Source organism: Rhinatrema bivittatum, chromosome 5 (genome assembly GCF_901001135.1).
Source record: "Rhinatrema bivittatum chromosome 5, aRhiBiv1.1, whole genome shotgun sequence".
Taxonomy (NCBI): Eukaryota; Metazoa; Chordata; class Amphibia; order Gymnophiona; family Rhinatrematidae; genus Rhinatrema; species Rhinatrema bivittatum.
The window spans coordinates 230,377,716-230,449,804 of NC_042619.1; positions in this window are offsets into that span (position 1 = coordinate 230,377,716).

The window sequence follows — 72,089 nt, forward strand, 5'->3', positions numbered from 1 at the left end:
AAAACAGACATTCAACTTTGCCAGGGTCCGTTTTCCTAACCCGTGGCTGTCAGTGGGTTCGACAACCGACACCAGTAAAATTAAGCGTTGGTTGTCAGACCCACTGGCAGCCGCCACTTCCTCCAATAAGGAGGTGCTAGTGATGTGCTAGTATCCCTAGTGCCTCCTTATTAGCTCGGGCCCTAATTTAAATAAAGAATCACGCGCCCAGGAGAGGTGCCTGGGCGCGCGTCGGGAGAGCGGGCACTCGCCTCGGAGCACCGGCTCTCCCGTGGACTTTATTGAATGGGCCTAACAGTGCTCTCTCTCTCTCTCTTACTTATACACAGGCTTTCAATCACACACTTGTTCTATCTCACTTAAAAACAGGCTCAGTCACACACATGCCCTCCCTTTCTCACAGCCACAGCCAGCCAGAAACATGCTCCATCTCTCTCTCGCACACACAGATTGATTCCATAATACAGAAGCACCCTCCCTGTCTCACATACACACCACACACACACAGAAGCACCCTCCCTGTCTCACATACACACCACACACACACACAGAAGCACCCTCCCTGTCTCACATACACACCACACACACACACACACAGAAGCACCCTCCCTGTCTCACATACACACCACACACACACACACACACAGAAGCACCCTCCCTGTCTCACATACACACCACACACACACACACACAGAAGCACCCTCCCTGTCTCACATACACACCACACACACACACACACACACACACACACAGAAGCACCCTCCCTGTCTCACATACACATCATATACACCCACACAGAAGCTCCATTCCTTTCTCACATACACATCCCACACTCACACACACAGAAGCACCCTCCCTGTCTCACATACACACCACACACACACACAGAAGCACCCTCCCTGTCTCACATACACACACCACACACACACACAGAAGCACCCTCCCTGTCTCACATACATACACCACACACACACAGAAGCACCCTCCCTGTCTCACATACACACCACACCCACCCACACACACACACATAGAAGCACCCTCCCTGTCTCACATACACACATCACACACACACACACACAGAAGCACCCTCCCTGTCTCCCATACACACCACACACACACACACACAGAAGCACCCTCCCTGTCTCACATACACACCACAGACACACAGAAGCACCCTCCCTGTCTCACATACATACCACACACACACACACACAGAAGCACCCTCCCTGTCTCACATATACACCCCACACATACACACACACAGAAGCACCCTCGCTATCTCACATACACACCACACACACACACACACACAGAAGCACCCTCCCTGTCTCTCTCTCTCTCACACACACACACACACACACACACACCGGCCCCAGCTGAACAACTTGTCTTCAGCCCCTCCGGCCTGGTCTCTGGCGGCAGCGGCCAACGGCTCCAATCTTCAGCACCACTGGCCTGGTCTTCAGCAGCAGCCAGCAGTGCCAGTCTTTGTTTCTTTGGCCCTGCCAGCCAGGTCTCTGGCGGCGGCCAGCAGCTCTGGTCTTTGGCTCCGCTGGCTGCAGGTAGCATGCAATACACCTGCTGGTGCGAGGCGACACACTGGTTGAGAATCGCTGTTTTAAGGCATTATTTATTGATAAGAGTACAACTAGTAGGACCTAGCCTGTATGTCAACTACCCACCCATGTTAACCTTGGGCCCCCCAAAAAATATTAATTTCTGGCTATGCCACTGCTTTCTGTTCACTGAACTTCTACCTCCTAGCATCTTTCTCTCTTCTCCTCACCTTCCACCTCCATGCTCTGGTGCTGCTGGTGTGATGCTTAATTAATCCACTCCTATTTGATTGGCCACTTTATATGGGAAGACTGCTGTTTACCCACATAAATGAGTTTGAATACTGTCCTTTCCAAACTTGAGGGGAGCAAAAGGCCCCTTTGCCGCCCCTCTATGGGCACCCATAGTCATTCCATGAACAAGCATGCCTTATTCCTATGCAAAAGCCTTGCACACAGATAATGTCATAGACAGCAGACCATAAACCAAAAATAAATTAAAATTTTAAAAAAGTCAACCAAATATTTTTTAAACCCCAAAATAATTTACAAATCCAATCACTTGAAAAGCTGTAAACATAATTATAAATAACAATATACATACAAAATCACTTGTTGCTTCAGCAGGCCCAGCGTGACTAGGTGTGCACACCGTGCATTTGCACAGGGCAGTAAACCTGGGATGGCAGTAGCAGCAGGCGAGGCCATGGGGCTGCCGGCGAAGATCAACTTGCCAGCGGTGGCGGCAGTAGGAGAGGCCATGGGGCCATCGGTGGAGTTCAACCTGCTGGTGGCCAAAAATGACTCCTACTCCCCCCTTCGTAGAAAGGCCAGCGTTGGGGCCGAAGAAATAGTAGTCCATGGGGCCATGATGGAGCTCATCCCAGCACGGCCTGAAGTTAAGGGAGAAGAAGCCTGGTGGAGCCATGGTGGAGCTCATAACACCACAGCCTGAAGTGAAGAGGATAAAGAGGACCGCCATGGAGTCCATTCCACCATGGCCTAAAGAAAGGAAGACGCGTGTTTGTATGTGTGTGCATGTGTGTGAGAACCCGTGTGCATGTGTCTATTTGAGAGTTTTGTGTGTGTCAGAGCTTATGTGTATGCATATATTTTTGTGTCTATGTGAGAGCTTCAGTGCATATATATGTATTGTGTATGTGTGAGAGCTTGAGTATATGTCTGTGTCAGAGATTGTGTTCATGTGTATGTATGTGTGCCTGTGCATGTGTGTATGTTTGCCTGTGAGAGCCTATGTATCACATATAGGTTCTCACAGGCATGCTCACACACTCACATAATGTATCTGAGAGGGAAAGAAAGCAAGAGTGTGTGAGAGCATAGGCATGTATATAATACATAATGTATCTGTGAGTGAAAAAGAGCAAGTGTGTGTGAGAGCAAAGGCATGTATATAACACATAATGTATCTGTGAGGGAAAGAGAGCAAGTGTGTGTGAGAGCAAAGGCATCGATATAAGAGATGGAGTGTGTGTGTGTGTGTGTGTGTGTGTGTGTGTGTGTGTGTGTGAGAAGATAAAGTTTGTATGGCCCTATCTCCCCAATCCATGACAATCTCAAGGTGACCGGAAATCAAAAGATCCAAGGTATGGAGAGCAGGAGATTTTGTAATCCTTATTAGTTTTAATTATTGGGTGTAATTTGCTGTTTCTACTGTTTGAAATATTTTGGTTTTTTGAGAAATATTAGAATGTATTTTAATTATTGGATTTTTTTTATTTATCAGATGTTTTGAAATATTTTATTGGTGTTTGGGAAATTTTGAATATTCTATTTATTAACTGGTTTGAAATATTTATCCTTTTTATGACTGATTTTACTGTTATGATTGATGGTTTATATTTCTTGATTTTATTGTTTAATATTTTATGAAGAATGGTAATGTTTCTGTTTTTCCATTGTTGCTCTGCTTATAGAGGCTGGCTTGTTGTGGGTTCCATTTCAGTTCTCTGCATGTTTCAATTTTGCTTTCTAGTCTGTTTATTCTGTATTTGGTTAGGGTCTGTCTGTGTTTTCTTGTGTGACCGAGGTGAGGAATTCTGCTACCATATAATTTATCTGCAGTGATCCATAGCAGTCTGATTTGTTATGTTTCCTAATAGGAAGTGTATTGGTGTTCTAGGGCCTGATGTAATATGTGCAGTATTACCTTTTCCTAGATAAGGTTGTTACTGTTTGAGTGCTGGCAGTTAGGGTTGTTTTGGTATGGGAGGTTACCATTGCTATATTATAATGGTAATTCTGTTTATTCATGGCTTTCTGAGGATTAAGCCCACACCCAGCACACATTACTAAAAATGTGTGTGTGCAAGGCTGTAAGGTTTGCTTACATGGCAAAATAAATATTAGTTACCTTGATCAATAAACTGATTACCTATATCAAAAACATGTTTTTTGGGGAACACTTATTTTGTTAATTGAAGAAAAATGTTAATAAACTCTACAAGATGTATTTCATAATTATCCTTTTGAAAAATATTTTTTGAGAAAACATTTTTGAAATTTTTTTTTTATGGAAAGGGTTGTGGTTTCATATTTCATATATTTGTTAATTGGTTATACTCCATTACCCTATATTTTTATAATCATTAACCGACCAACCACCTTCCAACAAGTATATTTTTATTAAAAATTGCTAACAAATGTCCTCTGTTTCTTTATTCAAAAATGCTTTGTGAAAAATTGAAAAATAAAAACATCTTTGCCTCTTACTGCATTATTTTCCCCGCTATTCTCCACCATTCCATATATAAAGAATGTCACAAATCCTTGAAAATACGATGCCTGCTCAATTTCAAAAGGATTTTGTCAGTCTTTACATTCTCCCACCTGGTACTCCTTAATTCCAAAGAAAAATCGCTGTGTTTACGTTCTCCCAATCTGGCCTCGTTTCAGAAAATGTCCTTCATCAGGGGTTGTTTATAAAACTCACCACGAAGCTTGACAACGTGCACATCCCTTCAAGGTCGAACGCGTCAAAATAAATATAGTGATGTGCTTCCTTTTCGACCCGCCGCGGGAAATATTGTATTTCCCGCGATTCGGGCCTTTGAAATCCAGGGGGGGGGAGGGGGATCTGAATTTCGGGTTAGTGTGAGCTAACATTTTAACATTAGTGCGTACTAACCCGACAACGAATTTTTCCTGAAATTTCGGGATCAATTCATTCGAGATTCGTTGCCCCTGAAACAGGACGAATTAGGCAATTGCACGTCCCTTTGCTTACATGACCATGGTTCTGTTTGGGGAGGGGGGGTGTCAGGTTTTCAAAATATAGATTGCTGGAGGGAGTTGGGCGTTTTTTTTTTTGATGGACGCAGGACAGAGATTAAATGATGCGGGGGGTGGGGGTCGGGGGGGGGGGGTGTAGCACAGCAATTATTCACACAGGGCCTGGGCTTCAGTCAAGAAAACTGGCAGCAAACGCGTGCAGCACTGTTCCCATGCTCTCTGCGGTGGCTGCTCACGTCGTGCACGTGAAGCCCTTCTGCCTCACTCCCAGCAGGCTGCAGCACATTGATGCTCGGGGTGGGGGGCTGCTTCTTGCCAACGCCTGAGCACATTGGTTTTCAGTCTCCTCTTCTCCAGTCCCACTCCCAGGAACACAAAATGCTCCTAATCTGCGATGGCTGCTATTACCCTCCCCTCTTGTCCCTCGCCAGCTGTGACCACTGCAGGTATTGCTGCTGTGTTGTTGTTGTTATCGCTTCTTCCTCCAATCAGATTGCTTTATGAGGAAGAAAGCACTTTCAAAATTCATTTGAAAGTGTTCCTCCACATAAAGCTATTTGATTGTAGCCAGCCTGGTGGAAAAAGTGATAGCAACAGTGGGGGGCCTGTCTCCTGTGGTGGAGCGGAAGGCAACGTGCTCAGCAAGGTAAAATTCTCGTCAGCCAGGAAAATTAAACTGACTGCAACCGGCGCAGGTAATTAAAGAGGCCTGTTCCTCTTTCCTCGCATATTTGACATTGCTGCAGTGGTGAGCGGGTCGGGTCGGGTCGGGTAGTGGGTGCTTTATGCTGTGTGTTCCACAGAGTTTAAAATACCTCCGTTAGGGCTAGGCCAAGAGATGCGGCCATGCTGGGGGTGCTCTGGCCCCCACCCTTCCTGTCATTCAGGGTTATGAGGGGAGAGGGTAAGCCCCCCTGGACCAAACTAAAGGAAGATCATTTTGGGAGGTTAGGAGGGACTGAGTAAAGGATCATGGGGGGAGGGGGAAGTGTTGGATGAGGATAGAGGCTGAGGGGAAATGGGTGACTGCTTGGGGTCATGTGACTGCGAGAGAGAGGGGAGAGTGTACAATATTTGTGTGTGTGAATCTGCCATACTGGATGGGAGGGGAGAATGGAGATGAAAGGGGTAGCCAGACCAGAGCACACTAGGGACATCCCCCCTTCCCCCCTTCCCCCAAATACACACACACACAATTTTAGATCCTCTCTCTCCCTTGATCTTGGATTCTATCCCCCTGATCCTGGATCCTCCTCCCCAGATCATGGAACCCAACCCTAATTCCTTCTACTCCCATTCCCTTTCCTCAATCCCTGAACCTTCCTCCCAATCCCTTCGTCCAAGTGCTGATCTCCCAGCCTCCTCATTTTTGTTTTCTTGCCCCCTCCTCTGCCCCCCCCCTCAGTCCTTCTCACACTCCTTCCCCCATCCTGAATTCTCATCTTTTCCTTCCCCCATTCCTGGTCCTCCACCCTTCCTCTCCCCAGCCTTGAGATCCCATTTTTCACCCCAATACAAAAATATTATACAGACACAAGCAAGGTTAGAAAACGACTTAATTTTATAGTCAACGTGTTGAGCTGATGTAGGAAAGCTTAGAGCTTCTGCTCCCCGTTTTCCTATCTTAGAAATCTTGAAGATGGAGGAGGGAAGAGGGGGAAATGCTAAATCTGTTACTAGTAGAAACCAGAGGAAGAACCCAATGAATGCAAGTCTTTCTTCAGTGTGCAGTTTTGCATTCTTAAACTCCACTCTGGTGGATATTCATTTAAAAAAATTAGCTTGATTTACACATCTTATTTAAAAAAAAAAAAAAAAAAAAAAAAAAGAGGAGACCTCAAAATTGTTCCCAGATACATCTCTTCAGGTTCAGAAGTATGGGTGCCTGGAATGGCAATGACACCACTGCGAAAGGGTGAATGAGGATCTATGAAGTCTTATTTATTTAAAACATTTATATTCTACTTACACAAAGCCAGCAGCAGCAGTAAACAGCTTATAATAGGTAGATAAAATTACAAAAATTAAAATAGACAAACAATAAAGCTACATAAAGAAGCCAGGACTCACATGCCAGATGTGTGCTCTTGGCTCAACCACGGGAAGAACCGAAGGTAGCTCCTGCCCTAATAAAGCTTTAATAAAGTTACTGGAAAATCAGAGTTATCTAATAACCAAATAGAATACAGCAGAGCCTTCCAGAGAGTGGCACCCACACTGGAGAAGACAAGACATCCAGTTACATCTAAACGGGCATCCTTTGGAGAGGGAACTCCCAACAACTGTCTGTCTTCTGAGCGTTAAATAAGGAGAGCCATCCAATTTTATTACATTTAAGGATCAGGGAAAAGATCTTACACTGAATTCTCTGTAGCTGCAGAGGGAGCCAGTGCAGGGACTCCATCAAAGGAGTGGCATGATCCCATCAAGATCTGCCCAAAATCAGACACACAGCAAGGGTTTGCAACACTTGTAGACCTTAAGTATGGGTAAGCAGGAAGCCCACATTTTGAGAGCTACAATAATCAGTAGTTGTGGGGGAAAACACCTGGCCCACCGTGCAAAAGTCAGAACGATCAAGAATACATTTCAAGTGGCAAAGAAGTCTTAGCTTATAATAACCTGATTTTAGAACTGTACTAATGTTTAGCCCGAAGGATAAAATAGCATCAAACTAGAAACCCAAGTATCTAGTTTTATTTTTATACAGCATTGAGGAAGCCTGTACAGATAGGGATTTACATACTGAAACTTCAAATAATCCACAGGGCTTCATTTTTGGAAATATTTAAAAACCAGGTTATTCTTCACCATCCACTAATTAATGGTGAACAGAGAAAAAACTGTGTCTGTTGCATGACATTTGAAAAATGTTTCTTCTTTGGGAAAAAAAAAAAATAGCTGAATATCTTCAGTGTGAACTTTGAATTTAATGTTATAACGATCTCAGAGTATGCAAAGGAGGCACACGTCTTCTCTGCGCCTGCTACCTACAAACACAAGCGAGGCCCAGTAGGTATCTGAATTTCCAAGGGTCCATAGTCCCTGGGTAAATGATGCTGTACTGCAAGTCTTCCAGTAGATGGCGTTATGATTTTTTAAATAAAACGTTCTCTCTCTGCACACTTTGGGGTCTGCTTCAACTGAAGCTTTTTCCTCCCATTCTGTATATCGAGTGGGAGGGGGGAGAAGGAAAGCTGAGTGAAATCAGGCTCTCAATGCACATCCACTTCTTCAGACTGGTGAAACAGGGCTCAAATCCAAAGCCTAGAAAATGTAAAGGTTAGGAGAGGCTGCTGGTGTCATTGCACAAGTACAATAATCCATGACTAATCTCAGTAAGTGATACCATGTACAGGCAGGGCGGGACCACCAGAATGGATTGAACAGGATAACGAACGCCATCGTGGCAGGTCCAAAGAGCGTAGTGGGCATGATGGGCTTGAAGAGTACCTCTCTGCTTATGAAAAGTCTCAAAATAGAATTAAAGCATCAAATGATTATTTCATGAGTTTCTGCTGCTTGGACGGTTATTCTCAGAAGATGGCTGATCAGAACAGGGGCACGCTCAGCTTATAGCATACAGTGCACTCTGCATAGTAACTGGGAACAAAAGGTTTTGTCCAATAGGATGCACATATGCAAGTTGAATTTTCCCAAACAATCTTATAGGGGGCAATCTAAAAATTTCACTTTTTCTAAAGTGAATTTTATCTTCAACATCACATTTTAAAATGCAATTTTCTAGCACCCAAATGCCCTTGAGCAGGTCATTGGTGAGGCCTCACCTGGGAGTACTATCTTGACTTCTGGAACCCATAACTTGAAAAGGATAAGGACAAGATGGAAGCGGTCCAGAGAAGCAACCAAAAGTGTGGGGTCTGTCTCAGAAGACTTATGAAAAGAGGCTGTAGGATCTAAATATGTTCACCCTGGAAGAGAGGAGGTGCAGGGGGGTTATGATACAGAGCTTCTGCTACCTGAAAGGTTTTAATGATGATCTTCAAACCTTTTGCACTGGAAATGAAACTCTAAGGGGGACAACTCAGAACCAACATCAGGAAATGCTTCTTCACTAGAGGGTGGTGGATGCATAGAATGCCCTTCCCAAAGAGGTGGTGAGGATGAAAACAGTAAACAAATTCCAAAGGGCATGGGATAAACACTGTGGAGTCCTAAAGAACTGAAGAAAAGGGTGTATGGGGATAACTTGCATGAAACAGCAGTTTCTACCCTTAACAGAAGGCACGAGGATTACTACCCTTTCCCGGATCGCCCCTGGAGCCCTTTTTAAATATTGGGGCTAATGTAACCTCAATATTTAAAAAGGGCTCCAGGGGCGATCCGGTAAACTACAGACCAGTGAGCCTGACATCAGTGCCAGGAAAAATACTGGAAAGTGTTCTAAATATCAAAATCACAGAGATAGACATGATTCAAGTTTAATATGTTTTATTGGTTTTCCAAAAGCAAACAACAATAATAAAACAATTTAGGAGCACTGGGTTGTTCTGATCAGAGATAGACATGGTTTAATGGAACAAAGTCAGCATAGCTTTACCCAAGGCAAGTCTTGCCTCACAAATCTGCTGCACTTTTTTGAAGGAGTTAATAAACATGTGGATAAAGGTGAATCGGTAGATGTAGTGTACTTGGATTTTCAGAAGGCGTTTGACAAAGTTCCTCATGAGAGGCTTCTAGGAAAGGTAAAAAGTCATGGGATAGGTGGCGATGTCCTTTTGTGGATTACAAACTGGTTAAAAGACAGGAAACAGTAGGATTAAATGGACAATTTTCTCATTGGAAAAGGGTAAACAGTGGAGTGCCTCGGGGATCTGTAGTAGGACCCGTGCTTTTCAATATATTTATAAATGATATGGAAAGGAATATGACAAGTGAGGTAATCAAATTTGCAGATGATAAAAAATTATTCAGAGTGGGTAAATCACAAGCAGATTGAGATAAATTGCAGGAGGACATCGTGAGATTGGAAAATTGGGCATCCAAATGGCAGATGAAATTTAATGTGGATAAGTGCAAGGTGATGCATATAGGGAAAAATAACCCATGCTGTAGTTACGTTCCATATTAGGAGCTACCGTCCAGGAAAGATATCTAGGTGTCATAGTGGATAATTACATTGAAATCATCAGCTCAGTGTGCTGTGACAGTCAAAAAAGCAAACAGAATGTTAGGAATTATTAGGAAGGGAATGATTAATAAAATGGAAAATGTCATAATGCCTCTGTATCGCTCCATGGTGAGCCGCACCTTGAATACTGTGTACAATTCTGGTCGCCGCATCTCAAAAAAGATACAGTTGCGATGGAGAAGGTGCAGAGAAGGGCTACCAAAATGATAAAGGGGAGGATGGAACAGCTCCCCTATGAGGAAAGACTAAAGAGATTAGGACTTTTCAGCTTGGAGAAGAGACGACTGAGGGGGGATATGATAGAGGTGTTTAAAATCATGAGAGGTCTAGAACGGGTAGATGTGAATCAGTTATTTACTCTTTCGAATAATAGAAGGACTAAGGGGCACTCCATGAAGTTAACATGTAGCACCTTTAAAACTAATCGGAGATAATTCTTTTTCATCAACACACCATTAAACTGTGGAATTTGTTGCTAGGGGATGTGGTTCGTGCAGTTAGTGCAGCTTCTTGGACAAGTCCATTACCTGCTATTAGATGATTTAGAAAATAGCCACTTCTATTACTAGCATAAGTAGCATAGGATATACTTTTTGGGTACTTGCCAGGTACTTGTAGCCTGGATTGCCCACTGTTGAAGACAGGATGCTGGGCTTGATTGACCCTTGGACTGACACGGTATGGCAATTTCTTATGTTCTTACTACTCTTAACCCATAAACCTTGTTGCTTGTGATGCAACTGCAACATTGTTCCCTGCTTTGACGGCAGGGGGAAAAGAGGAATTTGATTCAGATGATAGTCAATGCTGGGCCCTGACCTTTTTGCAGACATTAGGGACAAAGCTCAGAACTGCTTCTACTGCCAAGTCCAAATGCAAAGCATGTTCAAGCAGCATTGACTGAATTATCAGGAAGGCTGCTCATTCTATACAAACTTTCAGGCCGATACATTAAGGACGTGTTAGAAAGAGTGCGGCAGTGCCGGGCGCACCCTCATTTGCCGCACGCACATTCCGGATCACATACCGCTCGATACGGTATTTAAATGGCATGCAAATGCAAGCCGCGTCCAAAGCACATCCATGAAGCGCAATCCATTTTACTGTATAGAGCGCTATACAGCGCCTATACAGTATACTGGGTGCACTGGTAACTGTCATTTTAAATGACATTTGAAATGACAGGTACCAGGAAGTGGATGGTTCTCCTACGCTCGGGCATCGGGGATTGCCAGTCCTCTCTCCCCCCCCCCTCCCAAATCAAGGCGCAGGGCAAAAATCGACTCGACATGTTATTAAAGCAAATAGAAATTGTAACAAAAGTAAACTTACTGCATGCTTCCAGCAGCCCCAGTCCTCTCTCCCCTCCTCCCGAGGCGCCCACCGCGGCTCCCCTGCCTCCCGGGGGCAGCTGGCGGCGAAAGTGGCTTCCAGCAGCCCCGCCAGTGAAGGTGCATGAACGCACGTCCAATTTGGGCGCTCAAGCAGCGAAGGCGCATGAGCGCATGCCGTGACCTGAGCGCCCAGATGGACATCCGAGGTCACAGCATGCGCTCATGCGCCTTTGCTGCCTTGAGCGCCCAAATTGGACGTGCGTTCATGCACCTTCGCCGGCAGGGCTGCTGGAAGCCACTTTCGCCGCCGGCTGCCCCCGGGAGGCAGGGGAGCCGCGGTGGGCGCCTCGGGAGGAGGGGAGAGAGGACTGGGGCTGCTGGAAGTATGCAGTAAGTTTACTTTTGTTACAATTTCTATTTGCTTTAATAACATGTCGAGTCGATTTTCGCCCTGCGCCTTGCTTCAGGAGGGGGGAGAGAGGACTGGCAATCCCCGATGCCCTAGCATAGGAGAACCAGGCCCGAGCATAGGAGAACCAGGCCACACCAACATGTTCCAACCCACCCACACCAACTTGCTCCAACCCACCCATTTATTTGACCGGAGCCTGCCTATTGCTGTCACATCCCTCTAACTCCAGGGTCAGGGTAGGTGGTAAATTAGCGGGTTAAAGACGCGGCAAAACAGTTGGTTAAAAAGGCGATAATCGGGCCGCACGTTACTGTATGGGAGGGAATAGCTAATCCGAGCGTTTACATATCATATACATGTCGCGGGCGGAAAGGATTATGCGTCGATTTAAAGAAGCAGTAAAGACTGGTAAAAACGGATAGTGAATCGCGGGTTAGACTTACGCGGCCAAATTGTGGGTAGAAAGCAGGTTAGAAACAGGGTAACCGCGGCCGCGCTTTACTGTATCGGCCTGTTTGCTAGCAATTTTATGAGTTTGGCAATTGCTTGGTTTGAATTGTAAAATATTGCTACCCTTAAAATAAGGCTTGTGGGTAACCTGCACAGGGTGGCAGTTGCTGCCTTCAGTGGAGACATGGGGGTAGCCTGCACAAAGCAGCAGTTACTACCATAAGTAGCTTGCTGGGCAGCCTGGATGCTCCATTTGGTCTTTTTCTGCCATCATTACTGTTAAAATATATATATAGTAACACAAAATCATGGTCTAATATGACAAAATATTTGGTACAAAGGCAAGGGTATGACTTATAAATAGCAAAGAGATATTCCAAGTCTATCTAACTAGACTAGGAAAAATGCAGGAAATAAGGAGCACTCGTAGGGTACCTTGCACGGAACATAATTTGTCTCAAATGTTGATACAAGAACATAAAATATGCCATATAATCTATCAAGGCTGGCATCCTGTCTCAGACAGTGTCCAGTCCAGGTCCTGTGGAAGTACTCAGCCAATCCCAAAAGGAAAGTCATCTTAGTTTAGAACTAAAACAGACTGCATTGGGAACAGGCCATCCTGGATCAATCACAGCTACTTGGGCAGTGGCTTAACAACATCACAATGACCCTCCGCCAAACAGTAAAGCTAAAATAAATTGATTCCTAATGTTGCTGAATCTCTAACGTTGCTTTAAAAAAGTGCCACATATATAGAGTGAATGCAGTGCACAATGGCTTTCCATTAGATGTTGAGTTTATTCTTGGTGCCTACTGGTGAGGCAAGATCCCCCCCACCCCCGTTCAAGTTACGCTGTGACGTAGGACTTATTAAAACTCCTACACTCCCTCGTGATGGTTCAGACTGCAACCTTTAGCCAGCAGGCCACCAGTAGCTAGTCTCTCCTCTATGGAAAATTCAAACCTAAACCAAACTGGATGGTTACTGTAGAAAATTCAGCAGAGGTACATGAAAAGGAAAAAAGTGTTAAATAAAGAGATAAAAACACAGAAGACTCGTATTCATGAACTATTTTCCTTGAAAAAAAAGTGGCAGCATAGTCAGTTTTATCTGTAATCTGGGTCCGAACCATGAAAAAGGCCCTAAGACACAAGGTGCATTGAATAGAGATCCTAATTCAGCACAGAGATCCATTTTAATATTAGAAATCAACATACAAAGCTTTGCACTTCACTGTGTCTTTAGGACATTAACAAATATGAAAGTGTATTCTATACATATATAGCAGAAAATGTTTACAGTAGCAGACCCCCTTACATTTTTAGTGGAAGAGGCATTTTAATAATACCAGCATCTGTTATCCTTTCTTCTAATATCAGGTCCATATATATATATAGAATCATAGAAATGACAGCTGAAGAAGACCAAACGGTCCATCCAGTCTGCCCAGCAAGCTTTCACTTTTCCACCCCCCATGCTTATCTGTTACTCTTGTCCCTTGTAAGTAAGTGACTTTTTTTGTTCTATTTCCCTTCCAACCCCTGCCATCGATCTATTTCCCTTCCACCCTCGCCATCAATGTAGTTAGCAGTGCTGGAGCTGCATCTAAGTGAAGTATCTAGCTAATTGTTTAGGGGTAGTAACCACCGTCATAGCAAGCTACTCCCACGCATGTTTATCCAGCCTGTGCAGCTCAGTCCTTGGTTGTTGTCCGAATATAAATCATCTTTTCAACATTCTCCCTGCCGTTGAAGCAGAGAACTATGCTGGATATCATTGAAAGTGAAGTATCAGGTTTATTTGGTTTGGGGTAGTAACTGCCGTATCAAGCAAGCTACTTCCCTGCTTTTTTGTGGATGCAAATCCTTTTTTTTCACATTTCCTCTTGCCGATGAAGCATAGAGCAATGTTAGAGTCACATTAACCATGTGTATATTCATTGAATTAGGTGTAGGGCTTAGTAGAAGAATGGGATGAGCCAACAGAAAGCTTGTATCTTGCCATCATCATCCTTCTGCCCTTGTTTGTTACTGTAACTGTACATTATGTTAAAACTGTGGATTGCCTTCAGCATTGGTATATCCACTCCCCCCCCCCCTTTCTTCATTCTGCACAGTTATGGCCCATTATTTTCAGTTTAAACCCATTTTCACCTATAATTTCCCACATTTTTGCAAAAGGAAGGGATTGGTTTAAACCGATTCACCAGTTACCAATGTGCAAGCTGCTGAAAACAAAGCACCAGCAGGAAGTGCTCGCTCCCTCCTTCCTGTCCCCTAATAATTCATCCAGCCACTGGCCGAGAGAATAGGGACAGGCCAACACTGCAGCCCTCGGCGAAGAAGGGGCATTGCCGGGCCCCTGTACTAGATCCTGCAGCCAGCAGGCATCATCATTAAACAAAGCTTCTTACTTGCTGCTGCCTCCAACTCTGACTTTGGGCTGTCCTCCACCGCTTGAAATGTGGGTCCTCATGGGCTTGCACTAACTGCAGGGGGAAGCTGCCCTGAAGAGGTGTGCGCAGTTGCACGTAAGAAGGGCTGCTCATCCAGCTCCTGCTGGCTGCATTAAATCGCACAGGGAGGTGGGGTGGACCGCGACAGGAGTAGAGATCACAAGGGGGGAGGGAATGGAGAGGAAGAATAAACATGACTGTAGCGGCAGCCCGAGAGGTAGGGAAGATGATTGCAGCAGACGGGGTGAAAGAAAGAGGATCATTGTGTCAAGCGGCCAAGGGGTTGGGAAAAGATTATTGCACCAGGAGAGTGGAGGAAAGATGACTGTACAAAAGGAGAGTGGAGGAGACATGATTGCGCATGGAGAAGGTTAAGATGCTTGCACAGGTGTCGAGGGAGAAGAGGCCTGTGCCGAAGGGGATGGTGAGGAGAGATGACGATGGCATTGGGGCTGGGAAAGGAAGTGATGATGATTATACTGAGGTGGGGGGTGAGGAGAGATGATACTTGTGCTACTAGGGTGGAGGACAGATGATTGTGCCAGTAAGAGTGGGTGTGTGTGTGTGTGAGAGAGAGATGGGGGCTGGGAAAAGCGTAAGCCCCCCCCCCCCCCCATGTCACTAAGTGTGCTGGGAGGGAGGGGAAAAGAGGGACAGCATACTGAAAGGAAGAAGGAGGGAGGGAGGGAATGAGAAGAGAAGGCCTAGCCCTGTAGGAAGTGCAAGAAGCAGAAAAAGGTGGGGCTTGTGCCTGGAAGGCAAGCAAGAGAAAGACAAAAAAAAAAGAAAAAGAAAAGTAAAGGAAGAGCCAAAAGAAGAAATAAAAATCCACCAAAATATATTCAACATTGAGCTGGAATGAGTCATTCCCCCCCCCCCCCCCCCCCACTGATTTTCTCCTGTTTTTGTTGTCATAATAAACCCTGATAAATTCACAAGAAGAATAAAGAATAAAAACACAAAACTGAAAGCCCTTACCGATATTGGCAAGCTGCTAGGGAAGGGGAAGAAACGTTTCTTGCTCACGCGGAGAAGACTCACTGCTTTTTTTTTTTTATTTTTTTAAACCAAAAGTAGGGATGTAAAGCCCAGTGCCATGGCTGAATTCCAAACCTAATTGCAGTCTGGCACACGCTAGAACTTCCTTGTAGTAAGTTTAAACAAGTCTCTTTCTTATCGTATGCATCCTTTGCTATTTCTTTACATTTCTAACTAGGCAGCTTTTTGAATTGTTACACTCTGGGAATTTGATGATTTTTTTTTTTTTTTTTGCATTGTTTGGTTTTTCAGCCATACCCCATTTTTTAAATTCTCTTCTTCTGATGTCAGGTTTGAGTTGTGTGTGCTATATTCATTACTTGACGTTTGCCAGGGCTCTCAATGACCCTCCTTTGGAAGCACATTAGTGGGTGTGAAAGAGGAGGAAGTTTGCCCAGATCTTCAAGCCCTCTATAACCACAAGTATGAATTAAATTTTAATAGCGGCATCTGTTCTAACTACATTATTAAAAAAACAAAACAGAGAGGTGTGACTTAACTGCGCATAAGCAGAATAGGGTAATCCACAGGGGCTGGAGCCTGACCTTCTTTTTACTCTACACAGCAACAAATAATGTGCAGGAGCAGAGGTTGGTTTGAATGCGCTGCTCCTACCATTCCCCGCCACCCCCCCATACACACCCAAAGGTGTTCCACTACTCCTGGTACTGTCCAAGTTTTCCTTATACCCTAACTATGGAGGGAAACCATGTATGTAAATAGGAACATAAGCTAATGCATGGTTTCCCTCCATAGCTACGGTATAAGGAAAATTTTGACTTTTAGCAATTTAATTTTCTGCACTGAAGCTAAAAATATAATAAATATAATTTCATACAAAAAGTTTCAGCTTCATTAGCTTTACTGTCAAGTTAAAGAAAAATACCACTTCTCATTCAAGGAGCAACCCTGTGCTAGATCACACACTTAAAGAAAAAAAAAAGGTAAACCTCTCCCTCACCAACAAGCCAACCCATAATCTTTGATCTGCTTTCCTTATGCCTCTGCCTGCTGTCCCAGTAATTAGTAGGATATGCTCTTTAGCAGGTCAGTAGCTGCGATCACTTTCAGGACTATAGCTATACAAGACACTCCATTGTATGCAAACCTCTCATATGAATATTCATTGTGGATATCCTGAAAACCTGGCCTGTTTGTGGCTCTCAAGGACCAACGTTGGCTACCCCTGTTTTACAGCTATAAGGCGGAAAGCGATTGGAGCCGTGCATCTGAGGAAGAGGATTCTGCCCTCAAAAGTTCATTCCTCTAATTGGCTGGTCTATAAAAAGGTGCCACCCGCCTCTTATTTCTGATTGGCTAAGTGTGGCCCAAGGACTGTGTTGACAATCCCTGGGTTATGCGTAGCTTACAGAGGTCTGGATTTTGAAGGGAAACTGGGATACACCCTATGCGTACACTAATTTAAAATTAATGGCCATGACATCAAAACAGAAAAATGTGAAAAATAAAGCTACTCCTTACAGTTCTATTGGGACTAGAAGAACCAAAAGTTACAGATGGCATCTTTTTAGTACAGCATGCCTGCACTATTAAATGTTAGCAGAGGCTAATAATGAACCAAGTGGATTTAGGCTATGATAACCCGGGATGCACACCAAGGTGATCCTAACATACTAAGAGCCTGTTACATGCACAAAACGTAACAGGATGGATATGAAACATGACATTTAGAAAACATAACACAACAGGCTGCCACTATAACCAAGAACAAGATTTTGTTTGTTTAAACACAAGAATTTTCCCTCAGAAAGTGAATGGCTTGGTTTGATATTTACTTAAAGACATTTTCAATTACAGCTGCATTTAAATAAAAAAACAAAACAAAAAAAAACCCCAACCCTTACATGTATTTAAAAAAAAAAAAAAAAAAAAAGAGTTAGGCTTAATCAATCCAAGGGATCAGTACATAGTATGGGGCCGATGCAAATAGTGCATTCAGCCAAGTGCACTGTTTAATCCGCGGTTGGACTTGCGTCCACACCACCTTATGCTATAAGGGGATTAGTGCATCCACAATACACTGCAAAATAGCACTCATCACATGCAAATGTGTGTTGATGAGGCTATTAGTTATTACATAGATACATACATAGAAATGACAGCAGAAGACGACCAAACGGCCCATCTAGTCTGCCCAGCAAACTCCCACACTTATATTCCCATACTTATCTGTTTCACCAACCACCAAGTTCAGGGCCCTTGTTGGTAACTGTTTGATTCAAATTTCCTGCCCTCCCCTGTCATTGATGCAGAGAATAATGTTGGAGTTGCATCAAAGGTGAACATAAGGCTTGATGGTTAAGGGTAGTAACCGCCGCATCAACAAGTTACCCTGATGCTTGTTTACCCAGACTGCACAGATCAATGCCTTGTTCTCTGAATGTAAATCCTTTTTTCCACATTTCCTACCGTTGAAGCAGAGAGCAACATTCAACGCTGGATATGCATTCAAAGTGATGTATCAGGCTTAATTGGTTTAGGGTAGTAACCGCTGCAATAAGCAAGTTACCCCCACGCTTATTTGTTTACCCAGACTGTGTACTTCAGTCCTTGTTGGTTGTTGTCTGAATGCAAATCCTCTTTTCCAGATTTCTCCTTGCTGTGGAAGAAAAGGGCACGACTGCCTATTTATATTCTGCTTTCAGCACTCCAAAGTGGACTACATTCAGGTACTGCAGTTATTGCTCTGTCCCCAGAGGGCTCACAATCTAAGGCCTGGATTTATAAAAAATGCACTAAATATCACATGCGATAGGAAAAGGGGTGTGTTTTATGGTAATAGGCAGTTTATCGCAATAATACCTATGTGAAGCACTATCTTAGTGCAAATTGTGATGACTTTCACACTTTGCGATAAGTGCCAATACATACATCCACTGGGGGGACCATGTTTAAGCTCCTGGAGAGCCAGCCTGGGGAGGTGACAGAGACAGAGAGACACTAGCCATAATGCCCTCACACCATATTGTAGTGTGAGGGCATTATCTCAACCAAAGATGAGATTTGTGCAATGTTCTCTCAACCTAGCTTGATGGAACATTGCACAAATCTCAACTTTGGTTGAGTTTCCTCACTCCGAGGGTCATCAAATCTTCACAAGAGAGCACTTTTCTGTTCGTATGTCTCACTTTGAATGTCAAAGTGGCCCCTAACTCTTGAAAACACCTTAACACATGCGAAAACACCATATAGCACGCAGCGTCACAAGGAGTGGCAGTGGGATTTGAACCCTGGTCTTCCTGGTTCAAAGCCTACTGCTCTAACCACTAGGCTGCTACTCTGGTACACCCCCATGCAAAAAAAAAAAAAAAAAGTGCCCTGGACTCGTACAATTTTACACTCAGAAAAGTTGTACAGAAAAGCAGAAAATACTGCTTTTTTTTATATCCTCTAACTTAATAACATGGGGATACTGTCGAGGGAACCAAAAGTTTAAAAACATTTTTAAGAGTGCCAGTGGTGAAGTTAGGGAAATGGACACACAGTTAATAAGCTTCCATTTTCCTAACCCGTGGCTGTGTATGGGTTAGGTAAATGGATGCTCGTAAAACTGAGCATCTACTTTCCTAACCCGTAGACAGCCAACCTCTCCTGGGCACCTGCTGCTAAGGAGGTACTAGGGGCAAGCAATCAACTCTAGCACCTCCTTGGCAGCACGACCCCCAATTTAAATATTACATGGTGCCCCCAGGAGATATGCCTGCGCATGCGATAGGAAAGCAGGCGCTCAACACCGAGCACCCACTTTTGGCGCACTTTTATTGCATCAGCCCCTATGTATTGGAGAAATATGAATTATTGATGTGAGCCAAGTAGGAGGACCTGACCCTCCCCTCCTCCCCCCGGACAATCTGATTTCAAGGTAGCAGAGCCCAAGGGACGGAACAGCAGCACCAGAAGAAAAGGGACATGTGTCTGTACAGCAGGGCTTTAGTTATTTTATATAGTCATTCCCAGTGAAGATCACAACAGTTAACAAAAGTAACATTCATCTTTGGGTGTTTGCTATTCCAAATTGTAATTCACCAATTTATTTAATTTGGTGTTATCAATTCACACATTGGTACTATACAATATAGTATTACATATACTTTGACATGAAACATATTTGGTAAGGTATATACATTGCAGCACACAGTTTTTACTTCTCGACTGAAGAGGGGTACATGGGTTAAACAGGGTTGGGATTCTGTTTAGTAATATACATGGTCCTAAGGAGTAATCAAAAGCTGCTTAGTTCTCGTTACTTGGTATTGTTTTTGTTAGTGTTGCTTCTTCATTCAGTTAGCATTTAAGTTAGATAAAAACATGGCTGTTTAAAAATGCACAATTCACATTTGAATGCCTTTTTTTCCTGAGATCAGTCAAATTGTCTCCAGTGGTGAGTTCCATAATTTAGGTCCTGCTATGGAAAACTTGTGATCACTTATTTGCTTTGGGTGTGCACTTCAGGCTGAAAGTACAGTTATAGTCCTTTGTTTTGTGATCTAAGGGTTCATTGCAGTGCATATGTTTGAAGCCTTATTCCAATCAGTCCTGGGTTCTCATTATGGATCATATTAAAGATGAAGGTTAAAACTTTGAAATTGATTTAGTATTGTATTGGCTATAAGCAAGGGTGCAATGTGATCAAATTTCCTGGTTCCAATTGAGAGTCTTGCTGCTGCATTTTGTAGAAGTTGCAGGGTTTTTTTTTAATAAATAGGTTAGGAGCCCTAATAGTAGGGAGTTACAGTAATCTATATTTGAGAAAGTTAGAGAATGTAGGACTGTACAGAAATCTTCAGTAGTTAGTAATGCTTTCAATCTATGTAGGATGTGAAGTTTTGCATATCCTGCCTTGATTTAGTGTCTACTCATAGGAATCCAGAAAGACGAAAATGTTACTAAGTCCCAGACTTGATCCAAGAGTATGATATTAGACTGAAGATTAACTATGGAGGAGTTTCTCCTTAACCAGATGACTTTTTTTTTTTGTTTAGTGTTAGTTTTAGATTAGAGAGTTCTTGCTGTATTGTCTTCATGTGTTTTGAGTGTATTGATGCTGTATTTTCAAATGAGTCCAATGGAATGTAGAACTGAATGTCAGTGTATAGGAAGAATGTTAATCCTAGATCTGGCAGTAATTTACACAATGGGAGCATAAATATGTTGAATAGGGTTGCAGATAGGTGGTCCCCAGGGATCAGCACGGTATTGATGGGGAAGAGTCTAAGCTTCCCAATTTTACTTGGAATGTCCTGTTAGATAGGAATGAAGAAAACCATGTGTACTCTGCTTTCAATTCCAAATTTTCCTTGGTGGCATAGAAGGGTGTGATCCACAGTGTCGAAACTGAATTGTTTGGATGTAGAATATCACGGTCTAAGTGGTTTTCCAGTTGGTATAATACTGCTTTTAAAGATTTTAAAGAAGATTGGGGAAATTGTCACCCAATATCCAACCTATCATCAGTTCTACCAGATTTTCAGGGATTGGTTTTATCAGTGCTTGTTTTGCCCCATCTAGAATCAGATCTTCTGAGAGCAAAAGATTGATGGTTGGGGTGATTACACTGTTTACAAGTTTCAAAGAATTTGCTGGGATTGGGTCAAGAGGATATGTAGCATTAAAGCAAAACAATTTGTTCAATTTTAGTTACTCTGGCAAATGTGGTCCATTTGGCTTGATCATGATTTTCATCTGGTTCTTCTGTTCGGGTGCAATTGGTACATTGTCTTTTTAGGCTATTGATTTTATCTAGTAATAAGATTGCATATTCATTGCAGGTGTTTGAGAAGTTGTTTGTGATGGAGGATGAGTGATTAAAGTTTGTTTTTTGTTTTTACACACAACTTTGAAGAGTAATTTGGAGTTAAGTCAATCTGGCATAGTAATTTTTTTTTTTTTTTTTTGCTTTAATGTATATTTTGCTAGGAGGGATCTGAATATTCCTAATGAGGCTGTGGATGGACTTTTTGCCATTGTTTCTCATGTTCTCGGTGAAAGTTTAGTTCGTCTTAGCTCATCAGTGTACCATGGCTTCTTCTGTTTTGTAGAGTTTTGCAGGGTTTCTGACTGGGCTGCGGTTAGGATTGTCAGCTATTTCATTATTTTATCCCAGGAGACAAATGGTGAAAAGGCACTTGACTAAAATCAGTAAGTTTGTATTTAAATTGCTTCTGTTAATGTGTCTAAAGCTATCTTTTTTCTGAAGGTGAAACATTATTTGAATTTGTATGCATTTGGATGAAGGTGGTTATTTTTGCTTTAATTAGTTGGTGGTCAGACCAGGGTAATATAGTGTGTGTGAGGCACTGATGAGACAATTGTTATTGGCAAATATTAGATAAAGAATGTGGCCTGCTTTATGAGTGGGATTATTAAATTGGGACCATTCCATTGCTTCTAGAAAGGTTGCACAGGCTTTGGTTTTTGGTGTTCTGTCTACATGCGGTTTAAGTCTCCTATTACTAGTGAGGATTCAGGTGATGGAAATGCTTCTGTAACTATTTTGAAAAGCAGTGAGCAGTCATTTTGGAGTATTCCAGGAGGGCATTAGACCAGCCCTATGTTGAGCTGTGCTGATTTTAGTATTGCTACCTCATAGGGTGGGCTAATCTCTATTTTGTAATGTTTTAGGTAGAGGCTTTTTTTTTTTTTTTAAACAGATTAATAGTCCTCCTCCCTTACATTTTAGGATAGGGAAGTGAAAGACACTGTAGTTGGGATGTATTTGATTTATTAGCACATTGTCATTCAACCAGGTTTCAATAAGGCAGAGGATTGAAGGATTTAATTCCACTAGTAGATCATTTATCAGAGCTTCCCAAACCTGTCCAGATAACTGCCCCAACCTGCCAGGATATCCGTAATATATCTGGCTTGGTAGCGTGTCCGTCAGTGCTCGCGCCTGTCTCCCAGCCTGCCGACAGATGACGCAGGGGGCTCCCTGGCTGCCTTTGGAGGCTCAAACATGTCAGAGGTACAAAGGACAGCAGCCATCATGGGACAGGCAGAATATAGCAGAGGAGACCCTGGTATGCTGTGAACGAAGCATGTCCCGCAGCACACGCTCTGTTTGTGGCGAGGATGAAGGCGCGGCCCGCAAAGGAAGGCCCCCCCATGTGCCATTGATCGGTGCACCCAGGCCTTCCTCTTCGCCGCGGAGCGTGTGCCGCAGGACATGCTCCGTTTACGGATTGCCGGAGTCTCTGCTATTTTCTGCTCAAGGCAAAAATGGAAGGCCCCGTGTGCTGTGAACGGTGCAGGTCCCGCAGCATGCTGGTGAGAGAATGTGTGTTGGGGAGGGTGAGAGAGAGCAGGAGGGGGGGGGGGTGCCAGTGAGAGAGAATGTGTGAGAGAGGGGGGTGACAGAGCATGGTTGGCGAGAGGGGGGTGAGGAGGGTGTGAGAGAGCATGGGAGGCAAGAGGGTGGGTTTCAGAGAGTGGGAGCCTATATGAAGGGAGGGGGATGCCGGTGAGAGTGTGTGTGCGAGAGAGACAGCTTGGTTGGTAAGAGGGGGAATGTGCAGGATGCTTGAGTGTGGGTTTTAGAGAGATCCTATATGAGGGGATGTGTGTGTGCCCGAGTATGTGGAAGGGACACTTACAGTGAATTTCTAGGGAAATTCTGCTCAAAACAAGAGATGTGCCAATAAAAAGGCTCACCGCCTGGGCATAGAACATGTACAGTTGCTAGTCTCCAATGAATATGCAAGGTTAAGTACACAAACATTGGATGTTCAATATATGCAAGTTTAGCTCATATATATTCATTGTGGCTATCCTAAAACTTGCCAGCTGAAGGGGCTCCAGCAACAGTTTGAGCAGTCCTGCAGTAAAGGTTGTTGGTATGACCTCTTGCATTCTGTGTTTAGCCTTCTATCGTTTAGCTTCCAGTAACAAGATAATAGTAGTTCAGAAAAAAAAAAAGTTGTATATGGCCTACTCCACACATCCTTTACACAAGTCTAAGTCTCATCACAACTGTCGATGCTACACCAGGAGTGGGCATTGCTGTTCCTTGAGTGCTGCAAATAACCTGAAAACAAGTTCTATAGAGATTTTGCATGCAAATCTCATGCATATTCATTTATGGATATCCTGAAAACCAAAACTAGTTTGTGGCACTCAAGACCCAGAGTTGCCTATGGCTGTGGTATAGGTAAGTGAAGAGCGGGATGGGGGGGGGGGGGGGGTAAGTAGTAAAATACCCTGTGAAAACCTGTCAGTGGACGAAATAGCAAGTATTGATCAGTGTTCCGTCAAGTGTGTAGGCAGCTGCCAGAATCTTCCTGCCTGGCAGCCATTTTGGACCACACGGGGAGCTGGCAGCTCCCCAGATAACAGGACACGCTGAAGCTCAACTCACAAAGTTGTGGGCGTGACTTAGTGCAGTTGTATTCACTTGCAGGCCTCAAGAGCTATAAACCAACTGGGTTTTCAAGATATTCCTAATGAATATGCATGAGAAGTTTGTGTGCACACTGCCTCCACTGTACAAAAGTCTGATGCATATTCAGTAGGGATATACTGAAAGTCCAGCCAGTTTGTAGCACTCAAGAGCTGACTGATTACCACTGACCTAGTAGAAAGGTAGGATAAACAAAGATGATTAGCTGCAAAGCAGGTAAAAGCTAAACAGCAACTAGAGTATGGGAAGTTGGGCAGACTAGATGAGACTTAATTCTTAACCACAATCATATTTCTATGTTTAATGTGTACAGTTTGCAAGAGTGCTCAAAACTGCTTTTTCTGAGGGCACGGTATTAAAGGCTATTTTCAGTTGACACTGCATGGGTATCTTCTCAGTTCAATTGCTAAAGAGGATAGAGACCTCAGTGGCTTCTACGGTATAGTTTAGATGGGTCTGCAGTTCAAATATGGTTCATGGGCTGATCTATAATCACGGTTTGGCTGCATCATAAAAGCAATATACTGGAACCTTAGGTTGAGGACAACTATTACAGTTGTGGGGATGAGCGTGAGGGAACTCAATCTAAAAGAAAAAAAAAAAAAACACACAAAAATTCCCTTTCAATCCTCACCCAGCAAGGTAATCCCCAAAATCAACCAGCCTTATAAAATCACAATTAAGAAAAAAACCAAAAAGTTTTCTAAAATAGCTTTATTAAAATATTAGACATTTTGAAGGAACACACAATACATTTTTTAGCTACATTTATGCCACTTTAGTCTTTTCTTCAAAAGCAAGGACCTTAATTCATGACTTCATACAGCACATAATACCTGGTCACTGTTCTAGACAAATTTATTCTCAGCTCAACAGGTTATTTACCCACTATGCCTTTCTGAAGGACAGCCATCATTGAATGTTTAAACTGGCAAAAAAAAAACCAAACCCCAAAAATAAAAAAACCTTTAAGACAATGTGCATGATACACATGGAATAATGCTCCTGCACACTGTGCAGCCTGCTGAAAGGCAGCCACAGGAATCTCACAGCCTGTGTACAAAAACAGGCAGCTCCAGATACTAAGCACCCCAAGAAAAAGGGGTGCTATTCAGTGACTAATAAAGCCATCTGGTCAGTGTGTGTCATCCTGACATGTACCTGAGGGCTTCAATAAGAAAACTGAAGTTCTACCTAAAGATTTGAGATATAAAACAGCAAACATGCTGATGGGACTCATTGTCACATAATTTGTAAAGTAGATTGGAAAAGCAAGTCTGGAAAGAGGAGCAGAGCCTTTTTTTAAATTCCAGCAAAAAAAGCACATATGGAGAAAAATCCCTCTACAATCCAGAAGACATCCAAGAGTAGAACTGGTCCATTTTTCAACATTACTTCAGGGTTGAAATGTGATGCCTACTGAGCCTGTTCTAACCACACTATTAATTTATAATTCAGATGAGACTTAAAAATAGGTAACTAATATTCAAGAAGGTGCCAAATGCAAAAGAACAGGTGTAGACCAAGACTGAAATTTACTATGCATCCACATCTTCAAGTCAGGAATTAAACAAATGCTTATTCCAATTTATATTCAACTATGCAGCAGAGCTGGATTTAACATTAGAGCACCCATAGGCAGTGGGGGTCACCTTAATCAGCTGAGGCAAGGTGGGGTGTGTCTCTCTAGATTAGTTAGATTACTCCCCTCCCACCCAGATCTATCCTCCCCCCACCTCTGCTTCGGATACTATACAGCAACTTGATCAAGAAAACTTCTGCACAGGCCCCTCACAGGAAGCCCGTGCAGGAGGAAAAGGGCAGGGTATCACACATCTTAGCATGCAAAGACTCACACAAGCCCCACACAGAAGTGGAGAGTTTCTGCTGCTGTAGGGTCAGTGCTGCTAGCAGGCCTGGCTAAGGGCATGGTAGCATGAGCTATGCTTCAGTATCTGGACAAATTTGCCACCAGACAATTGCCTATGTTAGATCTGGCCTACTCTCCAAAGCTTTAGCCTTTGATTTGGATCACCACAAACTGGGATAGGCTGAAGGAGGCTAACAAATATATACACAATGCAGAGTAACAAACAGTGCAAGTGAGAGATTGCAAAAAGCAGCAGAAATTAAAAATATATCACCAACTGGACAATTATAATAGTGCTTTCCTCTATACCATAGAAGTCTTGTATTTTAGTTTGTAATTTTCCCTCTCTATAGCATAGAAGGCAGTGAACAGGAAAACATGCCTACCCATTACATATAATCTAGATTTAATATGTACACAGAGTGATAATATGAAGGTCTTCTTGAAATGAGGACTAAACAGGACACTTGTTATGATGTAGCACAAAGGCTTACACTTAAGGCAACAGCAGCTTCCTCTTGCTAGAAGCCACTCTTGCTCCAGCTTCCAGCCATCAGCTCCAAGCCCCTAAACAAAATCTCAGTACTGTGCATAAGAGACCAGACTAACCTGTAAACCCTTTTGATCGACGAACATTGTAAAAGCAGTATACAAACTTTTAAAAATATATAGACTATAAATAAAAAGCTTTAGTCGTTTCCACAGCTTGAATAAAAAAAACCTTACTTCTGATTCCAAATGATGAATGCAGAGAGAGAATTCAATAGGTAACTGAGTCCAGGTAGCATGAAACCCAGCAGACAATGTAGCTGTTGCTCAACACACAGAATTCTACATTGTGTGCTAGGTTGATGCCCAAAGCCTGAATATTTTTCCAAAAACTTGAAGACTCCCAGAAACTGCTGCAGTTTGTGCTCTGTCATTTTGAATGAGTGTCCCCCTTGCAGGATGTGCATGTTTGGGGCGGGGGGAGGGAGAAGCAATTGAGGTCTTTCACTTCTTGAAGAATCTGGGCCTCTCCTTAAACCCCTTCCCCCCTCCCGCCAGCAAAAGCAGTTTCAGAGCCTTAAGCCTACCTGGCCAAGCTATACCCAAAGCCAGGGCCTCCCTGACCCCCTCCCCCGAACTACTAGGCCAGGCTCTTAACCATCCTCTTAGTAGGATTTACTGCTTAAATGATCAACACTGTGTTAAGTTCTATACAACATTCTACATTGGTCTTATTCCTGGGTCTTTAGCTCTGCCATATTTTATAAAAGAGTCCATCTGCTTTAAAAAGGTAAACAAGTGTCTCTAAGCCTCCACCAGTGACCAAAACTAATCAATACAGAGGACAAAGAAGCTAAACAATTGCGTTTTACTCAGTTACACATTTTATGCTCCCACAATCTCAATGGAACTTGCTGGCAGTCTGAACCTGCTATTCAGCTGCAAAGGCTGATTGAAAGGATGGTGTTGGACCCCAACGTTGGACACTTCAAAGCCGTACACATTTAACAGCAGGCAAGAGGTGCCTTCAGAGACCCAGTAGCCAGATGTAGCTGCTGACCAACATACAGGATCTACACTGACTACTGAGCGACTGATGGGCAACTAGAAAACAGATCCATTAGTCCCAGCAGGTCAGATGTGGTCTGTGGAAATAAAAAAAGAAGTGTGAAATAAAGTAAAGTTAGATTTATCTATTCTATCTGGCCCCCTAGCACAATACTTATTCCATTACCACTGTATAATGATACAGAGGGAAAGGAAAAGATTTAAGAGAAACTGGAAACAGATTTACAATTGTACAAATATCAATTCATTTAATGACATCTTAAGTTTTCATAGAATATGAAAATATTGCAGGCTGTTGGTGAAGAGTCTTGACATGCAATGCCCAACCATAAATATTTTAGTGGAAATATGGAAAATGCAGATCCCTCTTCCTTGCCCCTCCTCCAAAAAAACAAGTTGCTAGTTTAACTAAAAGTTAGAGGCAAAACTGCAAACCTTACTCCAATAAGTTCCTGTGATCAAGCAGGAGCCATACCTCAATTTTCCTTTTATTGCCTCTGCTCCTCAGAAAAGCATCTCATATCTTTATGTAACAAATCTCAAATAGGTAAAGAATATTTCAGAAAAAACCTTAAGTGCCACTGGAATGACTTTAGGATTCATAATGAGTTTTCCAAAACCAGCCAAGTGAGGCAGTCTGCTTCGTTAAGAGTTGCAATTTCCAATTAACTTCCTGTTAACAAGCATCTTGTTAGCCGTTACCCCCAAGGCTCCTACAAAGGATTTTCGTTTTCCCTAGCAGCAGACATTTTATTCGATGTGCTAAGGAAACGCATTTCCACCCACCTGGCCACTAGCCTCTCAGAGTGCACTCATTCCCTTCGTGTTTGCACAGCGTCAACTGCACAGGCGAGGTTTTAAGAGGGGCTTGGAGTAGCAGCAGGCAGAATTGCAACGTGTGCTGGAGGATCTCGTTACTAGTGCAGTCAATATGGGAGACTGCACTTCCAATGCCAGGTCTCCCCTCCAGCTCAAGCACCACATACCATACATTTATTTTATTATTTTTTTTTAAAGGTTCCAGATGTAGATTTTTCCCATGGTTTGGTGGGTGTTTTAACTCCAGCTCTCTCATGTGTGACTCATGAACAAATAAGCACGTGTGTGATACCTGCTGAAAGGTGGTGAACATTCTTATCCCCACCCACAAAGCCCAGAGGGAGAAACTGTCAAAGGAAAAGGCAGTGTGGAAAGGAAGTCACATGTAGATATATATATATATATATATATATATATATATATATATTTTTTTTTTAAAGTAATTAGAAGGGTGCAGCTTCGATTAGAAAGTCAGCAAGCACCAAATTAACTACATGAGCTAACAGGGGAGTTTGTACACAAGAGGAATTAAGGAAGATGACACACAATCTTGTGCAACACAACCTAGTTGACTGCAGGGCTTGTGAGTCACCACATGTGACTTTCAGGCCTGCTGCTACCTGTATTTACACCCATGCATATTCTTTCCTCTTAGGGAAGGTCAGAACAAGTTTTCCTTCTTGAAATGCTTTTAAAATAAACATCCTAATCCCAATAGGGAATTATGCTGTGCAGTATTATCCACAGAAAGTAACCCTAAGCCCTCAGGCTGCAAGGTATGGTTGAAACTGCCTTCCCCAGTCTTAAACCATGAAGGAGTAGAACACTCAAGGTAAACTCACTTGCCAGCCCAGGTGCACATTAAAATTTTCTAAAGCCAAAAGCTGTAGTTCCATTTCTTTTGCTGGACACAAAAAAAAAAAAAGGGGATCAGAGCAGTGCTCCAGCCTCCGGCCCAGTTTCAGTTTATCCACCATGAACAGTCATATGTAGCTGCACACATTTGGTTTAAGAACCAGGTGAAACTGACATAGAATCATCTTTACCACCATCATCTCTTGAGGACTGGAGTGGGCAATGTTTTGTTTTTTTTAATCTACCAATTATCTTGACCAACTTTTTCTGGGAAACTTTTGCATCTTCAACAGGCTCAGAGGACATGAGTAAATGATTAGGAACAAGATTTGAAGCTTTGTGCTATGTTAAAATGCTTGTGGGTTTAATTCTTGTGCTTAAGTTGTCAACCACCCTTCTTTTATGAAGCATGTGTCACATGTACCATGTTAGTCTGATGTTACTTGAGGAAATCAGATCCTGTGTTTATGTTTTTACAGCCAGTCAGATTTTTAGGATATTGGCAATGAATATGCACAAGAGATTTGCACTCAGAGGCAGGTTATAAAAAAAAAAACGTTCAAGCATATTTAGTGGATATTCTGAAAACTTGACTGGCCGGGGGGAATGGGAGTAGAGGCCCCTGAGAATAGGTCTGGGAATCCCTGCACTAGATAGTGCTTAGAAAACCCAAGCGAATCTGCTGAATTGTAGATGTTTAGCAAAGGCTGCTTTCTGAAGCTGTGCTGGTGCAGATTCACTTCAAGATTTTAATGGGTTTGTTCTTTAAGCAGGACTGGATAGTACCATCCGTGAACAGCCTACCAGGATACCCAGCTGCTCAGGAGTTTGTGCAGTAAGAGTGTGCTTCAACAGATTTACTTCACTGAAAGCAGACCACCACATTTAATGCTAATAGAATCAACTTAGAACAGGATAAGAGTGTCTAGAGCTGGTTCTCGGGGCGTTGAGGTTGAGAGGGAGCAGCAGGGAATTCTGATGGTTTAAGTTTTAGGGGGTGGGGGGGGGGGGTGTCAGACTACTTCAGTCTAAAATGGTTACTACCCAATAGTGATTGAAAAACTTTAAGACACCCCCTCAAGATCAGATGGAGCCTCAAGCTTCAGACAAATATGCAGAAAGCAGCTTAAGTGCATGAAATTCACTTACTATAACTTGCTTGATCCTGAATGCTTCAAGTGAGGCAAAGATTCAGAAAATGCAACAAAAATGTTAACAGATTAACATGGCCCAACAGACATCTAAACCCCAAAAAGATTAATAGCGACCAGCTATTAAAATGAGTGCACATAGTCTTAAGTATAAACCTGTTTATATGATGAATAGCCCCTATCCAAGGAAAAAAAAACCATGACTGAATATAGGGTTAGATTCCCTACACCAACAGCCTTAAAATAGCTAGAACTAATGCCAGTGACCTGCATCAGCAGATGAGGCTTAAGGGGTATGCGAGCTCATGAAGGCTCATTTTTAAACTTCTCCAGCTACTTGTCTGTCACTTGGAAAATGTCAGTTAAGAAACTTGTTCTCCTTACAAATTTGGGGCTTTGGAAATGACTACTTGCTGGGGTAGATTTTCAAACCGCGCGAATTGGCGTACTTTTGCTGGCGCATCAGGCGCAAGCAAAAGTACGCGGGATTTTAGTAGATACACGCGTAGCCGCTAAAATCCTGGATCAGCGCGCGCGCAAGGCTATCGATTCTGTATAGCCGGCGCACGCCAAGCCGCGCAGCCTACCCCCGTTCCCTCCGAGGCTGCTCCGAAATCGGAGCAGCCTCTGAGGGAACTTTCTTTTGCCCTCCCCTCACCTTCCCCTACCTAACCCACCCGCCCGGCCCTGTCTAAACCCCCCCTTACCTTTGTCGGGGGATTTACGCCTCCCGGAGGGAGACGTAAATCCCCACGTGCCAGCGGGCCGCTAGCGCGCCGGGACGCGACCTGGGGGCGGGTACGGAGGGCGCGGCCACGCCCCTGGACCGTAACCACGCCCCCGGGCCCACCCCCAAAATGCTGCCGACACGCCCCGCTGACCGGGCCCGCCCCCCGACACGCCCCCCTCACCAAACCCCAGGACTTACACGAGTCCCGGGGTCTGCGCGCACCAGTGCGCCTATTGAACATAGGCGCACCGGCGAGCAGGGCTCTGAAAATCCGCCCCGCTGTGTTTGCTACCAATGCCTGGAATCTCGCCAGAAAGATGGGAGGGGAGGGGGCCAATGCCTCCAGGTGCAGGGCTATATAGGGGGGGGGGTGCTGATAGCAGACAGTGGACCTCATACCACTGGCAGCTGAGCAGGGAAGCACATTACTTCTCTGCTGTGAGCCGGCTGTGCACAGCCGGGGGGGGGGGGGGGGGAGGAAGTAACCCCTAGATGCTCCTCCTTCCTGCCTACGCAGCCCTGGAAGAAAAACGTTGCTGGAGCCATGTGGGCAGGAAGGAGGAGCATAATTTGTGGCAAGGCTGCCATGAGTCCTAAGAAGAGGCAGCCCAGTAACAGGGCCGCCGCAGATTTAGTCTTGTGGTGGTCCAAGATCAGGGCCACCATGCAGCCCATCCTGCGATGACCCTCAAAGAGGAGGCCCAGAGGTGAGGCCCTGTAGAGAGAGAGAGAGAGAGAGAGAGTGTGTGTATGAGAATGAGTTGAGAGAGTGAGCACCTGTAAGTTTGGAGAGAGAGCATGTGAAAGACCCTGTATTTGTGTATGAGAGCATGTGGGTGATAAACACTCAGCTGTGTGGGAATGAGAACCTAAGGGAAGACAGGTGGTGAGAACACACAAAGAAAGAGACCTTGTAAAAGGAATTGGTAGAAGACAAAGAAAGGGAAAGTGGTTAAAAAGCCTGTGACCAGCTGATTCGAAAACTAAAATCAGACAACAATGGTAAAAAAAAAAAAAAAAAGTTGAATTTTTAGTGATTGGCATATTATCTTTGCAAATATGCTAGAGTAGCACTTTCTGTATGTTGAACTCATGATATGATATCGGCATGGAGGAACTAGAAACCCCGCAAATTTTATTTTATTTTTTTAAATATCATGGGGCCTGCACAGAGGAAGCAGCAGAATGGGCTTCAGTGCCAAGAGCAGCAATCGATGCCTCCCCAATAGCCACCACGGCAGCAGTGACAGCAGCAGCAGAGGAACAAGAGAGGCTCTGAGGTTGCTGACAGAAGAGTGGGGGGTCTGCTTTCAGTGTGTGCATGAGTGTCTGCGCATGTGTGAGAATGACTGGGAGCTTGCTTGTGTGTGTATGTGAGGGAGCCAGTGAGGTGCGTATGAGAGAATACAGGGGGGAGGGGGGGTGTCAGAGTGAGTTTGTCAGTGTCAGAGAGAGGTTGTGGGTGTGTATAAGAGCATGTATGTATGTGTGACAGAATGGACATGCCAGTATGCGAGTATAAAGTTGTGCGACCTCTATTGACAATCTCAGGGTGACTAGAAATCAAGATTTCCCAGGTATGGACAGCAGAGGCTTTTTTTTTTAATCCTTAATTTTAGTTGGGTGTTATTTGATAAATGTGCTGTTTTGAGATATTTTATTGGTATTTATGAAATTTTTTTTTAGTGTATAATGATTTTAAAAAGAACATCTATTTGTCGGTAGTTTTAAAATATTAGTATGGTTTTACTATTATAATTGATGCTTTATGTTTCTTGATTTTATTGTTTTCTGAGCAAGGGTAATTCAGTTTTTCCATTGTTACAGAGTCTGGCTTCTTGGCATTTCCATTTCACTTTGTCTGCATATTGTTGGTTCTAATTTGTGATCCTTTATTCTGTATTTGGTGAGGGTCTATCTCTGCTCTGTGCATGTGACTAAGGGGTGAGAGTCTGCTAGCCTGCAGTCTGTGTAGAGATCTATAGCAATCGGGTTTGTTTTGTTTCTCCTGTAGGTGGTGTATTGGTTTGGTATTCTGGGGCCCAGTGGAATATTTACCTGTGTGTTCCTACTGTTACATTATGATAGGTTTGCTGTATAGATTTGAGTATCTTTTGTGGGGTCTTGTGTTAACATGTCTGGTTGTGGAAGGTGTTTGTGCTGCTGTTACTGTGAGATGATACCAGAATTTGAAAATATTTTTTGTATGATGAACTATAAAGAGAAACAAAGTTGCATTGTCAGGGGACTTTGTGGATGACCAGAACTGGAGGTGCAGGGTTTATATTGACATTCTGTCCCTTCCTGTATACATTCCCGACTTCTCATAGCCTCATTCAACTAAATCTATATGGCTATCAAATAATTTTAATACTTTTACTAGAAGTGTGAAGCTAGTCAGCTTTTTAAAATTTTGCAGACTCTTTGGATTATTCTAGTCAATTTTGAAGCAGGGGGCCATGCTATGGAGGTGGGTGTGATGAGGAAATGTCATTTTGGCTCCTCCCCCCCCCCAATTCCTCTGTCTAGAGACTCCACTGATTTTTGTGATCTTAAGCATTAGTACAAGGATAGGGTGGGGCTGGCGCTGGAGAGGCACACATACATTAGCCCCCGAGCGCTGGAGACACTCGGCGCGCCACTGCACTATGGTACTGGTACAAGATTGTGCGTGCTCATGTCACACGAACAGAATAACTTGTAGCTAGACTTATAACAGATAACACTCAAGAGTTAGGGTACTAATGTATTTATTAAGCTGGTGCATATAATTATGCAAGTGTTCTAGCTATAAAATTCTCTTAAAAAAAGAACAAAAAACCACTAGCAGAGGTGGGGTAATTTTTCACCCCAAGACCTGCATTAATGCTCCTGACCATCCCCTGCTGTCTATACTGAGCAATGGGAAAGGGTAACCACACAAGGTGGTGAAAGTTGCATTTGAAATGCAGGTGTCTAGTTGAACATATGTTCTTGTGCAGGTGAAATCCTGGCAGATTATGTAATGACTGAACATAAGCCAGATCTGTATCTTCACAGCCAAGCTGGTGTTTGTAGTATGTCCAGCTCTTGCATACCTGAAGCTCATGTGACAGTCAGTCACTTACCTCCAGCACCAGCTGACAGTCACTTGACTCTCACCTCTCTATTTTGCAAACTGTTCTTTCCAAAAGTGAAGTTGCAAGACTAGAGCTGGGCACTCGGGAAGGAAATTCCCAACGCCGAGTGCCAGTGAATACTAGTATAAGTAGGCCTGGGGAGGTGTGTGACTGGTACAGCCTTTACTAAAGCAAGTTCCTAAAGGCAAAACATGTTGACATGGCCATTAAAAAAAAGCTAGATAGTCTATTTCTTTAACTATTAGCAATTAGGCAAGAATTACCTTTAACTCCTTATAGACAGAGTCAAAAACCTGCCACATGCTCAGGTGAAAAAGATTCCTCTGGACACAACCTGTGGGAAAGTAACCAGTGAAACACTCAATTGCCTGAGGACCATCTTCAGCCCAAAACGCCTCGCTTTGTACATTCATTTTGGCTGGAAAACTCATTCTAGGATATGAAGTTTCCATGTGCAACACCCTCTCCCCCCCCCACCAAGAGTCAACCTTACATGACAAAAGCATCCAGAAATGAATGTGGGGAGACTGCTGAAATAGAGACCCACAAATTTCAGACTTGTACAATAAATGTTGTGGCAGAAGCGTTAACAGAATGCAATTGTGCCAGCAAGCATAACCCCTACATGCTCTTTCAGATCAGGCATGAAGACATTATGAGTACCTTCTGTAAAAATGGCAAGCTTATTGAGGACCTGGCAGCAGGCTCTTGGTGAGCCCCCAATAACTTGGAACGTGCTAGCAATGAATGTTTGCATCATCTGCGATCTGGAATAGTTTATTATTAAAGCTTGGCTTTGTTTAGGACTGGGTGGGGGGCTATGATTAAGCCAAGAGGGGAAGGCTGAGTAAGACCTTTGATGACTACTGCATGCCTGATTTAGGATCCTTTTCCTTTTGAATTCTAACTTATGCAATTTATATTCTAATATATGTATGTTTTAAGGAGCCTTATTTTGTTTGAAAGAACAATTAATATATTTTGAACAAAGGGAAAGAAAAATAGATTTATAGGTTTTTGTATAGCTGGCAGATAGCATGAGAAAATCTGTATTCTGTATGAGTAAGTGAATGCAATGCAAATGCAGTGCTAACAAGCTGCTCATATTTCCTTGGACTCACTCTTGCAGTACTGGTAAAGGCAGAAACGTACAGTTTCTGGCCCTGCAGGAGGAAGAAGGCCAACATGCCTTACAGACCAGATTCAACTGTGGCAAACTAGGGAAGTGGACAGTAGACTAGAAGGGAACAGGGGTAGCAGAAGGCAAGGTAGACCCAAGGCAGGCAAGTGCTTCCTTTGAGACAAGATCTTTAAAAAAAAAAAAAAGTTGTTAAGGCGACATACAAAGAAACCTCCAAAAAGCACTACTCATTTAACATGTGTCTTGTTCCCTTGCTTCCTTCATCAGCAGTATCTGGAATCAAACGCAAAAAAAAACAAACAAACAAAACTTGTCCACCCATACTAGCTTATAGCTCACCATTATGCGAGTATATTGAAATATCTGTAGTTTTGTTTCTGAGTGGAGATTGGGTAGTTCAGATGCCAACCTTTACTCCCAGTTCATGAGGGTGCTCCCTAAATCTTTAAGTGTGTATTCTGAAATACAGAAAATGGGTTTTCCTTTTTTTTTTTCTCTCTAAAGCTGATTCTTGCAGGTGGTTTACACATAGAAAAAGCATTCAGAAGCCTGCACTTTACTTGTGGATATTAGATTCCATTTCCGGTTAACCTTGTAATTATAATACTGTCAACTTCATTTACAAATGAATGGCAATTTTAGGTTTTCAACCTCTAGGCTTCTCAGTCTTATGGAGGTCAATTAACACCTACAATCAGCGGCCTTCTGGAAAACAAACAAAACAGTGCTTTTCCAAAGTGTCTATATTTATTTATTTTAAAGGCTTTTTATATACTGATGTTCATGTACTAGTACATACCGCATCGGTTTACATAGAACCAAAGTTGGAAATTACATCAAACAAGTGGGTACAAATAACAGGGCTAACTTCGTAAGAACTTATAAAGCAGAGAACAAGAATTAATTATAAATTATAAATAAATACCCATAAATGCAAATAATTACAAACAGTCAACAAAAAGTTAGGTTTACATCAGACTTAATAAGCATGAGTGCAGCATAACGTACATCTAACAGGTGGAATCATGAGGCAAAGTTATAAGATGAAATAGTTACGGCATCAGACATCTAGCGTAAGGGATTATGAAATGCGAGAATAAGTCTAGCCCTGAGTCATGGCTCGGGGAGAGATCTTTAAGTGAAGGCTTTTGTGAAAAGCCAAGTTTTGAGCTTCTTTTTTAATGTGCGTAAATCCCATTTTTCCTAACTTAGCCCACTTGTATAGATCAATAAAGTATTTATCACTTAAAATAAAAAAAGTTGCACCAAGGTGGTTAATACTGAACAGACCATTCTCTACCATATATTTGTTATGTAGAAATTTTGTAGGTCTGAGCAGAAGTCAAATAAAAATACCAGAAAGTTTCTCATTAAATGTTTTGTTTGTAAAGTATTAGAGTTCCTTCAATAGACTACTCCCAACTATAGAATTATCCATGCTTGTTTCTTTGACCAATTTCAATGAGTTGCATTACACTGGAAAGCCCTTGAACTTTAGATGTGCAGCTATTAAAAGAAAAATCTCAATTTTTACTGCCTTTTAATGGAAAGATGAAGTAAAACCAGGAGAAATAAATATCGATATATAGATATGACTAATGCAACATGCTGGCCATTCTACTCACAAAAGCACAAAAATAAGTAGTGTAGTGAAACAGCATGGGTTTTTGAAGATAGATATGCCAAGTTTCAAAAGAGAGAAACTGAAGAGCATTGCATGCTGTGGACTTGGATCTCTGGCTATAGTCCCTCAATAGTACCTACTGCCAGGTCACATGATCATTTCTTAGACATATCTGCAATACCACAATTTACTTCCAATTAACCTCAACTGGAGCAATAAAACTAGTAGTTAGCCTGACCCACAAGGTGACCTTCTGCAGAGGGATTTGGAAGAAAAAAATTAACTCCCTCCACCTCAATTTGTAATAAAAATGTTTTAATAAAAGTTCTATTGGCCAATTAAGAAAATAGATTTGAGTTGTATTTAGCATTAAAGAGGTAGTTTTCAGAAGGATTTATGCACATTAGTGTATATTGCAGCAATTTTCAAGAGTCCCATTTGCATGTGTAAATCTTTGAAAATTAAATTTGTGCAACAAGTGAAATGCTTTTATCATAAACTAGCTACACTGTGCGCATCTATTTCACTCACATCAACTTATTCCCTTATACTAATGTAGTTTAATGAACCATGTTACCACATTATAGCTTAGTACAAGGCTACTCCTGATTTGTGCACAGTGTGTATTGCTTTTAATAAAAGTACTGTGTAAAGATTGCCATAATTAACATTTGCAGGTCAGATACCATCTGACAGTGACGCCACCATAAGCTGTATATTGATTGGCAGGAAAGGGCCATTTGGCCCACCAAGGCTGCTTGGTAGCCTCAGTCTACATTACTCTAACAGGAAGCATTTTTGAGCTGTCCATTCAACAAGTTGGGCTGTAGTCATCACCCCTTTTCCCTGTGGAGCATTAATGTTCTGCCATGCTACACAACCAGATTGTTTTCTTGCAATAAAAGCCCCATAAGCTGTAGAGTTAAGAACCTTGGTATAGATGCCATAGGACATTTCTAGAAAACCCCCTCCCCAACACTTATTTCACTCAGGAAAGTTAGATTTGGTTTGTCGAACACTGAAAAGCAAAATGTCATTGTCATTTGACTTTGTGACGCGTCTAGATTAGGGATGTGCTTTCGTTTTGAAAGTTAGACGAAAAAGTTTCCAAAAAACTGGCCAACCCAGTGCTGCTAAAGTTTTAAGAAAATAGCCTTCCTAGGTCAGACTCCACTCCACCCCCTCCCCCAAATCTTAGCCCATCCATGGACTAGGCATGATTCCCCAATTGCTCTTGCCCTGATGTTGCTGCAGTCCCAAAATGACTTTGGGATGCAGTGGAGGGCAGGCTGTTTGTTGCCTAAGAAGGGGATGGCATTAACAGCCTGGCTATGGCTATTCTGAGATTTGGTTTAGGGTTTCAGGCTCCTTGCTTTTTCTTTATCAAGCTTTATAAAACTGTATCCATTATTCACGTGGCAGGATTATGCTTTACACTCACAGCTGTCAATGCAAGCCTTCCTGTATAGGCATCTATACCAGAAGAAGCCAAAACAGAACCAGCCTACAGATTAAGCTTTATCCTTCTGTAGGACAGCCCTTCATCAAAAATTAAGACACTTCCATTTTCTCCCTCCCCCCCCCCCCAAAACAGAACAGTATGACTAAACAAAAAAAAAATGTACATTTTATGGTCTGTAGTAACAATCATACACATGAAACGTACACAACAAATGTAATTTTAAAAACCTTGCAACTCTAGATATCTAAATTATATTAAAAAAAAAAAAAAAGTTAGCCAATGTGTTGAATAATCTACAATTGACTTGAATATCAAGTCCTCAGACCTAAACAAGCTGGAAAGTGCATGCTAGAATTAGGATACAAAAAGGTATGACCCTTCCTCCAAGCAAGTGAAACATCAGCAAGGGAGAATGAGACAAAAGTTAATCATGCAATTATAATTGATCAGATATGAATTAAAAAAAAACAAAAAAACCAACCTACACAAGTTGACAATTTTTAGTCTCAATGCCCTGTACTGAATTTCAGCCAAAACTGTTCAGTGGTTTCAGAATTGCACCCTGTGTACAGAAGGAAAGAGATGTGCTGTCAGACAATAGGCACTCTTTGTGAGCAAAATTCAGAAGGCAGTGCGCTCCTTCTCGCACTAAATCATTTACCTTAGCTACTTTGCTAATGTTATTGGCTATTCCATATCAAGAAAAAGACTCAGCTTGCTAGTTAGAAAAATGTAGTCATTCAATAAAATAGGCACACACAAAAAAAAAAAAAGAATGTCCAAGCAACTCAGAAGGCTTTAACTGTATGTGTGTGTAAAAAGCCTTCTGAGTGTGTATACATACACAATTTTAACTGCAGGAAGAACTTTGAGTGGGAATGAGTGGGTTGAAGGGATATTGTCAGATTTAGGAAAAGTCCATAAATGGTAATCTTGCTAAATGGATATTTTTGCAGTTTTAAATGTATCACTAGGCCCCAAATCGAGTGTTCTTGGTGGTTTTGTTATATTTGTTACTATTTGACTATACATAGAAGATCCAAGATGGTCCTCTGGAGGCAGCCCCATGTGCCTCTACTTTAGCTAATGGGGTTTTTCCTCAAATCAGGCAGACGTATGCCTTTTGTACCCATTTAAGGAGAAAAAGGGGGGGGGGGGGAAGCAGATTGCTTACCCCACTGGGCCTGTGTTGTCCCGGCCTGGTTGATTACTTTTGTTCTGTGGCACTGGTATCCTACAAAATGTTTGTCAGGAGCACAGCGTTCACCGCATGTCACTGTTAAGACTCCGATCTCCATATTCAGCCTTAGGGTGCATGCCCCATCCCCCAGTTATGATACTAGCTGATACTCTCCCTGGACTGGCTTTTTTGGGGAGGCAAATGCAGGCTGATGCACCTACTAAGTTTGTGATGTACAGTGTAAGGTGACAGCCACTTTGAAGGAGTTTAGAACATGATTAATTGGGGACAAAAAAGGGCACTGCAAGATGAGTAACTCTGCAGTCTTGAAACAAGTGCTGAATTAAGAGGTCTTCCGACAACTGGTTCCTCCTCTGGGACTTTCCTTGGTATCAGAGACCAGGCTAGATGAGGAAAGTGTGCTTGAAAAGCCAAAAAGGAGACAACTCTTTACTCCATTTGGACTGCAGAAACCCCACAGTTGTTTGTAGCCAAAACACTTTGAAGAGCAAGGCTCACTGCAGAAGCATCTTCCATCTAAATTGTCCTAATGAATCACACCACAAAGATATGCTCTCAGATGAAATTTAATACAGCTCTTAGATTGAAATTAGAGCATTTTGGAACATTTAACAAGAAAATGCAGAAACCTTAAGTCACAATGCCTTAAAAAAAACAACCCCCCCAAAAAAAATCAGTGGTTGTTTCTCCTATTGGAGGTGTTTTAACACTTTTAGAAGATACCTGCTGGGGCCATCTCACCAACATCAAGGGTTTATCATCTATCCTTTGTAAATGGAATAAAAATGAAAAATCCCCAGTGTGTATAACGTGTCTATGAATTGTTTGGACTCAAGCTGATTAGTAAGCACCTGCTCAAATGTCACTGCAGCGTTATATTTGTTAGGACTGCACAGAGATTAGACATTATGGTGGAGGACGGGGAATTACAATTTTGAGATTTAACTTTTCTGGGTCACAGAATATGGATCCCCTGGATGTTCGCAGGTTGCATTGCAAAAAGAAGTGACTCTGGCTGCAATTTTTCCTGTGGATTTCCTTGTAAATGCCTCATTAAATATCAGGTGATTATTTTGTATGACTTATTACACTTAGGATCTTTCGTGGATGGGATTGCAGACTCTGCTTCCAGGGTTAGTTTTGTCTCCTTTGGCCTGATGTAAGGGGGAAGGGGAACAGTTTTTATTCTAACACCATGTCATCTGTTCAGTTAGATCATATTAGAAGGGATGTGGAACCTGGCTATGCATTAAAGTTATGCTTTAAATTTTTTGTTCTGAATTGAGAGATTAGGAAGATTAGCAGTTTGGGATTTTCCTATTGATTTTAATACTGTCCCTGCCTCTTCCCCCCACCCACATTTTTCTTTCATAAATGAATATGCAGTTAATCCCCCCAGTTATAAATGTGTGATGCATATTTCATCAAAAACAAATACCTATGAGTCTTGGAAGCAGTGAATGACCCTCAACAGCATTTACGTTAGTCTCCCCAGACTCAAGGGCTCTTATATTCCTCAGAGGCAGGAGGGTCTCTACATAAAATAGGCTGAATGTTAAATTCTTATACAGCTCATCCATGCTCTCAAAACAGGCCAATACAACATCTGCGCATGAAACACAGGTACTGGTGATTGAGCACCCGCTTTCCTAACACGTGTCCATCCACCTCTCCTGGGTGCAAGAGGCAGTGGCATTAAAAAGGAGATGCTAAGGGAAATCGTGTCCCCCTAGCGCCTCCTTAGCACTGGGCACTCAGAAGCGGCTGTGCAAGGGTTAGAAAAAACCCCCCACAAAATGGACGCTCAATTTTACAAGCATCCATTTTCCTAACCTGACTGCTGTCAAAGCCTTTTTTCCATGCTGCTGCTTTGTGATTCCTACGACATATCATGACAATATTAATTCAGAAGAATCACAGACAAAGCAGTATTTTTTCTGCTTTTCTGTGCAGGTTTTGGGGCACCTCAAGGCAGCTCCAGGCCTGGTGTTAATTTCTGAAGGTTAAAGTGTGCATGTTGGGTGTTTTAACACAGTGGTACTAGCTAATAGCCTCATCAGCATGGCAGTTACATGTGACGAGTGCTAGCAGCTACACATTGCTTTGAAAGCATTGATCCTTTTTTGCATCAAGGTTTATGGACATGTGTCCAAAATGCACACCCAACTGCAGGGCTGCATCGGCCTGAAAGTGAGAAATGGATTTTTACATGTTTAGTGCATATGTCCTGCATGACACTGCACAGGGACAGCTTGCCAGGCATGTGGTTCAACGTTTTACTAGGCAGGTTTATTCAGATATTGTTATTCATGCCAACATGCCCTTTCAAGAGGTTCACCCACACTAGGAAGTAACTATCTACACCCCATAAGTCTATCCTTTGTGGCACTGCACCTAGGTTTGGCCACATCGCAGAGGATATAAACGTGATAAACCTGAACTACTCAAGTATTGACTTCCCCACCTGGTTCCTCCCCTTCAGTTAAACGGACTGCAGCTTCTCAGATGAAGATAAAAACAGATGAAGCCATTAACAGCCTTCACCTAGTCAGAAACTAACGCTAAAGGTTCAGCAATAACTTGGATTGACACTTTTAGGAACTAGAAATACAGAATAGCAGATAAGTGCAGAAGGCCCTTACCTATTGCACTCTTGGAGGTCAATGCACCTACATTGAGAAATACAGCTGTAATATTTGCATTACGGCATGAATATGTATTCAGTAATCTTAAACAGCTTGGGAAGGGAGGTTGCGTACCTGAAGAGATATCTCCCTTGTGTTGCCCCCCCCCCCACGTGTCTTGGGTTTAAGGCTGTCCCCAAGCTACATCAGCTTGATGTAGCTTGGGGACAGCCCTTTTCAGATATACAAAAATCACTAATACTCGGAACTGGGCGGAGGAAGAGCTCCAAGTGTGTACAGAGGCCAGCTCAAAACTAAAGAGGCACAACATTTAAGCAAGCCTTGCACATAACTAGAATGGCAGTGTGGGTGGATCCCGTGCTGCCCTAGATAACATGGGCCCCAGGACAAGATGAAGAAACAGCCACTCTCCCCCCTCCTGCTGCTTCTCCTCCCTGCCCCAGCAGATCCAGTATTGCAGGCCATGGAGGCTGCTGGGAGATGGAGAGGAGTGGGCAGCAATTGGCTGTGGGAGGTGTCCATGTGCATCAGTAAGGGCAACAGCTAGGGGCTGGCTGTGGTTGACTGCTGGTGCATGTAGACAATTCAAGTTCCCCTTCCAAGGGACATCCCTTACTCAAAATGGGTCCAGGCATTCCCAAGCTCCATGCTGCCCTGAAGTTGCCGCTGCTGCTTGTTTTGCCTTAAGCGCTTCCTGGTTCAGGATGCTGGCATAAGGGGTAAGAGGCTCTCCAAAACACAGGCACCATCATCCAGAAGCATAGGCTTGGTGGAAGAGCAGAGGAGCAATACATGTGCCATGTGGAGGCTGCCTAAGTCTGCAGCAAGAACCCCTTTGGGTGGTGAGAGTATTGGGGTTGGACCTGGGTTCCAAGCTCAGCAGTGCAGCTGTCAGCTGCTTGGCAGTCTTCCTCCTGCTGGAGGCATGATAACTGGACTTCTACTAATCAGTGGTGTTCAGAAGGGCCCTTAGGTTTTGACCTATGTCGTCATGCTACAGGCCAGAGATAGGGAGCTTGGGGGTGGGTCAGGTTGTGCAGAGTAGTGAGGGAGCAGCAGCTCCCCAATCCTGGAAAGTTAAGCAGACCTTGGGTGGCTATAGAGTTGGAGGCTCTGGCACGCCCAAAACTGTTGGGAGATCCTCTGCCCCTCCTCTGCTGTGGTCTATGCACGATTTTGCAGGTCAGATGGGAATGTTTGGGCAGTTATCTGGGATGTCAGGTCAGTAGGCTCATATCCAGTGGGACTGGGTCTCCCCCCTTCACCCATCAGTGGGATTTGGTGGTGCCTTCAGGTCAGAATGCACCCCCATTGAGCTGGGGATTTTCCATGAGTGCCAGATGATTTTAGCCCTAGACTTTTCCCCCCGCAAGGCCTCTGGGGTTGTTGCTGGCCTCCTTTCATTTCTCCCACCTGGGGTTCCTGTTGGATGGAGTGTCCAGCCCCTGCCTCCAAGTGGAGAATAGAGTTTGTAGTTCCCCCAATCCAATATGAGAGCAATGACAGGTCACAGATGGCCAGCCAGGGACATCCAGTCAGATTGTCTGGAGAAGTTTGTGTCCGGTCTTCGACGGCTTTGCCCTGCTTGTTGCACCCTTATCTCTGCTCCTCCCACTTACCTGGGCAAGATGGTTACCGCAGCATCATCAAGCTGATTTCTCTGGCATCCCGAGAACGGCTATGGTGCAGCCGTACGCCATTGCTCCTCCCAGGTACTTGCTAGGGTGCATGTATGCACGCAACCCACGTCTAAGTACGCCCAGTGGCCCGAACCTCAAGGGAGTTTCCTCATCTGATGTCACGCCCATCTGGGTATATCTACTTCTCAAGATTGCTAGCTCATTGAGTTGGCAAAGGCTCGAATAGTCTGACTGTTCCAGTCTGCGCTACTCTGCTGCCTGCGGGAAGCTCTCCTTCTGCCCTTCAGGGTTTGACTGCTAACTTGGGTACCCGCTCCTCAGGGGCCCTCTGTTCTATTTTCAAGTGCCATTCAGGGATCAGGCACTCGCTCCAAGGGCCTGCTCTCTCTGCCTGTACCATCTACAACTATCTGGTGGAATCGCATCCATAACAGCTAACACCAAGTGAGTACACTAACATCTCATCTGTCTCATCCACAGTAGTTCCTGCCACAGAACCTCCTGACGACATCTTTGAGAGAAGGGCTCCCTCTGCTGAGGTCCCTGAGACTGCTACTCACCACTGCCACCTGGTGGCTACTTCAAGCTGTACAAATAAAAGTTCTAAACCGGTGTTTTTGTGCATAAGAGTCTAGCCCAGTGCTGTGGCTCCTCACGGGGCTCCTCCCTGTGGGCATGGTCATCTCCACAGCACCCAAGGATCCACTAAAACACACGTAATAACAGTTTCCTAGAAAGGATGAGGCAGCTTCAGGGATCGATAGCTGCTTCTGCAAGCAGGGTCACAGCAAGTGAGGTTGGACACATCTATTAGTGAAGGGCAGCAGGTGTGTATGGTTTCAGTAGAGCAGGTTGAGAAGGGAAGGTCTGAGATTAAAGCAGGTGAGGAAGAAAGAAGGTGTCGAAGGTTAAGTGTAGGTATAGGAGCTCTTCTGAGTCCAGGGGCTCATCTTTGTCCAGTTCTTCGATAGCCCTCCGCTGCTAAGTACTGAAAAGGGCTCGTCAAGCATCCGTAATCCTTTCCAAGTTATGGAAAGGGGTTGCAAAGTTTGTACACCGAAAGATTAAAGAGCAGCAGTATTTTGATATTTGGTGTTTGTGAAATAGACAAAAAGGGAAAAAAGGTAGCTTGGGTAAGGCAGCAAAAAAAAATAAATAAAAAATAGTTAAATAAAAAATAGATGAGCTGCTTGGGAAAGGTCAGAAAGCCCCCAGAATATACTCAACTGGGTTCACTGTTTGTGCTGAGCAAGCATGATGGGTCATTATGACCCACTCAGTATGGACCTCTCCTAGCATATGCTGATACAATAGTAGCAGCTTATAAGTACTATGAAGGGTGGAAGTGGCTCAAATATGATGAGCATTTTCAGGATGAGGAGGAAAACAAGTTAGTTAGTGACATGGGGCATGCAGGTTGCCATAAGTCACTGGGGTCTGGACAGAGAACATTGGCCCTTGCTGTGGCTGGGCGTGCCTTTGCCTGACATAGCTGTATCTCAAAAGTACCATCGGACATACTAGTACTTCAATAGGTGCACCTGTAATTTTACTGAAAGTTTAACATCTGCTCTGGCTGCTGTGCCATCCCTCAGCTCTTAAGTGCCCCAGAAAATCTGGCCCAGTTTGGGGGGGGGGGGGGGGGAATTAGCACCAGTCAGGATCAAGGTTATGCAACTTTGATTAAACATATCCAGACAGGGAAGTGGCAGAGTTTGTTAGGGTCTTCTGCAGGCTTCTGTATTCCATACTTGGGTGGAGGTGTTGAACTTGTGGCCCCCCCTTTTTTTTTTTTTTTTTTTTTTTTTTTTTAAAGACATCACGATATAGTGGCTAATAAGATATACAGGAGATAGTGCTGGGCCTCTCTCACATCAGCCATATCAAAAGGATTCTTTTTCCTGCTAGCTGCGATACCCAAGAAAGAACAGGGAAAGTTTCACCTGATGCACAGTTTCTCTTATCTGGCAGGGGGGAGAGACAAAAACAGTTAAATGATTTTGTGCCTAGGGAGAATTGTGTTCGGCTCATTATTCATCTTGATTCAGCAGTCCAGATTGTTTGGTGTTGTGGGGCTGCGGCTCAGATAGTTAAAGAGGATAGTGAAGCAGTCTCAAACTTTTGCCTATTCATCCTGCTTTCCCCTGCTGGGTTTTGAGTGGGAGAGAGGTTTTTATGTAGACTGGTGTTTGCCTATGGGTTGTTCTATTTCATACTCCTTGGTTTGAACTGTTTAGTACATTTATTCCCTGGGTTATGGTGCAGGTAGCGGGTACTACAAATAGGGCTCATTATCTGGATTGGTTTGTGGCTAGGACTGAGTCCAGAGATAGGAATTTTTAGGGTTCTTCTTGTGGGTAGCAGAGCACTTTGAGTACCCATAGTTGAGCAGAAGACTGAGGGCCCACTTAATTGCCTCACCTTCTTGGGTGTGGAATTTGACTCTTATCTTTGTTTATTGCCTCCCTGAAGATAAAGATGACAATTTAGATCCACTATACAGCAATTTTTGATGTTAAAAAAAAAAACCCCCAAAAAATAAAACGCTACATAGTTTCAGATTCAGTCATTAAAATTTTGCATGTAGTTTGAACCCTATGGGTCTACCCAAGCTGTCTAGGGCCAAGATAAGAGTTTGTGTGATTTTCACTGTATCTGCATTTTGAGATGTGTCCATGAGGACCTGAGAGTCTGGCATTATTTTCTTCAATGGGGTAGCTATTTGGCAGTCTCTCTCTCTATTTCGAGTCATGATCTGGAACTATATACAAATGCTGCAGGAAAGGTAGGCATGGGCATCTGTTGTCAAGGCTCTTGATGCTCTAAACAGTGATGGCAAACTCCAGTCCTTAAGTGCCACAAACAGGCCAGGATTTCAGGATATCTACAATGAATATGCATGAAAAAGATTTGCATGCACTGCCTCCAATGCCAGTTTGTGGCGCTCGAGGACTGGAGCTCGCCATCACTGCTCTACCATCTGGCCTGATGCATGGAAGGAGTCTAGTTACAAAAGATTACTTTCTTGGAATTGTGCCCCATCATGGTGGCATTAGCAAACTGGGAAGATAGGCTCAGAGACAAGAAAACGATCTTCTGGTGCAATAACTTAGGAGTGGTGGAAGTGATTAAAAAGCAATCCACAAAGTATATGGTGTCAGATTTGTTGCAAGAATTCACCTTCTGCTTGCAGTTGAACGTGACTGCCTGGGCAAGACATGTACCAGGAAATGTATAGTTATATTGCTGATGCTGTCTCGCTCTTAAGCTTGTTTGCTTTTGGGAGCAGGTGCCAGAAGCAGATCCCTGGGGCTCTCTTGTCCCTGATTACTTTTGCAAGTTTGGGATCCAGAAGCATGGAGCTTGTTGTGGGCAGCCCTGGCTCTGTTGACATGGTGATCCTATTGTGGTTACCAGCAGGTACTGTTCCTGAGAGGAGTTGGACCAAAGGTCCAGTACAGGATGACCTATTGACTAACTGTTGTTGGTATGTTACAAGCTGGCATGTCTAAATCCAGTGTCATTTCTCACATTACAGGTTTCCTTTGCGAGAGCACATGGGTAGGGTTTTCCTGCAGTGAGTTTTATAACGCAGGAGATGCTCGCAGATTGGGCCAGGAAAAAGGGAATGTTCCCGATTGGAGATGCCCAATTACACGCCACATGCACATATTGTCTGGTGTCTGTGTCCACATATGAGACAATGTTTAGAACAGCTTTTGTTCTTGCTTTATTCAGGACCTTGGGGATTGGAGAGTTGGTATCCACCTATCGGCAGGTTTTGGAAGAATCAGGTCTGCTTTTGATCACTTGCAGCTGAACAGTCAAGTTTTGTTTTTGTGTAGCTTTCTAAAACAGACCAGTAAGGACGGTGGATCTTGACATGTCCTCTGAATAATATGCAGTTACTTGCAGGCACAGTCTAGCAGGGTGAGGGGACTCAATATTTGGTACACTATTGTGCACCTTTTGACAAGATATATTTACAATGGTTCTTAAAGCCCTGACAGTGGTGGATTTTGATTCTGCTTTATATGGGTCAATATTTCACATTGGTACTGGCACTAGTACTGCTGAAGCTGGTCTCCCTTGTTCTGTTATTCAGAGGATTGGGCATTGACAGTGGAGGGCATTTAGCTCCTATATTAGGAATGGGTCCCTTGCTAAGAAAGATATTAATGCCTTTTAGATGTGCCATTTGTGGCAGGTTTGGTTTAGGTCAGTGGCCATTCCTACATGCATTGGGCTGCAGAGAGGGCTCTCGTATGCCCTTACCACCTTCAGTGTGGGGCTGGAACATGGAATCAGTGTGCTGGTTGAGACATCATGGGATGCGATGGATCAATTGCTGCCCCCTAATTTCAGCACAAATGGAATCCATGGCTCCTCTGGCGGTTTTGATAATACATCTTGGCGGCAACAATTTGGGTACATGGACCCATATACATCTGATTGATGTAGAGTGCAAGGATTTCACTTTGCTTCCTTATACCTCATTTTGTTGAAGTGATATGGTCACTCAGCCTAAGCTATAGGGTCATGCAATATGGGGGAAATGTCTTTAAAAGGTTAATGGGCAAATTGTTTCCTGGCTGAGTTATCAGAGTGGTTTCCATACATGATGCACTTGGGATTGGGAACCTTGCCTAGGTTTATTTCATAGGGACAGGATACATTTGTCCAATATTGGATTGGATTTAATGCCCTGCAAGAGACCCAGAGACATTCATATTAGGTCAACGCCTGCATCTTTTGGGGGGGGGCCTTATCCAGGACTTCAAATGTACTCTGCTGTTGGGGAGGGTACCTGAGCAGATTGAGAATTAGCAGGTGCGATGTGCTAAATTTGGGTTTAGACCAGAGGATAGTGGGCTCCTAGCTGGCTGTGGCAGGGACCTGGGCTTGATGGGCCTACAGGCCTTGCAAATTGGGGGTAGTCTGACTTGCTGTGCTGGTTAAGCTGCTGGGGACAGATGAGGATTGATAAATTATGTTTAATGACACACATTAAGTACCCAAACTCATTAACATAACATTTGTGATCTTTAACTTTGATTCTGATGTTCCTCTTACGTGTGAGTGGAGAAAAGGGGCATGAGAACCAAAGATGATCCTAGGTGTCTGTGTTAATCATTCCTCAATTACCAAACAGCAATATACACTTAACATGTACTCCCTCCTACACATTGTATCAAAGTGCCAGCAAGTTGCCTGCTATGATCATATATGTTAAAGCACAAGCACAATAGATTATGTGGCTTCCAGGGACATGAATGTAAGCAAAAAAAAAAAATCCTTGCTTGGAGAATGTAGTAAATTGTGATGTGAGCAGGGGTATCTCCTCCAGCCTGGGTGATAATGCCTCCAACTGCTGCTCAGAACACCATGAGTGTGTGTTTGGTCTATAGTAGGGCAGATAGGTACATCTTCAGTCTCCGGAAAATCTTTCAAGTTGTTTACTGCAGCTGACTGCCAACCGGGTACATAAAATGTTTTCCCAATTTTTGCTTCTTGGCTTTACTATAGGATACTTTACCAACTCCTGTATAACATTCATCTAACCTTCATTTATGCTCAAATGTGAGCATAGATGAAGGTGTTCACTAATGTTGAACTGGAGTAGGTTAAGAAAAAAAAAAAGTCAATTTACCCAACAGCAAGAGCTGGCTGCATGCTGAAGGTGCCCAAAGATCTGTGAAACTCCTGCACTGAATAGCAGAATGAGTAGCAGCACCGTATGCCTCTTATCGCTAGTGTCCTGGGGATTTCAAAGTCCCATAGGTGCATGCAAGCTCAAGGGAATAGAACTGAATGCACACAAGGAGGCTCAGAAGAGTAAGCCAGTATTGCACATGACCATTTGAACTACTCCCCATGCCAAAAACATTTCTTTAAAATAAAACCATCTCCAAGAGCTGCTGTTTGGCAAAACAAGTTTCTTGCTACTTCATCTGAGAGCTGTATACTAAGGGCTCAATTCGCCCATCTTGTGTGCTACCACTTACATATTTAAGGTTGTTGTATGTTTCAAGTGCTCTAACAGGGTTGCCAACGCCAATTCTCAAGAGCCACAAACAGGCAAGGTTTTCAGGATAGCCACAATGAGTACGCATGAGAGAAATTTGCATATAATGGAGGTAGTGCATACAAAAATGTATCTCCTGCATATTATGGATAACCTGAAAACCTGGCTTGTTTGTGGCTCAAGAGCCAGAGTTAAGCCACCTCCCCCATGCTATAAAAGGCAAAAAGCTCAGACTTTACATACACAGTTAGGACTCTGCATATGTGGTGGTGGGGGAAGGAACAGAAGAGATTAAAAGCACTTCTACTATACATTGCTCCAGCGTGGTTGTAATTGGAGGGACAATGGTTCAGAGTTCACATTTTACAGTTAGTGGGTTTCCTCTCAGCTGCCTGGAAGATGACTAGGGCAACCACATCCATATTGTGAAATTGTTTTTTGGGAACTCCTAAGCCAGCTGCAGGAACTGACTTGTGTGCATGGTGGACATTCACTTATAATCACTCTGGAGTTAGCCTATAGGTCACTGTATCAATAGAAATGCCAGTAAATCCAAGCCCATTAATCTTGGGTCTAAACACATTTTAATGTGTTTAGACCCAATGTATATGTAAATATACATTAAAACAGTATTCATGAGGACAAGTCATGCACAGTACATGGCCTCAATCACCTTCATCTCTTACTACTGAGAAGCAGAAACTTGACAGCATATTCCTACAGTATTAAACTCCCAGTGCCTCCTAGAACTGGTCAAGAATGGAGTATCAACAGCCCATCTTGTTTTTTTAAATTAAAAAAAAAAACAAAAAACCAGATTTAACATTTGATATTCTGCCTTTTCCTACATCGATCAAGGCAGATTTCCTATGTAATCTGCTTATTTTTTCTAATAAGTAGATTGTATCTAGTGTTAATATCAAGATGAGTGGGTGTATGTTTGGTACACTTTATAGTAATTTTATTGCTACCCAAAGTAGAATAAATGGGCATTAAGAGTACATTGAGTACAAATTGCATGGATAAATACTACTTCTGCACCAGGTGCTTAACCCATTAAGTAGAACTGTCCCATAGTGTATGACAGTGTGAAATTTCTAGTTGCCAGTTAGGAAGCAGGATCTCTTGTATCACCATTAATACAGGCCCTGTTATCCTCCAACCAGAAGATATGTTCCCCATTAGCTTTTATTCTCACTGCTCAGCCATAGAAATTCATAGCTACTATTCAGCTGTTTTGCCACTCAAGTTATGGCACCCCCCATTTTGCATGATGTGTTAGCAAATACTTGGTTTAATGAAAACTTCAGGAGGGGGTTTAAAAAAAATCCCCTCATCTCGCATTCAGCTACTAGGCAGGGAGATGCCATTTTCTTTTGAAAGCCAAAAACCTCTGTATTGTCAATGCTTGCTGATTATAGTACCCTAGTGCTATCTGTCCTAGCACTTAGAGGGTCATTTGCTATGAAGACCCTGCTTCTAGTAGAGTGGTTTTTAGGCTATTCACAGTTAAATATGCAAGAGATTTGCATACAATTGAGGTAGGGCATGCAAATGTTGCAGGCTTATTCTTAGGGGGGATACTGAGAAACCCAGATTGATCTGAAGATCCCTCTAAGAACAATGCTATACTATAAAGTGTTTTACAAAGCTTTGCTGTAGTGTGGGGCCTGCAACTTTAATACTGAAGAGAAGAAAAAAAAAAAGGAGCAGACATCCTAAACTTTAAACATTTAATAAAGCACACCAATATTTTGGTACTTCATTTGGAAACTAATCACGAGGGCGAGCACTGAAATGGTTGCTGTAATTTGATTAAGACGAGTTATTCAAAAAAGTAATTAGCAGAAAGTTAAGAACAGCAAGACTGATTTAAAAATAAAACACATTTGTGGCCTTGCATCCCAGCAGACTGCTCGTATACCTGGTATGTGAAATCTGTTTAAAAAAGGAAAAAAAAAAAAAAAAAAAAAAAAAGGATTTAAGTGCCACATACTTATTTCTTAGCTTGAGGGCCTCAGTAATTTTTACCCACTTCACCTGTTTACACAAAAAAACAAAAAAAAAAGTAATCCATGAACATAAGACAGCAGCAGACAATTCCATCGTGCCGAACCTAGAAAGCCACACGCCTCTAGAAGGTTATGGTTACAAAAAGTGCACACCTCAAGCCCTAAGCAATAAGGCTTAACAAAACCCCTAGAGAAGTAAGTGTGTGTGTGTGTGTGTGTGTGTGTGTGTGTGTGTGTGTGTGTGTGTGTGTGTAAGAGAATCTTAGAACAGAGCAGGCAAGTTTTCAATAGAAAAAAAGTTCTAGAATAAAGGGTTTCAGGAGTTGATAGAGTAACAAAAGGAAGTGGATACAAAATAATGGACTTTCAGGATTGGGGGAGAGAGGGAGAAGCGCAGAAAAATTTTCTATAGTGGGAAGTCAAAAAGTCTGCGGTATAGCAGCAGACAGAGAATACAGGCAGATCAGATGGGCCTTGTGATAGTTGTCTGCTGTGGTCGTGTTTGTGTCATCAGGTCGTATGTGTCATCCTGGGTAAGAATAATGGTCCATCAATCCCAGCAGCTTGTCTGAAAGACGCCAGACACTTGGAAGCCAATGGTGACACACATTCCTGGTTTCTTCTGGGAGCAATATGGCAGCAATCACCAAATCCACCTGGCTAAAAACTTAATGGACCTAACCTCTTAAAAAAAAAAAAAAAAAAGAAACCTTATTCAAATTTCTTATAAAAAAAATTCCAGCTACACCAGCCTCAACTATATGTGCCAAATGACTATGTTTACTGCTCAAACCCTCCCCCCACCTCTAGCAGGTATGTTTGCAATAAAAGCTAATTTCCTGTATTTAATAAAGATCTGTGAACTTCTATTGTGAGAAAATATCTGGTGAAGCCAGTCCTAGCCATGCACATGGTCCCCCCTCCCCCCCACAGGAGGAAAGCACCAGACTAGGTGTGTGCAAGACTAATGCATGCAGAAAGCCTAACATTCACCTGCTGGAACACGTTAGCATGTGTAAGGAACAAAAAGGAAGGAAAAGCTATTGTCTACTGTACATTAGTCTAAATGTTAAGACCATTTTTCATTTTGTGCTTGTAGGAAAAAGTGAGAACTGGGAGTACATAGTGCTAGATTTGGATATAAATAAAAAAATATCCATATTAATGCATTGAGCACAACTTACACTGAAAAAGAAATTTTCCCCAAATCCCCGCTCCCCACCGATACTGTTTTCTGCAGTTCCCAAATAAGCTCATGCCAGGGACAATCAGAAGTAGCATAAGGCTAGATAAGACTGCGCATCGACCGCAAGCATAGGAAAAAACAAATCCAGCATTTGACAATATTGTCAGACAATTTACAGCTACCTGTAATACTACCTCCAATGAAGAGACACGTGCTAGAGTTCCCAATTCATTTTCAGGTGCATCAATGCACTGTAGCAAATGGGAAGCGTTGCCACGTTCACTAGCTACATCAAATACCAAAAGCTTGCATCCAGCTACCACAGCCATTTGGGCCAAAAATAAAAAGAGAAAGTTGATTAATGCCGATGGTGTAACTTCCTCAATTTTTTTTTTTTTTTTTTTTTTTTTTAAAGGGAGCAAAACCAGGAGGAGATTTTGACAGACAGCTAGACTACAATAAAAAGCTCCAGAACACACATTTTTGGTTCCTGCTTCATGCTGGAGTTCTAGAAGTTCCTCACTTCCCACTGATACTGGCAATTACAGTTCACTAAGGTTAAAAATAAATAAATCAAAGATGCTCACCAGAAGCCCACTACCGCAAACAGATATGGCAAGTAGTGTCAAGCAATGGACTCATGGAGAATTTTTTTTTTTTTTTTTTAAATAGAGCATGGCCATAAAAAGGTAAAAATGTAAGCAGAAAAAAAAATAGGCTAAAACGTTTTGATTAGATTATAATCTTCTATAATCAATCAAGGTTAAACTCTCCAGACCAGAAGTTTTACAGTACATATGACCATATCCAAAGAAATGAAACAAGCTAAATGCAACCAGCCACCAGTGTAGCAGAACTGCTAGTTAGAAGTAGGAGTGGAGAGGGGACGGGGCAGCCAAAGATAGTGGCACCGGTGCAGGAAGCAAATCCAGCCAGAGCAAGCTATGTCACTTCCAATATCCGGTACAAAGTGACCAAGTGCTGAATTTCTCAAATGTACGAGACCCCTGGACTTCAAACCAGTCCCTAAGCTGCAGAGACTACACTATCCAGAGCCCGCAGAGTAAGGATAAAGCAGGTTTGACAGGGTACAAACCCTTCTCCTGGGAAAGAGTAGCAAGTTAAAGAACTGTGTGCTCCTTGCTGTGTTCTCTGTACTTAGTATATATGGGATCAAATAAATCAAGGTTTTTTTTTTGGTTTTTTTTTAATACCTTTGGTAAATGCAGTTAGGAATCTTAAGTCTCAAGGGGGGGGGGGGGGGGGGAGGGAAGATGCTTAAACCAAGCTGACCTTTTCCTGTACAGAAGCAAAGAGACCTGTGGATAAATACTTCACATTTTCAAAGTCAAAAAGCTTCTTTAACTCCATTCCCATTAAGGACCAAAATTAAAATGGAAGTTTTAGTGAAAAGAAAAATTAAGAGAACTTAGTAAATCTAGCAGGAAACAATTTATGAATCAACCCAGGACCATTCTGGCAGCAAGTTCTAATATGCTTTTGAAAAGCTAATTGCTAAAAGCTAAAAATCATAAGACAAGACAAAAAAGGATTTTTTTTTCCTGTGGAAAGACATGAAATCTTTGCTTGCTCACTGTTACAGCAAGAGTATTTGCTTTTTCTACAGAAGACTGAGCGTTAAATACAGAATTATAGACAACACACCAGTGCTTTGAAGTAGTTTAGCTACTAAGTAATCACTTGCAATTAATATGAAATTACTGTCCATGTAAAGTGTAGAAATGTCAATATTTTTGGTGATGCCACTTTAATGCATTAACATTTCTGACTTTGGGAGGGGGAGAGGGGAAGAAAACTGGACTAAGTGACCAAAATGGTCATAAAATGACAAGCATGCTGTCAATTTCCTGCAATTCATTCTTACAAAAAGGAAAAAAAAGCTAGCCCTCTTTCTGCTTAAGGAGCAGCATTTTAAGTTATCCTGTCTTAGGGCAACTATGACTATACAAGTCTGACAAAATTAAAATAATTTTAGTGTACAATAGTGTTTTACTTTATATTAAAGTAATCTAGAACTACTTCAAGCATCTAAATTTTACACAAATGCACCTTTTCAAAGCCAAATCTGGTTTATAATAGTTATTGGTCAAGCTTTTATAACAAAAATCACCACCATGCTCTAGTCAACCCAAGAACTAGCTTTTAAAGTAGTAAACCAGCTAGGTGAGGGTGATGTTTAAGAAATTTAAAACCCCACATATGCAGAACTTGTCACTACCTACAACTGAGACTTTTTAAAACAGATTCTCTTTATAGAATGCGTACAAGTTGAAAGGTTTCTGTAAAATAAAAAAAAGATATATATAGCACAAGCTTAACCTAAATGGTACTCCCGAATCAATTACTGGAAGTGACCCAAAACATGAGATACCCATTGAGGATTATACATAACAGATGTGTTATGTAGTAACGGAAGAGCACTTCTCCAGACAATAAGGTGTTTGGTCAGGGGCTATCTGCCATCCACATGTAAAAAGGTGATGGCTTAAGTGCATGTATGTCCCCACACATATGTAGCGAAAAAAAAAGAATCTAGTATAAATAAGATATCTTCTTCGGACTATAAAAAAAATTATATGTAAATAAAAGTAACTATTCTGGAACCACCAAACCAAGTTTTCCCTAAAGCTTTAAGATCTCAGCATTCCAGAGATATTGCTGCAGAGTGCCAGTAAGGTTGCAGAAGAATTTGATGGCTTCACAGATGAGAGGTTGAAGGGGCACTGCCTCTCCCCCTACCCATGCTCCCATGACAGTGGCTCTGCTTATAAGTAACAAGCAACATGTCAAAACTGGATTTCTTTGTAGAGAGCAATACCTTCTTCTGGGCCAGTGTAAGAATTGTTTTGGTTTATTTTTCTCTGCATCACAAAAAAAAAAAAAAAAAAAGAAGAAGCTTGCTGTATTTTTTTTTTTGTTTTAAGATAATTGGACCAGTGTATCACAGCCTACAAAAAACCTAGTTTCTTTCAGGACCAATACAGCTATTTGAGCTCTCGAACATTACTAGCAATGGAATTCCCCTTATCCCATTAGTGGAAATCTAGTCAGATGTGAAAGTGACTAGCAACTAAGAACCCCACCACCTCCCCCAAAACAGTTAAATGTAGTGGCAAAAAAATATTACAGGTGTACCCCAGCTGCATCCTGCACACACGCAGTAGATAAAAAGCCATTCCTATCAAGGAGGCAATACAAAAAGGAGTTCACCTTTCTGACAAGTTGAGCTCTTCAAAGCTGCACACCCAAAAAAATAGAAAATGATTATAGGACCATCTCTAAATCATGAGTCTGAAGGTCCGGATGGAGGACAGTAGTTAAAAATACACCATTAAGAGAAGATATCACAGAAGACAAGTTGTATTGTTGCCATGGGAACAATATTTTCAGTATTATTTTGATGCTACTAAGCTATCTTCTTTTCAAGGAGTGTTTTTTGTTAGTTGTTTCTACCCTCCCCCTACACACATTCCAGTTTTCATAGATGCAAATCAGATTTAGAATTTAAAAATTAAATCCGTCTCCCCACCCAACCACCTGTGCAATGCTTAAGGGTTTCAAGGAAGGGGCTGTTAGAAAGTGCATCCAGCCATGGAGATCTGCACACTGACCACCATGGCACACAACACCAACTGGGGACCTCAAACCCTCATAGCAAAAATATTTTACAAATAAATGCAAGCCACCACCTCATGAGACAAACAAAAATCAGGTTGTTTACCATTTTCAGTCCAGCCTACATGAAAACCATAGCTTAAAAATCACTCCAGCTGAGAAGTTAAATTTTGTTTGGTTTTACCAGATTTGCATAATGAAATTATAATCTATATACAGCAATGTTTTGTTGAATTCACACTTCACCTTTAGATGATAATTTAGAGCCTTTCTAAATAAAAAGATAAGTAGGTGGTCACAAAAAATACTTTTAAAGTGAAAAGAATCTCCAGACATGGAGTAGATTTAGATGACTTTTGAAACTTCCTCCCAAAGCAAGAGAAGTCCAAGCCTAGAGATAACAGCAGGTGGACTTCAAACCCCACCCCTCCCAATCTCTCTGCCCTGCAGGCACCACTTGCCCATGTAGTTTAAGCATAAAATTTTATGTAAGCACTACATTTTTCTAAAAGTTAGAGATGTGAAGAGCAGAACAGGACAGGTCAATGGACAGCACAAGTCTGAAACACTGAACCTATTAAAAAAAAAACCAAAAAAAAAAAAAACCAAACAGGCTTCAGCATCCCCAAAATTGCAAGTCTTCAAATGTGTTAAGTCTTATAAAAGTATCATTTTTATTTAATGACTTTAGTCTTTTGGGAGGTGGGGGGGGGGGGAAGCAGGAGAACTGTACTCTTTCTACAAAACAAAATAGTATGTTTTAGCAGATTATAAATAACGAATTTAGCAGAAATTTACAGTACCCCCCCCCCCCCCAAAAAAAAAAAGCCATACAGAATGTCATCGGTACTTCAACCAGCTTCAAGCTGGCACAGTATTTTGCCCAGGTGTTGCCTCACCACACCTTTCACTAAGAAAAAGATATATATTGCAACAGCTGGGTCACAATCCTCTGACTCTGTCCTTTACAGGTGCTTTTTATCTTCCAGCCCGCCCCTTTTATTGTACCTCTTATTAGATACTTCCTGCCCGTTTCTACAAGTACAGCTGCTCAGCAGCCTTGAGATTCTATTTTTATCTAAAAGTAAATGTTCAAAGAGCTTCCGAAAGTTAACATCTCCTCCCCACCAACCCAGTTAAAAAAAAAAAGCCCACTTCATCAAGATTATGAGCCATTAAGGGTAAGACTCAAAATAGACTAAGGTTTAAATCGCCGACTAGCTTTTCATTTTTCCCCCCATCTCCTGTACCTACCTATATTAACAAAATTCTCGTTTATAGATACCACCAGCCTGGGAAACCAGTCTACAGGTCATTTTTGGGGGAAAAAAAAGGTTTTAAAAAATAATTAAAATGTCACTTGAGGAGTAACTAGAGGAGTTTGAGGACATACTAATAACACGCATTTTATTGACCACTGGGAAGCCAATAGGCACGGTAACGTGCCCCCTTCCCTAGTCCACTTGTCTATTTTGTGGCATGTGGATACTAGAGCATCCTCCCAGTTTCAATATTATATATATATATATATATATATATATATATATATATATATATATATATATATATATACTTCGTAGAGCATTTAAAAAATGCTCAGTTAATTCACAAAAATACGCCCTCATTATGATCTACCGGGTATCTTACGCTTCACCAGAATGGGGGTTGTCCGTTTCGGACACAGCTATAATACCAACCCTATTTATCTAGGGCTACAATTAATTTTGGGGTTTTTTTGGTAAGGCACCAACTTGTTCGTTTCAATAAGTATAAGTGAAAAAGCCAGCATAATTATCCTGTACCAGATCACTAAGACAAAGTGAATAAATGTGATAACCCCTCTCTCTGAACTCTTAATGCGTCCGGCATGCCCCGACGGCCAAAGCGAAACCCTTCAAGGCAGGGAAAGGGACGCCACATGTCTGATGACACCGAGCAGAAGAAATCGATGCAACTACCTCGCAAGCCTTTCAAATATGATTTAAAGACGCAATTGAAAGACCACCCCAGCATACCGGGACTCAAGTCCAAGAAATACGAGAGCCCCTGCCGCTTAAGCAGGCAAATCCATACCCCCCCCCCCCCCATATTCATATTTTCCTTCTCCGGAACCTCACGCAAAAGTTAGAAAAAAAGGCGCTGAAGGGTGCAAACTTAAGATGTTTTAATTTTTAGGGGGGTTTTGTTGTCATCGTCTTAGCAGGCTGACGCCAGCCAGCCATTCATTCTGCCTTGTGCTGCTTACGTTTCCATGCTCTTGGGTAGTTACAAGAAATCTGCGATTCGTCTGCGCGCACAAACTTTGCACGTCTAGTAGTAACATCTCGCACTTACCACCTCCGGGAAGAGCGCGCCGATCAGCGCATACCGGCGACAGGCGGGCCGGGCCCCCCGAGAGAGAAATCAGACCAGACTGCACCAAGCCACTCTTCTTACAGGATGGATAGAGAAAGGAAGGGGGGGGGGGGGGAAGAAAGGGATGAAGCTCGGACAGGATTTAGATTTTTTTTTTTTTTTAAGTATTCAGCCAGTCTCTCATGCCGGTCACAAAACAAAGAAAAAAAAAGTTGGAGCGTGGGGGTGGGGGGGGGGGGGAGTGAAGAAAAAAATAAAGGAACATAAACCTTACAAGATAACAGCTTACGCAGACTTTCAAACCGCATTCTTCGCCGTTTAATAAATAATCAACGTTAAAGTGACAGTTACCGGTCGGCTACGAGACGCTCATTAAATCCAAGCCCCAAGGTAGATGCAACCGGCTGCAGCTCGCATGAATGAGCCGGGAAGAGGAGGAGGAGGAAGCGCCCCGCTCAGCGCCTTTATCGTCACATGCTGCTGAATCACTCCCCGCATAAGCCCCTCCCCCGGGGGAGCGGGAGCACGCGCACTCCCCGGGCAGGGAGCCGCCGCCGCCGTCTCGCGCTGCAGCTCCCGCGCAGCCACTTCTTATATAGCGAAGCGCCGAGTGGGCGCTGACCAATCGCGGGCCGTCACGTGACGCAGGGACTTCTTGAATTAGCCGGGGTTACACAAAGGACACTCATTCACAGGAGGAGAAAAAAAAAAAGAAAAAGAAAAAGAGTCGAGCCTGGAAACGCCCAGGCTGAGGCTGAGGCAGGGCTGGGGCTTTTAAGGCAGGAAACTTCCCTGCACCTCCCTCCCGCCCACGCACAGTCGGGCTCGCATTCAGGCTGGCACCTATTAAATCACTCCTCGTTGCCCCCACACCCTGCCCGTGTGTAGGCACACCTCATCCCCTCCCCGCCGTTGCTCTCGCACACCTCGCCCTACCCGTAGTAATTCTTTCCCGCCGTTGTAAATTATTGTTCTTTTAGGACAATGGCTTACGCTAAAGCGACAGGACCGCGTGCAAGTTTCTTCAGTCAAACAAACAAAAAAAACCCCACAACCGTTCAGACGATATGGTTTACTAAAAATATATGGCATTCCTTTGCTTCAGGTCGGGGATGAATATGTAGTTTATTTTAAAAAAATTGTATACATTTTACAGCCAACATTTGCTCAGTGGTAAAAATTCCATCTGTACTAACATCAATAAAAGGCCACTACAATAACAGTTAAGAAAACTACGGTAAACTATAAAGAAGACAATCTGCAGCAATCAGCAGGTCATAACATAATTACTCCTATGGGAAAAGGTGTGTTCTTAACTTTGCCCTGGAGGTGGCCGGGGTGGAGTAGAAGAAAAGCTTCAGAGGCGGGGCCCTGCCACGGGGAAAACTCCATCGGACATGACAAGCAGGTTCTTAGCCAGAGAAGCTTAAAGGTGAGGGGGAGAAGGGGCCAGCACTCCGAACTTCGGGCTATCAACTATAAGATAGAAACATGACGGCAGAAAAAGCCCGTATGGGCCATTCTGTCAGTGCATCCGTCCAATTTATTTAGCCTACAATATACAGAAAGGGGTAGTTACACATGGAACCTTAAAAGTACAAAAGGTGATTCACAGAAGTGAAAGTTTTCATGGAAGCGACTCGTACTGCTAATACTCGTTCACAATCAAAGCTTTCTTATGCAGAATCAAACTGGACATTTCTAGTTTAGTGTTTATATTAAGGTACTGAGGAAGCAGATGACGGATAATCATCTTAACAGGGTGTAAAAAAAACCTTTTTTCTTTGATAAAAAAACACACGAGCGCATTTGTACATTTAAATGACTAATGAAGTGGATGAAGGGAAAACAATATAAAATGCAGTGTGCTTTAATACGTGAACCTCAAAGATAAGTAATGATTTTTACTGCATGGAATATGCAAGTTAGTCTTCTCTTATTGGGATTTGTTCATAAATAGTATAAGTACTATGCTACCACTATAACACAGATATTATTTTTAGTACACTATCTTGGGTTCCCCTCTCCCACCCTGTTTTTATTCAACTTTTTCCCATAATCCAGTCATGCAGCAACAGATCTCTGGCCAGAGCCAATATCCACAACCTCCTTTAGAATCCATTACACATGCAACCTGAGTCTGTCTGTCCAGTAGGTGTCACTGTCCTGCAATGACAGATTCCTTCCCAGGCCACATGATGGCTACCGCTGCAGTGACACCAGACAAATCATTGGCAGTCATAGTGAGTTGCACTACCACAGCTCCAGCCTGAAAATGAAAGCCCACAGCTGCTGAGGCCCACCGCATCTGGTAAATTCTACATAGCATAGCACCCGAACCCATAAAGGTTTGATGTCCCTGAAATAAGGTGCGATGACAAGGAAGAGAGCGTTGACCGGGGACATATGCAGAGGTCAGGAGCAGTAAGGAAGAGGGGGAAAAAAAATAAACAAACAAAACAGAGATTGAGTAGTGCCTGCATGCCACAGCAGGCAGGAGCAACTCGGCAGACTTAGATGAGCAGAGAGATTCCTAACTGCTTATAATCACTGGAAGCAAATACATGAGAGCAGCCAAGTAAGTATTTCCACGCAGGGTCCTGCAGTTCTTGCTCACAGGCCTGCCACTTTCACTTTTTCCCCACTAGCTCCAAGGGCAAGGCTGCGAGGAGGGCAGGCCCAGACTTTGTTCCCACTTTTAATCACTCGGTGCAGGGGTTGATGGTGGTGAGGATTGTAGGGAATCTCAGCAGCACAAAGGGGAGTGCGTGGGTGGAAGAGGTGGAGAACAGGTCAATACCCTGCAGAAGAGTGAGTCAGGCAACGATCCTACACAAGTGACCTTGGCACCTTGTTAAGAGAATGAGCCCGAAAGAAAAATCAACACTTGCCAGGATTAAAACTCCAATTGGTAGTACCACTATTTTGTCGGCCATCGAGGTCTTTCTGGCCAACTTCATTTATGCAGCTCATCCGCCACCTGGATGCCTAGAGCATGCAATTTTTTTTAATCTCTTACAGAAAATGATTTTACAATTAGGCCATAAATTAAATCACATTCCAACCATGGGACAATTAATTCAATCTGATCATGAGGTAGGTGGAAAACATGCTTGTGCTCTCTCTCTCTCTCCAGTCACAAAACCATACAGCGGCACTGCAGTGGTGCCCTGCTTTTCAAACACGTTTAGCTCCATATGAAACGGGTTGTCCGACATTTTCTGTTTGGAATACAATCCAGGGTGAGGAGTGAATCAGAATATTGAAGTCCCTCTCAAACGTAAACATGTAAGACACTGACAGTAAATGACAGCAGTAGATGGGGACTTCTTGGTCCATACAGCTTGCCCAGTTATCCTCCAGTCTGGTTTTCTACCATTTGGAGTAGACAAGCACATACATTTCAGCACTTAAATCAATAGCATCTGCCTCCTCAACACCCAGGTCTTTTTTCCTGACCTTTCAGCCTTTCTCCCACCACTGTCCTTTACATCTGAACCCAGCTATGTTCACCAATGTTACGGTCCTAGCCAGGGCTGCTCCGTGCCCGTTACGCCAGCCTTCTTAGAAACCTACTGCAATAGTCGACCACCCTCTGCCCAAAGGCTGGTATTTTCTCCTTATTGGACCTCTAAAACCCTAGAAACTCTAGAACTTAACCCCCCCCCCCCCCCTTGACTTCTTCTACCTGTTACTCCTCCATCCACACCTACCCATACTGCTGTGCTCTGCATCTACCCCCAAGCATGCTTAGATTCTGGGCCAGGTGTGCTTGTGGGGCTTATCTGGGCATCATTTGCAAGTCACCTATGCTTGTAAAGGCTAGGGGCCCTGCTTTCTGTTCCTCTACTTTACTCCGATTCTGCTTCCTCTGCTCCTATTGGATCCAACCATATGAGAATCAGTGATTGTGTAGCTGCCAAAAAAAAAAACCAACACCACAGTGCTTTAATCCCCTGAGGCAAATGCACACCTCCAGTTCCTGTCATCTCAGCTGCCCTCTGAGCCTATCTGAGAGTCACAGGAGGAAGCGGGCTTTCTTTGGACTTTCTACCCTAATGGCGCCAAACCATTTCCTCATTTGGAGGAGTCTCAGGCCTACGCTGTAGTACTACACACCTGGGGTGGGGGGAGTGCAACACTCCTCTCTATACTCTGCAGTTCTACTTTAAATAAAATGTTACAGAGCATTTCATAAGTCTCCATTCGCATTGCACTGAAGGTATTAATTTCCCTTTCTAGTCCATTCCTCTGGGATTAGTCACCATTGCTCAGTGAGTCATTTGCCATTTCTCAGTAAGGAAAACTTACAATTGTATGCAGTTGACAACTTGCACAGTCTATTCTACTGTATTCTTGATGACAAACCAGCCCTATACTCTCTACATAGTCAAATGGTCCCCTCAGGACTTCAGTTTTGTTTTCTTTTTTTTTATGTAGCTAGGGATTACATAGTGGGGAAAAGTACATGCTGAGATCAATCTAAATGTACTCTGGCACCAGCACTGGTGAATTGGACACTGTGCCAGATCTCATATGTTGCATGCAGATCCTCACCTCAATTAACCTCATTAAAGGCTTGCTGCTCTATGAAGCCCAACCTTTTCTCTTATTGCTCTGGACAGATAGGTATAACAAATACTCTAATATATTTTTCTGCTTACAAGGTGTTAAGATTTGCTCTCTCTTTAGCCTTCTTCCTCTTTCTAAATAGAGATATATGTATGTGTATATCGTGTGAATATAATAAAAACATTCATGATTCTCTCCTACAGTGATGTGTTTGACACACAAAACATTCATTCTTATGGAATCAGGAGAGTGGGGAGTCCCTTGCTCCTCTCAGTCTATCTAAAATATTAACACAATTTGGATATAACGTGCAAGGAATACAGTACATGTGCCAATATCTAGAACTCCTGTCTTGCTTTTTATGATCATTCTGGAAATTCAGATTTTTTCCCCCCATTTCAAGGGCAAAATTATAGAGTGGAAGTTAGTGTTTAAAGTACCCTGTCTGTTATAGTAACCTGTCCAGAAATTGTGCTAAACAGGAGATATGTTGGTCACATAGGAAGGAGACAGGATTTTAGCAGGCACACACCACATCAGAGAATTCCCTAGAAGAGGCTTTATGGGATTAGTGGAAAAAAATACATCTCTCTTTCAGTAGCCATTAAATAAACTTCAAGGAGCCAGTCTGCATCTTTGCATTTGAACATAAAGCGCTGTTCGAGAAATGGCGTGCAGTATTACGGCAGGTTGATCACAGCCGGGCAGATGGGGACAGCTGTTTTTACAGTGAATGACTGCATCGTGGCGTCACAGAGTTGCAGCCAGAAGAAAACTTACTGAACCTATCTTCGACAAAATGCCATTTGCACACAGCAACACAGCACAAACGGCTGTCCGGAGAATACAACTTTTATTCTCATTGGTAATATGGAACAGTAGCTCATGGTCTGGCTATTTCTAAGTGGCATAAACATCTCCCTTGAGTTATGAATGGCAAGAATTAATTCTTCATGAGAGTGTGTTTGTCTGTCTGTCTGAAAGTCTGTCCTTATATGTGCTACAAAGGCTTCCTTTGCTGAAATTTGGTAGCAGGGAGTTTTGTCAAATTTCATTGAACTCCCATCAAGTGGAAGGGCACTCTGAGGTGTCCAGAGTCCAAAGCCAGAGGTTCATTACCGCTAGGCAGAGAAAACAGGGCAACAACGCGCAGGAGCTGCTAACATGCGCCATCTGTGTGTTTCACTATTAGCGTACACATTTACTACGTGTTTTTGCCATGATGGGAGATACAGTAGGACTTAGGGTCAGGGCCAAGGGCAGAGTATACACAAACAAGACACAGGAACAGGCAAGTACAAATAAAATTTAGCAGAAGGGAAAAAAAAACCCAAACCAACCAGGAGGACAAACAGAATAGAGCTTGAGGAAAAGGTAGGACCGTAGCAGAGAGGCCTACACAAGGCAAGGGCATGTAAAAGAATGGGGGTTGGGAAAATGGCACCTAGGGCCAGGGTTACTGTCTGTACTCTTCACCCCTCACACATCCATGATAATTTTCTAAAAAGAAGCAAGGTCAGAAAGGTTTCAGGTTGGTGATCTGACAGAAAATGACCATTGCTTTCCCTCTATAGCAGGCCACATGGCTTCTGTGGCCATTCCCACATTGGATCCAAAAAGCAAAGAGGAAGACGGTCTAACAAAGCCGTGAGGAATAAAGGAAGGGGATAGCCGAAAGTCCTTCAGAAAGTCATTCCTTTATTCCATTCCCACATTGGAGCAGACTGAGCCACTATTGGCCAGGCTAGGGAACATGCAGGCTTCTCCGGGGGGGAGGGGGGTCATACCGTGTGCGGTTTCCCCCTTTTAGCTCCATTCTCCTATGACCCACTACTGCAATTGTCTCTTGGCGCCTACCCCAACTTGGCCTCTCAGGCAATCTTCTGTCTTGCCCACCTTTTGTGACATCCCTGGATTGCACCTATAATGGGGAGAGGAGAAACCAGGATTGGAGGAGTAAGCCTTAAGAGGGACCCTTAGAGGCTTAGCAGGAGGGAAGGGAGAGGTCCCAACCTGCCCATGTCAGATGAAAAGTGAGGAATGGGAAGACCATGGCTGTTGGGCGAATGAACTGGAAAGCTCATTTGGAGAAAGAAAGAGGAGAAGCTGGCAGATCTCCGATGCCCTCTAAGAACCTTAAAAATCTCTTTCTATAGGTGTAGATATCACTTCAGAAAACATAGGATCATTTTAGCAAGTGAAAAAAAAACCCAAGGATTTCACAAACACAGAACGGCCATGCTTGCAAGCTTGTGGGTGAAAAGGTAGGTGGTGCTACAAGCACTATTTCCCTGCCATGTCCCTTTTGCCCTGACCACCAGCCAGTAACGCTCCCCTCTGTCATCCTTCTCCTTTAATTCACTTTGAAGTGGCTGAAAGGTGGAATATAAAATAATAATATATCCCTGGTCTCAATTTAGGTGTGGTGGTGCACTGCACCTGTACATGAGTGGTCACTCTTCTTCTCATCATTAGCGTAACCACAGCTGCACTATTTTAAGCCTTATATTCAGATATATACACACATGCACACCTATAGGGGTTCACTAAATTCACTAAAACCACACAAGTTCCAGCCTAATTTATTTCATGTGGGACAATTCCACGCAGTGGCGTAGCCAGAACTGAAATTTTTTTTTGGGGGGGGGGGCCCCAAGGTTAACATGGGTGGGCAATAGACATACAGATCTAGGCCCCACTAATTGTACTCTTATCGATAAATGTCTTAGCATGCACCCTACAATGGATTTCTGAGTAGTTTGCAACAGCCATCATGCATGAGTGACATTTTAAAATATTTTAATTCTATTACTTCAAGCACTTAACAATATTAAAAATGTCTTATCTATATTAACTTATTTTATATTTATTGCAGTTTATAAATACACAATATCATGTAAAAAATAAACAAAGAATACTTCAGAAACATCCGATCCAATCACATAACAAAACAAATATCAATATATTCTTTTATGAATCCTCGTTCCAAAAATGCATAAAATAATAAAACAGCAATAATCATAATAATCATCATAAAAAGATTTGTAAAAGGTGCAGAACCGAACTAGGACACGCAAAAAATAAATTTGAATTCCGGTGTCACCTCAACGACGGCAAAACAAATTCCCTTCACTGCCACTTTATGAAGTAACACAAACCCTGCAAATAAATAAAAAATACCTTTACCATACCATAACAGCAGCAACTCTCAGAACTCAAACAGCAACAACCTTATTTATGAAAAGGCAGCAAGGCAAACACTACACCAGGCCCTAGAACACTAATACACTACCTAATGGGCAAACAGAACAAACCAGACTGCTACAAATCCCTACAGAGAAACTACATGCTATCCAAAATACTGCATCTCTGTCACACATGCACAACACAGACAGACCCTTATCTAAGCCAGAATAAGGGACTACAAATTAGAAGCAAACAAAACTGAAATGGAAAGCCTGAGAAACCAGCCTCAGCCTCTGTGAGCACTGGAATACTGAAGAAAAGGCAAAAAACAAATACTGTATATCAGAAATGCACATTCCCAAAGATGGCATATTCCAATCGCTGAAAGGCAAAATAATTTTTTTTTAACCTTTGTTGTCTGATCTTATTTTTCTAATCAGTTGGTCCCAGTCTCTTTTCCTTTTTCAGGGTCTCTTTTATTCTGTCTTCTTTCCTTCCTTCCTCCTTCATACACATACACACACTCTCTCTCATGTGTTCTCTCACACAGAATCCCACTCTTCCATGCTCTCTCACACATACACACAGGCTCCAACTCCTACAAACACACACAAGCTCTCATTCTCACATGCTCTTACATATATGTTCCCATTCCCACAAACACAACACACAGGCTCTCACTCTCACATGCAGGTTTCTGCTCCCACTTCCATACATACGTGTACACACAGGCTCTCACTTTTATATGCAGGCTACCACTCTCACACAGGCTTCCACTCCCATATCACAAGTTTTCACTCCCACATGCTCTCTCTCTCTCACACACACACAACCCCTCAGGCAGGCTCCCATTCATACCCTCCCCCACCCCCAGGCAGGCACTCAATCACACCCCCCCACCCCCATTTCCAGGCAGGCTCCCATTCACACACACATTACCATTCACATACACACACACACAAACACAGGCACAGGTAGCAAAAAGGGGGAGCCTGTTCTGCTGCTGTTTCTGCCCGTAATATTCAAAATTCGCTCGGCGGCTAGCACTCCTCTATGCTGATCTTGTGATGCATGAGATCGGCATAGAGAACTTACTGGCCACAAGGCTTTTGAACGTGCAGGGCCGGCACAAGTGGAGGAGCAGAAGAAATGGGTGCTTCCGGTGGGGTTTTTGTTTTTTTTTTTTTTTACCACCGGTGGCGAGTCCACTGTGGCTCATTTGCATAAATAACTTCTCATTCAGCTAAGTGAGGGTTGATTGATTTTACTTGGCATGTCATTCTGTTTACACAGCAAAAGTGCCTGGGTAATGGCCTTAATGAATTGTGTGGCATTATACGTGGGTATCCACGTAAGGGACACTGTAAAGTTTAGTGGCTTGGCCCCTTAATACGTGTATATACATGACTATATGCATAAATACACGTGTGTCTATATAATCTACGTATCAAGAAAGAGGGGGAGAAGGGACGGTCATAATATTTAATCACAGACCGGTTGTTAAAACAAAAAAAAACCATGCATGTAAGAGAACATGACCCATGTCACACAGTCTGCACAAAACCTGGGACAGCAACAAATTGCTAACCTCTTCATAACTTTACCAGCTCAGAGCCCTTCCGTCCCGTATTCCCCCCCCCCCCCCCCAATTTTCTCTGTACTCCAGGGCTTCTTGTGCCCTCAAAGCCTTAACAGAGACCAGGCAGCCTCTGGGCCGTTTCAGCCACCGAACACAGATTTCAAGCTCATTGTCTGAAACCTCTCTCTCTCTCCCCCTCGCTCCTCCACTGCCAGCGATACTTCTGAGGGCCGCACGAGGTGGGGACAACTTGGCAGCGCCAGAGATGCCATAGGGATGACACAGCACACGGGACAAGTCGCTACGTGTTCACGCTAGGAGGGGCCGAAAAGGTGGAGAGGGGCGGCGAGAGGCATTTCAGAAGTCTGGCTTCCAGTGGGAAGGAAGGCAGGAAAGGGAGGGGGAGGCAAAGGCATTTGTTTGGACTTTTATGGGGGAGGAAAGGGGAAGGAGCGGAGGGGGTGGGTGGAGGGAGGGGAGGGGAAATCCATCTTTTCCTTATGCACTATATCAAACAAGTGATGGGCGTCCCCAGAGGAATTTCTACATGGGAGGTAAAAGTCAGTGTGCAGCTGTGCCGAGCTCTTGTACAACAATTCAGAGCCCTTCACCAATCACAATTTCCAGTTTTATTATTCACAATTTTGGTTTGGTATACGCTATACAAATGCCGCTCCTTTGAAAAAGTATAGTATTACCGGGATGTATTCATTTTAAATATCTATTTATTTCTACGGACATATAACAATGTATATATATATATATATATACATTAAGCATGTGTGATTATATAGAGACAGACACATGCACATGCTTTTGTGAGTTACAGTAAAATGAACAAACTACTTTACTAAGGACTTGCAGTATTTTTTATATCATCACTTTTTTTTTGGGGGGGGGGGGGGGCAACTTTTTTTTTTGTTTTAAGATGTGGCCAGCCTGCCAGCCATGGAAGGTCATGGTGTTTGGCTGTTTTTCTAGCTAAAGATCTTGCATGGACCCCAGCTTCCCCTGGGTTCTTCCGACAGTTAAGCCAGGGCAGCAAGAATACGCTAACAAAGCTCACTGTTAAAAACTGTGACCAGCCCTCGCCACGAGCTTCAGCCTGCCACGCGCAGCGACTCTCAGTCCACCCTATGCACAGTGGGGCTTGCCAAGACAACAGAGGATGGTAGAGTTTTGCCCCTTATTCCCCCTTATTTCTAATGCAGCCAGCCTTTTGAAGCTTGCTTGCAAGACATCACTCCTTGATCCTTTTATATCCATCTTCCTCCTTGCTTCTCTGCCATCCTGGATAGGCGGGCACAAACACGTTCCTTTCCCATACCCAACTCACCCAGCCCCCTTCTCCCCTCATCCTATGACCAGTGCTGCTCGACCACAGTGAGAATCCCACGCCTCTGCCACCCCTAAAGTGGTTAAATCGCTACAACGTTACGAGTTTCACTACTACATTTTAAAGAATGTTTTATTTCCTATTGCAAACGCACCGAGCATAATTGTTAAAACCCAGGTTTTTCAAAAGCAGCAAAACTGGAAAATTTAAACCAACACGGGACAAAACAAGGAGCCTGTTGAAATAAGGTGCTGAAAGCTGGGGTCTCAGCTACCCAAGGAGAAATACAACTTTTGTAAAATGAAGAATTTAAAAAAAAAAAAAAAAAAAAAAAAAGAGTCTCAGAAAATCGGTCCGTGTTCATTGTTCCAGAAAACTAAAAGAGCACAATTAAAAAAAAAATAATTTTTTTTTTTGACAGAGACAGAGCAAGAGGAAGTGGGAAGGAAGCCGTGTATCCCAAATTTCAATGGGAAATGAATGTAAATTAACAGAACCAAGCTACAATCTGGATTTAACAGATCCCTGCTGAACTGCCTTGCAGTGACAGGTGCAGAATATAAACTTTAATAACCCAGAAAGGATAAGTGTGCATAAGAAGTATACCAGCCCTTCCTATTAAAAACAAATCCATGAACTGTAGCTATGGTCACATTTTATTTTATTTTTTTTTTTTATATCCAGTACTGAAGGTGTATTCTGACTTATTTTTATTTTTCCCCTCCCTTCTCGCCTGCATCTCTCTTCCTCCCCCCAGTTACTGAGCTACTCACCAATTCAACCGAGCAGCGTACGTTCAGTTACCTGCTTACAGACATCTCTTTTAAACTATCAGGATTTTCAGAACTGCAGCAGTTTACAGGGCCCATGTAACATGTCACTGTCTCTTGGAGTTGACCAAAAACAAAGTTGTTTGCCAACTCTCTTCTGGTTCCTTAGAAAATGCTTCTAGAAAATGTGCTTGAGAAGTGCGCATAACGAGAGGAACTGAGAGATGAAGTCCTGCGTTTACCTACAGAACGGATGCCGCATGGGGGTGAGGGCTCTACGATGGGAAAATAAGGCTGGGCAGGCCCCTCTGTGCTATGTTTCAGGCTTATCAGAGAGGAATCCTTGCCTTCAAGGGCGGAGAGGGGCCATTCGTTTTCAATACAGATTAAATTCTTGGTGCCAATCGGCTCCCGCCATGACAGGGGCCACCTGGGAACCAGACAGAACCTGGACTGATTCAGAGGTCACCTCCAGCCTAACATGGGCTTTGGAATTGGTGGATCAGTTTTTATCCTTGGGACTTTTTTTTTTTTTTTTTTTTTTTACATTTTAATAATATTTCTCCTGATGATTTGCATAATGGCATGATTTCAGTCATGGCAGCAACACAATAACTGAGGCTGCATGCCTGCACTGTTCTATCATAGGGAACCTTCCTTTTTAGGTTTTATTTTCCCTAGAAATTTCAGTGTTAGAAGAAAAAATGACTTTTCCACCAATTTTTCCTCCTGTTTGTTTTAACAGTCACATTGAAATTCCCAGGAAAAAATAAAATAAAAACTGAAAATGAAAGGTCCCTATTTATCTGCAATGGAGACCAAGTATGTGTTGGGGAAAGAGGATTTGGCGAGCGCTGGGCAGCGGGATAGGCAGTGACGAGAGTATTCTAACAGACATATTGGTCCTGGAGACAACTAGCACATGACATTTAATGTGGACAAGTGCACGGTGATACACATAGGGGAAAATAACCCATGTTGTAGTTGCATGATGTTAGGTTCCATATTAGGAGTTACCACCCGGGAAAGAGATCTAGGTGTCATAGTGGACAATATATTGAAATCTTCTGCTCAGTATGCTACAGCGGTAGAAAAAAAAAAAGCAAATAATGTTAGGAATTATTAGGAAGAAAATGGTAAATAAAATCAGAATATCATAATGCCTCTGTATCATTCAATAGTGAGACTGCACCTTGAATACTGTGTACAATTCTTGTCGCCGCATCTCAAAAAAGATATAGTTGCACCTGAGATGGTACAGAGAAGGGCGACCAAAATGATAAACGGCATGGAACAGCTTCCCTATGAAGAAAGGCTGTTCAGCTGGGAGAAGATATGGCTGAGGGGGATATGACAGAAGTCTAAAATCCTGAAAATCTTAAATGGGTAAATGTGAATTGGTTATTTACTCTGCTAGATAATACAAACACTAAAGGGGCATTCCATGAAATTAGAAACGAGCACATTTAAAACAAACCGAAGAAAATTCTCATTCAACACACAAGCTCTGGAATTCACTGCAGGAGGATTTGGTTAGGGAGTTAATGTA